This window comes from Rhamphochromis sp. 'chilingali' (genome assembly GCF_963969265.1).
Source record: "Rhamphochromis sp. 'chilingali' genome assembly, chromosome: 2".
Classification (NCBI taxonomy): Eukaryota; Metazoa; Chordata; class Actinopteri; order Cichliformes; family Cichlidae; genus Rhamphochromis; species Rhamphochromis sp. 'chilingali'.
In genome coordinates, this window is record NC_137930.1 from 17,631,561 (window position 1) to 17,697,087 (window position 65,527).

The window sequence follows — 65,527 nt, forward strand, 5'->3', positions numbered from 1 at the left end:
TTCCTTTGTTTAACTGCACTTATTGTAAATAAATCCCTGTCACAAAATATTAAGTGTGTGACGTGCTGCTTGGGGTTGGACGGGGATGGATCACCCTTTATGTTGTGGTCTGGCCGCGCCTAGACGGGCTGTAACACACCTTTGAGCGCAAATTCGATCACATCTTGGGGAAGTGCACTGCGATCGTGAGTTCTCAGAACCTGCTCTTTGAGCAAAAAGAATGACAACATCACGGAACGTAAGTTTGGATAACATCATAGAAAGCTCACAGCTCTCCAACGGGAGATTAAGAGACCAGTGTTGGACTGTTAGAACAGCTTTGAAATTCATATGAGTTGTTCGCACTAAAGTAAAAACCACCATCACTTCATGCGGAGACCCCTTCAGCGCCAGCTGCGGCCTCAAGGCTGGAGCTGAACAAAACACCCTGATAACGACTGTGTTTAGACTGTTCCCCCCATTCCATGCAAGGCCACCTGGGTTGGCTGGAAGACTGTTTACTTAGCCTGGCGGGGCGAAGGTCACTGTCTCAGCTGAACTCTGGACACACACACACACATACACTGATATGCACACACTGATCCCCCCTCCCTTTCCAAACGCCTTCGATGCTTGTGCCCTACCGGGGAAGATGGCAGTCGACTGGACCAGCACAGACATGCTGCAGGACCGGAAGCACTGTCTACACCGGCTCTCTCTTACCCTTTACCCGCCCCTGTTGCTTGTCTTGTGTTTCTGTGGTGTATTGATAGTCATGTGCTTTTTGTGCTGAGGTGTTTTTTCTGTTATCAAACTGTTCTCCCACTAGGAGCTCAGTCTGAGTGGAGTTTTTTTTCTCCTCCTCTTACCTCATGTTATGTATTTTCGTTGTTTTTTTCCTATCAGCCTACCTTTCTGACATGTCTCCCCAATGTGATGTTTGTGTAAAGTTGGTCAGAAGGTTCCTTTGTAAGTGCGCATGCGCCATTAGCGTGCTGCCTGCTGTAACCCTAATTTCCTTCGGGATTAATAAAGTATTCTGATTCTGATCTGGAAGGGTAACTGGCAGCAGAAACCGGGGACGCCTCCAGGCCAGTCGGGAAATCTCCGATCTGTAGGCTCATCTAATGTGCACCTGGAAGCCGGCCCACCAGCCTCTTTTCCTCGATTTCTTCTTGTAATTGCCTAAGGCATGTTTCGTAGGTAGCAAGAAGTAATCTGGTGGGGTAGAAGAGCACACAAATGGTGGGGGGAAATTTATCCTATAACTGTCCCAATCGTCATAAAGACGTTCCATAAACTCTTTGATGTGGAGCAAGGAAGAACGGTCATAAATCGCAGCAGCATAGCTCCATATATTAAACGTCAGGGCTGATATAATAGCATAAAATACAATACAACACAGACAGATAGAAGTCAAGCCGAGCAAAGGTGCCATCTTCCTGTCACAGTCAGCACAGTCACCTAGGCTGGCCTCTGTCAGACGTGCAGCATATGGTCACCTGCTTATTCCAGTGAGTTAAACCAGCACCCCAACAATTTGGTACATTCTTAACAAGAGGCTATACACTGGCCAGGTCAGCAACAGCCAAAGTGTCTTAAACACCACAGAAGACCTAATCACCAAATCAAGTCAAGAACAACCATTAGGGGTTAGGCATATCATTGTCAGAGTGTACTATCCATTCAAGAGATGCTTTCATGAATAGAAAATGCAAAGGGTTTAGAGCAATGTCACGTCTTAAGCAAGTGAGCAGGAATCAGAAACAGGAGTCACGTCTACAGATCCGAAAGTTTTATTCGCAGCCAAGGTTAATCACACAACCGGGAACAAGGTCAGATACCCGTGTGCTGAGCCGGGGTTTTACTAACGAGGGAGGCCAACAATCCAGCAAAGAATGACTGTCAGCCACCGCTGAAGAAGGAGATGGTGATTGATCATTAGGGCACAGGTGGGTGATGATCCACAGGTGAGCAGGGTGGGTACCCGTAACGTAAAAAATCCCTCAATATAACAAAGCACCACGAAAGTAGCCCATAAAGTAACCACAAAATTAAACCAACAACAGTTTAAAAACATTATTCAACAGCATTAACTAAGTTTACTTAATAAATACTCCATTTACAGCTTCCTCACAACACTACAGCACATCAGGCAGAGTGGGATAAGCGGAGAGTAAAAAAAAAAAGGTGTGTTTTGATGGCCTTTAGCATTTGATGACCTTCTAAAATCTCTGCAGTGTGGAAAGAAAACAACCAACAGGTCCATTAAAACGAGTGCTTTATTACAGGCAGTTGGAAAGGTTAAATGAATGGAGCGTGAGTGTGCGGTGTTAGTGCCAAAGCTTTGGATCAACATCAGTCAGTCCCCTGGTGGATAACATACAGCCAAGGAGTCAGATAAAATTTGGCTGGGCTTTCAAACTGATAAGAAGCAGAGAAAAGACCATCGGAGCACAGAACAGCACAGTATGGACACGCAGCAATTTCCTGCTGCTCCGATCAGCACAGAACGAGATGTTACAACATTAAAGAAGTGAGGCTCAGAATGCACAAAGCTGTTGAAATGAAGAACTGTACTGAGACAAGAAAAGCCTCTGAATTTCAAAGGAAGTGTAGGTTTTGTTGTGTAGGTTTTTATTCCTACATTTTGAAAAATGTCATTTATTGCTGTTCATTACGTGGCAAAGTTTATACTAAAATATTTATCAGTTCCCTCCATCTACACTTATCCATGGGAAAGTGGCTATTTTTCTGCATGTATGGGCTTCAAAGTTCTGCACATTTTCTATAATTTGATGTATTGTTACTTCAGAAAACTGTGACACTGATTGCAGTCATCGCTAAGCCGAGTTTCGGGAAGGGTGATCCCAAGTGCAATATTGTGGAGTGGGTGCCAAGTATTTCCACTAAATGGTGTTGGCGGATTTGATGTTACCCAGTGTTGCCTTAATGGGTTTTGTTGAAATGGAAACACTCAGAATTCAAAGCAAAACATACAATTGTATTTAATTGCCCAACATGGCTTAATCGGCCACAGAATTAGCTGAAAGTTAAAAGAGACACGTCACATTTTTCCTTATTTTCTGCTTACTTACGGCCTACAATGTTGAATGTTTATATTAAATGTAATGTAATAATATGTGGATGAATTTGAGAAGCTGTCATTTCCAATAGTGAACATCAGCCGTCAGTGACCTTTCCCAAAGCTTACAAATCAGAAATGCCCTAAAACCTAAAACTTTTTAAATTTACTTTAGATTATTCGAACATAATAGTGCAGTCTTGAAGTATAAACCTGAAAGCAGGCATGTTTCCTTTGGATAGACAGTGTGAACTTAGTTATATGCATCCATCCACTCCCACTTATCCTTGTCAGGGTCACGGGGGGCTGGAGTCTGTCCCAGCTGCCTTACGGCTAGAGGCAGGGTACACCGTGGACAGCTCACCAGTCTGCCACAGGGGTAACACATAGACAACCATTCATGCTCACATTCACACCTATGGGCAATTTAGAATCACCAATCACCCTAAACCCACTAAGTGCATGTCTTTGTACTGTGCAAGGAAGCTGTAGTGCTGTGGGGAGAACATGCAAACTTCACACAGAAAGAACCCGGCCTGCTGGTGGAATTCAACTCAGGACCTTCTTGCTGTGATGTAACAGTGCTAACTAGCATGCCACATTGCTACGCCAAATTATTCAATATAATTTTTTTTAAAACATTTAAAAAATATATTTTTATAAGTATATCCATTTATTTTTATTATATTTAATTATATTGCAATTATTCAATATGATTAAAAACTATATTCAGTAATAAACATCTGCTTTAGATAGTTTTTCAGCCTTTACTTCTTCTTTTGTTTCCCACTTGTTCAGTTTCCTCAGATATTTTTGGGGACACCCTGAGATATCCTGCAACTGAAAAAATATGCCTAATTTTTTAGCTGAGAGTTCTTTTGGGAATCACCTTGTTGGTGCAAAATTACTATTGTATGTTTGTCAAACATGGGGGAAAAAAATGCTATGTGTAACAAAGTGTTTAAAGATACGATTTAAAATTAGAAGTTGGCCGTTTTGTGTAGACACAATGCTGATTCATCCCATGAGTTAGGTGCCTTTTTATGCTCGAATGATTCACAGGTCAGTGTTAAGTGGCTAAACAAACAAAAAAAGAAGATTCCTCTGAAAATGGCAAAGACTTGACTGAAAATGAGTGAAAAAGCATCAATGTCGAAACAAATACTTGATAGATTTCCAGGAATTATTGCTCAAGTCTGTCTCCTTGGAAGACAAATATAAAGAAACGAGGGTTGGCGTCAGACTTCGGCTTCCCGGGACAAAAGAGAGAATAAATAACAAAAGAAAATTGAACAAGCAACAAAAGGCCTGCGTGGAACCTGACCTGCAATTTGGTGCATCCAAATTCTGCAAAACACCGAAGGAATATAAGTGATTTCTTGTAATAATCCCCAGGTGACTAATCGGTCACCCCTTGCATCAGCCCGCAACCTTTCGAAGTTTTCTTCCTGTCACGCTCAGACCTCATTGGAGAAACATATATGTCTCTAAGCTTGTGGAGATTGGATTTTCCAATGCAAAGGGGAACCCATTTTTGAACTTAAAACATTATTGGATGCTTGGAACTCTGCACTTAGCCAAGTTGATCTTTAAAACCTGCTGCATACCACTAATTTTTTGAGGCATAACAAAAGGATTCAATTGTTATCCACAAAAGTCATGACAGAATCTCCAGAGATGCTTATCATGCAGTCCTAAAATCCATTTTTCTCAGCTGATGAGATGAATATGGACAAAAGCACTTAATTGTGTTTGTTTGGTGAATGTTTCTGAACATGCTTTTGCACATTTAATTGTAAAACACTGCATAATCCTTAGAGTGTTTCCTCCATTAAATCACACAAAGTCCTTATTAATAAAACATGTCTGAGTCTTCCACACACTTGTAGTTGCGGTAAGCACTTCGGCACTGTAAGCATTTAACAGGAAAAACTGGATTTCTTACAGATACCGTAAGTGTGTGGTTTGGAAATGACACACACATGCACACATCCCCCATGCAGGACACAGTAGTTTCCTTCTGCAGGAGTTTATGTGTTGTGACTCCACAGCTCCACTCTCTGGTTGTACTTTAATGACACAGCGCAGAACGCCACATACGTTCAGACTCGTTTTGTACTTTAGCCTCCTCTGAGTTGTCCCTGCAGGAAAAAAGCTGACACACATTTGGCTCGTGATAAAAGTCTGAAAAGACCTCACAGACTGTGCTCCAGTGCATTCTGTAACTCACGGTCACTGCCAAAACCTCCTCTTTGTTTGTTGATTTCAGGTAATGACAAGTTTACATGGTTTAAGGAGGAAGCGCGTTTCATAATGACTGAGGTTTTGCGAGGTCAACTCAGTAACGGAATGTTGACTCACAGAGATAAAGCTTCGAGATAGCAAGCTGTGCTTTCGTAAGCCACCGTGAAATGTTTTCCTGTGACAGGACAGCAGGAAGCTCTTTTACCTGTGAAGGTTTAGTCATACCGTGTTCACAGAAGTTTAATGACGGCTTGCACTTTGTGAGGTTGGAGGGGTAATAATATATCCTTAGTGTGCAGTTCATTCATGGGTCAGCTCAGGGTCCAGGTGTTTGTAGTGAGATGGTGTTTGTGTCAGCTGATGTCTTTTAGTAACTATGAAATTATGGTTAGTGGTGTCAAACAGGCTGGTCAGACAGGCTGGTTTGAGTATTTCAGGAAGCGTTGATTTTCTGGAATTTTCCCATGCAACCATCTCTGGGTTTTACAGAGATTTGTCTGAAAAAGAGAAAATATGGGGGAAAATGTTTTGTTGATGCCAGAGGTCAGAGGAGGTTGACCAGACTGCTTGAGGCTGATAGGAAAGCAACAGTAACTCAAACAACCACACGTTTCAACCAAAATATGCAGAAACATGACCAACAACCCACTCATAAATAGGCCCTCTCCCTTGGGTCTTGGCCTTGTCCAGTGATGTCTGAGGCGACTCAGAGTCCTACAACACCGGTAATAACTCCCACACGAGTATTCACTAGCTGGGCCCATGTCCTCATTTTAGGTTTGACAGCATTTTAGCAGGTAAAGGTGAATGGCTTGGACATGAGTTGAGCTGCAGTTTGGGGAAGGCCTCAAAGGGGACTGGCGGCGGCTCCCGGGCCTGGCAGATTGCCATGTACTAAATAGAAGTGAAGAGGTTAAGGAAGTGAAAAGGGGAGGGAGGTTGGGGCACGTAAACGAGAATGAGCTTGTATAACTGGGAGAACCTATATAGATGAGAACTGGAAGGAGCGTGTTTGGAGGCGTGATCCCACTCCTGAAATTCCGATACTTAATCTCCAAAATTAGACATTATGCTTGACCTGGGAGAGCTGCCCTCTAAGTAAAGTCGATGGCTCATATGGCTCTCCATCATATCAGTGCTGCTGACTTGGGGTATATTGGTTATTCCATATAAGTTTGGGGTTAATAATAAAAATTATTATTATTATTATCAGTATTATTATTAGTAGTAGTTTTTCCCTCCTGATTCTATTGATCCTGGACATATCTCTCTAAGTATCCTAATTTATGTGATGTCTTGCTCTATGTTGAATTTTTCAAAATAAAATTTTCAAAAGGAGGAAAACAAAAAACAAACAAGGTATGCAGAAAAGCCTCTGTCAATGCACAACATGTCAGTTCATAAGGATTCAGCAAAACTGTGAAATTAGACAACTGGAAAAATGTTGATGGCTTGATGTGTCTCAATTTCTGCTGTGACATTCAAGTGGTAGAATTTCATGTGAAAAACACAAAAGCATGGCTCCATCCTACCTTAAATCAATGGTTCAGACTGCTGCTGCTGAAGGTGATGGTGTAATGGTGTGGGGATTGTTTTCTTAGCACAGTTTACGGGTATCAACTAAGCAAATATATACCATACATGGGTACTGTTGCTGCTGACCATATCCATCCATGTATGACCATAGTATACAGATCCCCTGATGGCTGTTTTCAGCAGGATCAAGCACCATGTGACAAAGCTTAAATCATCTAAAACTGGTTTCTTGAACATGACACTGTGTTCATGTACTTAATCTGCAACAATTGTGTGCTGCTTTCATGCATGTGTTCTGTAAACCTGTCTTTAAATGATCAGCTTTCTATAAGATAGGCTATGATTTAATTAAAAAACAATAAACAAAAAATTAGACGAGGCTACTATGACCACTGCTATGAACCAGAAATATAATGTAATTAAATAATACTCAAGTACCTAAATCTGGCTCTACCTCAACCTTTCATGACACTAATGTGCAACTTAAACATGAATTATGCTTCTATATTTTGAAAACTTGATAACTAAAAATTAAACACTAAAGTTTCTTGTCTTCTCCCACCACAAGAATGCACACAAATACCTGACGTATGATATTAATTTATTTTAATAATTTGTGTGCTAAAGAGAATATCCACTCTCCCTGAGCCTGGTTCTACCTTTTCTTCCTGTTAAAAGGGAGTTTTTCCTTCGCACTGTCCTCATAGCGGTTTGTCTGATTGGGATTGTCTCTATATTGCTGTAGGATCTTTGCTTTTGTAATATAAAGCACTTTGGGGTGACTGTTGTTTTGATTTGATGCTTTATAAATAAAACTGAACTGAATTGAATTAAGGTGACATCTATAGCCTGTGTTCCTGTAAAACAAGCACCAGTCAAATAACCAGTGTTGCTCAGTTACCTATTTACAGTAAAATAAGAAACTAAATATTAATGGCCATCTTTTCAAAATAGGAAAAGAAACAGGACAAAAGTTCTCCAGTGTAACAGCAACATGAACTGAATTCCCTGCTTTTGTTCAGGTGTATCGCCACAAGAGGGAGCCATCAATCAAGTTTTGACAAACTTCCTACACTTGTCTACACGATAATGAACAGCTACGATCTCCTTTCTTCCCTGACAGGAGTTCACTTTGTAAAGTGGTGAGAAGCTGTTAACCTAGCAGTGGCTGGATTTGCTGGTGGTCATAGAGCAGCGCTTCTGCCCTGTGCCCCGGATGTTAATGACCAAGTGGAAAATATTGAATTAAACTAACTTGAACGAATACAACTCAGGATCAATCTTTATATTTTTGATATAGATTAAATAAATCTGTCAGGTGTGGTGTGTGAACTTTCAGCTTCTGAAGTGGGGCATGTCTTCTAGAAAAATAGTTCATTAATCATCTCCAAAAGTTGACTCTGTTCATCTGGACGTAGCGTTTTGTCACTCATCCAAGTGACTTCTTCAGTCTCAGCTGACTGCAGGTTTCCCCAATCTTATGAACAGTACATTGCATAAACTTTAGTCTCTCTGTGAATGGTACTCATGGCCATTGATCAGTGGGCTTTGATCAGTGGGTTTTGGTCAGTGGTTGTTGATCACTGGACATGGGAATTTGCATAATTAAGATTAAGGAACTGACCTCCCAGCCCATTGTTCCTTCAGTGGGCTGGTTTCAGTAATTATGCAAATGTACTGTTTATAAGATTGGGGAAACCTGCAGTCAGCTGAGACTGAAGAAGTCACTTGGATGAGTGACGAAACGCTACGTCCAGATGAACAGAATCAACTTTTGGAGATTTACTTACCTGGATGATTGAGCATGCATCAAGAAGTTCATTAATCAGCAAAGTCATGTGACTGATCCTCTGCCAAATATGAATTGCTGTACATGTGATAATAAATAGGGTAGTGGCTGATGCTGTTATAAATCTGCATCCAGGACTACAGGATGAACTCTTCTAGATGTTAAGAATAAAGTCTAAATATTAATAATTTTTCCCAGATCTAATCAACTACCATTCCCATAAGTCGTTAAAGCCTTTGAAAATAACATCATGTCATGGGAAGTGCAACGTTAGCATTGCATTCAGCTGCTTGGGTCCTCTGGGTGTCATTCAAGCAGCAGAGCTGCCTGTAAGGACTTTGGTTACTTCACACTGCATGCCACACACACATTATGAACACTGATAGAGAAACGAAAAGATCCAGTATTAAACTTGCCACATCTGCGTGTGTGCAGGAGTCTTCTTGACTCACTTGCGGGACTTGGTGGTAACTAAATGGATATTGGAAGATCAATCATAAACAGAAAAGGATGACGACAATGAGGCATGAAGAAGCTACAAAAGGCAGAGGGAGTTCAGTCCTTGCTGTTTTACCAGCAAATGGGTCGGGACACGAGTACCAGATTAAGGTTACCAGTTAAGGGAAATTTGTGTGTTATAGAGATGCAGTCCAAGGTGCATCAGTGACAACTGCTAACGGGTATGAGACCAGTGATCTATCTAGCTTAATATAATTTTTTTCAAACATTAATTTAGAGTTAAATGCATTAAATACATATTTTTTTGTTCAAGTGTTGAGCACAACACATGTTGCTGCATTCAATACTGGCCTGCCACTGACATTCAATACTGTTGCTGTGTTATGTGACCGTAAGCACATGCAAAATAATGAGTATCGATGGCTATAGGATGGAATGGTGCATGATATCTGGTCTGATAAAACACTTGGTCAGCTCTATGTATGAAATAAAGGATAATTATCACTTTTAAGGTCTAATGACTAACAAAATCTGACATTTAGTTAGATTTTGTTTGGAATGCAAATAAGAAAATGTTGCAATTATCAGTACAGCAGTGTTATCCAGAGCAGACGCAACAGGGTTCGTTGGGTTCATGCAGACACACCCACACAGACACACACAAATCACAGTTGCTGGCTTGCCTTTGTGAGGCATGTCCATAAAAACAGGTCAGACTGACTATTTTATTATTGGCATTTTCTAAATTCCTGCATAGTGCTGAACATGATCGCATTTGACAATCAGGGAGATGGAAATCAGAGCTCTTGTATAGTGGATATTGCATGTATGCTTTAGAGAGTCATTGCACTCATGTAAACTTCATTGATTGAAACTCTCATTCATCACACAGCTGCCTTGTTCAATTGCATGTATACACACGCGCGCGCACACACACAAACACACACACACACACACAGAGGTCTCTGTGATACACTGGTGTTGTCAGCTCAGCAGGGTGTAGACTAGCCCAGAGAAATGCCACAGACACACCAGGCATGGCGTGAGGGACTCCTCAGTGATGGAGTGTGGTCTGTGCACCTGTTTGTTCCCGTTTACTGGAAGACCTATTTTCATTATTAATGCAGTGTGGGCATGTGCTTTTCCCCTTTATAAATATATACTAACTGCTTCCCTTAAACATAGTGGTATATAATTGAACACATACAGTAACTGAGGCTCTAGTTACTTTACAGCAAGTCCTGCATTCATTTATCAAACAAGATATAATTGATTTTTGCATGAATTTGCAATGGGATTTAACATTTGTAGTTCCAACACTTCTCCATAAACAAGCATTGCATTCTGACCTTTCTCAAGGTGAACAGTTTTGTTCTTGACAAACACACAACGCCTGCTGGCTACATCACAACAGGGGCCTTGGCAACATGACTTAGGGGGATGCACAAATGATGTGTGCCCATTTGCAACTGTTTACTATGCAAATGTTGTGCAGTGATTTCAGAGGACTTGTAAATAACTTAAACTAATAATGAGAATCAATATTAATATTAATGTTCTAATAAAACCTCCCATCCACATATGTGCCATTGTGGGCATTTGGTGCCAACTCTGCACAGGAGGAGCCAGCGAGTGCAGCCACTGAAAAGATGTTTTACCCACACACACTCTCTCTATTAATGTCTTAATTGTGGCCCCAGATGGCGGAGGACAGATGGCAGTCCCAATGCCAAGAAATCTTGAAAATGAAAAACCCTGGAAGAGATGTTATAACAATGTTTTAAAAGTATTTTATATATATATATATATATATATATATATATAAAATTTAATTTGTTTCTTACTTAAACTAAGTCTAACTGGAGTTAACGCAAGCGCTACAAAAATATTAATAAAGCTTCTGTTTGATTCAGGTAAAGCATAATGAAGCCGAGGTTTCCTCTTTTTTTTTTTAATCAAAAAGAGTGATGTAACATGAACTAGCTAAAACGACTGGATTATGGATTTTTCTGTGCAGCTCTCAATAAAAAAAAAAATCCCTCCCTAAATCTCACAATGTCATCCAAATTTTAAGACACGCTGCTCAGAAGGGTTAACAGCTTTCTAAGCTAACAAAGTAGAGAACATAGTAAACACTATAATGAAAACAAAACTAAATCATAATTATAATCGTACCGGCCAGGCTGTATTGTTGTCAAACTGTAATATTGATAAATGTAACCAGACTCTATATCACTTCAGAGACCGAGAAACTGACAAAGAAGGGGTGCCAAATAAAGGACACAACAATTTTAACTGAGTAATTAATTTTTAAAATCATTAATTACATTTAGCCATATTTTCTCTCTGTTTCAAGCTTTACATTTACATTAAGGTGCCATTGCTAGAGGGAAATTCTTCTGTTTCATCACCAAATATAGGGCTATTTCAGTGTTTTAACAGTGAAGAAAGCGTTGCAAGATTTAATGGTGACTTTTTTCAGTCTATTTGCTTTGCATTTGAATATGAACAATCTGAACTTTGAATTTAATTCAGCATGAACAGATTTTGCATCCTATTCATTTCTTTATGGAACAGAGCTAGAAATATTTGCTTCTGGCACACATTTTTTTCAATGTGTATTTTTAAGTTGTTGCTTGTTTAAACATATACCCAGTTTAGTCTGTAGTGTGTCTAGACTACTGCTTTTGCCATTTACTAGGACCAAAAAGAAACAGGCAAATGGCATGACCTCAGCTGATAACCTTCCATTTACTGTGTTTCATTAAGGTCAGCTAAGTCATTCAGCACATCAGAATGAAATTAATACAGTACGTCTCTATTGCTGGTAGGAGAGTGAGATATAAGAACTTTTCTGGCAGGAACCACTGGCCATATAATATAAGTATAAATGCAGCTTGATTTTCTAAAATCCATTCAGAGTAGTTCTTGTCACGGCTGGCGGAGTGAGCCGTGTGGAGTGGAGGAAAAGGAGGACCCAAAATGCAGCAAACTGATGATACGAGTGAAGTTTATTTACACGGTGGCAGTGGCAAAAAACAGGCAATGAAGCATGAGTAATGACAAACCTAAACTGGGAGAAACTAAATGACAAACCTGGGACCATACAAAAAGGGTGCGGGGCAGAGAGACGCAGAGACAGGACACCATGGACCGCGGCGGAATGCAGATTAACGCAGAGACACACGGATGAATGCAGACGAGCCGACGAGGAGCACAGGCAGACACCAACTATAAATACACACACCAGGTAATGAGGAAATGGCACACAGGAGGGGACACAGCTGGAACTAATGGGCATAACGAGACACAGACCTACAAAGTAAAACAGGAAATCTAGAACCCGAACCGGACACAAGGGGGGAGGACACAGAATAACTAGAACAGAGGGAAATAATCACAAAACACAAAACGCTGGGTCCACGACCCAGGACCATGACAGTTCTAGGCTTTCAGTGTTACCTGGATCCATAGTAAAGTGAAACTGTGCATCATCAGCATAGAAAATAGTTACTAAATATGTGGCCCAGTAATATATTTAAACTGAAAATAAAGAGGAAGAAAAATGGACTTTTGGTTGACACAAAAGCTGACAGGGTGAGATGGGAAAATGTTCATTAATAGAATTAAGGGATCAAACTGCATCAAATGCAAAGTAGAAGAAAAAATATATGAAGCACTCATAGAGCGCAAACCTCTGCCAAGACAGCTCATTCACTTGGTAGTATTTACTTTCAAGGGAAAAGTGCTGTATTTTGTATATATTCATGTTGTTTTTTGTGTTCTTTTTAAACAAATTTTAGACGAGTGTTCACCTCTTTGTTGTGATCACTATTGTGGTTGTTACTCAAAAACGAACTATTATACATATTACACAGAAGACTTTTCTTTAAAGTAATGTAGTGCGTTACTTTATTACTTGAAAGATAAGGTCATTCCTCCCTCATTACATTACTTTCATGTTACTCTATAAAATAGCTGAAACACACTGTCTCATAATTACCATTTAACAATGTAAACCTGGGGCTACAGTCCCACGGACCAACACAAATCCCTATCCAAATGAGAACACACATATGATCTTTTTCGTAGTATTTATGTACGACCAGAAAGCTGAAAGTGCAAAGCAAGAATGAAAATCAGCACAAAGAGAGTTTAAAGCGATCGCCACAGTGATTCTGCTTTAGAAACATGAAAAGGTAGAAACAGAGGCTCCAGCCTGGCTGTGCCTCAGTTTGTTACTCGTTGAAGTTCAGGGTCTGGCTGCTGGGCTGAGGTCAGCATTCTCTTAGCTTGCACTAGGTTCTTAGCTAGCTTAGCAATAGTATGCTGTCTGGCAACCTAAGCAGGTGCTCCATAAATACCTCGGAGTAAACAGAGATAATAAACTGGACTGGGTTAAAAACACAGTTTATAGGAAGGTCCAGAGTCGTCTGTATTTTCTGAGGTGACAGAGATCTTTTTACATCTATCGGACAGTGTTCAGGATTTTCTGAGTCTGTTGTGGCCAGTGGCATCCTCCATGCATCCATGCTGTTGCATGCTGGGGCAGCAGGCTGAGGGTCACAGATGCCAACAGACTCAATAAACTGATCCACAAGGCCAGCAATGTTGTAGGGATGGAGCTGGACTCCCTCAAGGTGGTGTCAGAGAGGCGGATGTTGTCCAAGATAAGGACAATGCTGGACAACACCTCCCACCCACTCCGTGACATGCTGGCCACAGGAGCACGTTCAGTGAGACACTGAGATTACCCAAATGCACCACTGAACGACAGGCAATCTTTCCTGCCTGTGGCTCTCTTCCTGAACATCTCCTCCATCTAATGAACAGTACAGTGAAATAGTTACACCCTTTTGCACATGCTCTACAATGAAAATAACAAATTTTTACAGTTTAGAGTAAAATGTCAGTCATACATATTTAATCTTTGCAATATTCTGGATATTTATAATTAAGCTATTTTTATATATTAGAGTAAATTAAATTTAGTAACTTTGCAATGTACTTGATTAATCCCGAAGGAAATTATGTGGTTAGAGTGGCTCCAAGACAATAAAACAGTAACAGACTGAAATCAATTAAATCATACAATAGTTCAAATTTTATTCGTGCATGTGAAGAATAACATTGTATTATTTAATTGATTTCGGTCTGTTACTGTTCTTATTGTCTTGGAGCCACTGTAACCACATAATTTCCTTCGGGATTAATAAAATATTCTGATTCTGATTAAGCAGGTGACTCATTTTGAAAAGTTACAAAATTATGTAACATCTAATAGACCAAAGTTCAAAACCAGATAAGTAACAATATGAAAGAAACATGCAATGTATAAACTTACCCCACCCTCTGTTGTCTGATAGCCACTGTAGGCATCTTTTGTTCTTTTCCAGAACACATTTCTTTGGTTTCCAAAGAAATGAATTAAACAGCTTATTTCACTTCTTTGGTTTGTTTTTTAAGTAACATCCAACAAAATGGGGCTTGGTGTTTTGTAAGACTCACGTGAGTGTTTGGGTTTTGAATCATTCACATCTTTCAGTGTTCATTTTTAAATGGCTTGTCCATACACACACACACACACACACACACACACACACACACACACACACACACACACACACACACACACACACACACACACACACACACACATCATACATTCCTGTCTATCAAATTGCCATTGGCTCTCTATTCATCACCATCCCCCTCAAGCCACACAAACAGATACACACTCACACACACACTCACATCCATTTCGTCCTTGTCTGTATCTGGGAGACTTCTGGGGGCACCGTGTTGTATTTTTAATGGCATCCTTCTTTCCCAGCTGTGTATGATGAATGTTTGATATGACCTCCAATGGCCTTTGGAGAATAGAATCAAACCCAACCCACCACGCCACAAAGCCTCTGAAATATTCACATCCAGGAGCTGCTGAGTGGATTCCTGCTCCTGGTAGCATTTTTAAGTCAATAAAACACCTGCAGTGGCCCTGTTAGGCTTGCCAGAGGGAAATCTAGAATGAAATTCTGGATTTGTGCGCACGTGTATATGTGTATCTGTCTGACTCGTTTTTTGGTCTACACCTCCCTTTCTGTCTCTGTCATATTTGTGCCATGTTTTTTCTAGCAATGCTCAAACGTAGTTTTAAAGTTGTTTGTGTTCACAGAGGCCAAAGTTTAGCAAGTACCGGTAGGATTATTCTCCTGGGAAAACGGAGCATCTTTTATGTTCATATCAAAAGACAGAACTGTTTATTATTCACTGCCAACTGCATTTAACATCTAGACACACCACACACACACAGACACACACAGCACACACAGCACACACACTTGCAAAGAAAATATGACAGACTGGAATCCTGTGATCTCAACTCTTCTCATTTTCTTTCTGTTTGTAGTTTTCTGACTTAACCCACCCTAATATCTGATACTGCTTTCACATGAAGACTTGTGTTTTGTGAGATCTAAGATTCCAAGAATCAAAGAATTTTCCTCGAGTGACTCCCTTGAAACTTTTTAGTAGACTCTATGGGAGATCAAAGAGGGACCGTGAACAGATGCATAAAGGATATTTGTAGGATTAGAAGCCAAACACTTTTTTGGTTTGAAGTGATTTGATGTGTCTGGACATATAATACTTAGCCCTGCAACAGACTGGTGACCTGTTGGTGTGTACTACACCTCTCACCCAGTGACAGTCCCCCCAGCAATCATAAAGTGAATAAGTGGTTATCAAAATGCATGGATGGATGGATGGATAGCTACCATGGCTTCAGTCAATCTCTCAGGGGTTTTCTGCCCTGATCTTTGAGTACGGTCCTTGCAATTTGCATTCATTGTCTTTGAATATTATAGTTTTTGCATGTAAAAAAAATAAAAACAATTAAATGACTAAAAAGATGAAATCTCGGTTTAAAGTAAATAAAAAGTCTGTTTAAAAACGGAATCTCAAAAAGCACGTCAGAAAGGTCTATAAAGATTTTCACTGCGCTAACAGAAGTACAACTCGTTTACTACAACCCAACATCAGAAACTGAACCCAGAGGGGTGAAACATCAGTGCTCTAAGTATTTTTTTTAATATGAGTAACAAGTAGTGAGGAGTCCAGCACCGATGAAAACAATGAAAAGCATAAAATCTCAGTGACTTCCGGATGCGTTTGATTCGTTGCGGATGACATCAGCTGTGGAGTGAGTATGCGGAAAAAAAGCTCCGGCGCCCTCGTCTCTCCCCGGTTACCGAATGTGACACTGTGTCTGCTGGTATAAAAAGCAAGGGCCACTCCTATCAAGGCTGCACTTGCATGTCTGGAGACCACTCCAAAGCTCTGCAGCGAATAAAGGGAGGCTGGGATCCGCAAACGAGAGACAGCGAGAGAGCGGGGGCGTAAAAAAGAGAAGATAGACAGCAGGAGAGGATGGCAACCCTGGTTGAATCTGCAGACATGGAGACTTTAGGCGGCCAAAGCAACACCGGGGCGTCGCTGACATCCTCGAGCCCCTCGCAGCACTTTAATGACAGCAAATTCTACCTGCTGGTTGTTATCGGAGAGATCGTAACGGAGGAGCATCTGAAGTGTGCCATTGCGGACATAGAGAAAGGTAAGATGGGGCTTTGTGAAAGGGGGTGTAGGCCAGAGAGCTCCTCTTGACGTGTTCAAAACAGCTGGAACAGAGACGGATAGACTGGAAGTTTGGCAGCATAAAGTCACATAATCTGTGCGGGGGTTTTATTCTTTTCTTTTTTTTCTTTTTTGGAGCTGTAGTTATTTGCAGCGCTTTGCTTTGTGAACGGTGGTGAGGAATTACGCGTGTCAACGAGTAATGAACACAGTCTGAGTGTTATTTGTTGGGCAGCTGTTTGAAGTAGACTGCGGTGGTGCTATCTGTCAGCCCCTCCCAGTAACATCACTGTGAGCTAGAGGAAAATAATCACTACATCTTCGCCCTCGGGTATTTTACCCACCAACAGGGGCAGTTCTGTATCATTTTTTTTCTATCACATAATATCAGTGGGTTCAGTTGTTGCCAGCCACAACACACGTGGGCCTGGTGCTGTTATGAAGCTGACGAGCAATGATTCAGCATCCAATTCGGATTGTGCGTCAGTGCAGTGAAGCGAATCGGGTTTCTGAGGGTCTCTCGCAGCACCTTGCTTTTGTGTCACAGTTCACGGCCTGAAGGAGGAAACGAGAGTTTTCTCTCGGTTTGTGTCGTGGAGTTGACAGTTTGCGTTTCGAGACTGCTACAGTACGCGCCCTTGAATTACAATCAACGAATTCCCCCTTCATCCCCGTGGGAATATTTCTCCATCACTACCCTCCTGCATCCAGCTTTCTCTCTCATCCCACACACCGGCTTGTGGGCGTGGCTCGGTCCGCACTGCGGTCCCTACGGAAAGCCAGGAGGACCCATCTTCAAAGTGAAGCGGGGCGTTTTTTAGAAAGGCTACAGCTGCTGTAGAGGCCTGCCTCAATGGCCATAGTGCACTGTTTGTAGGGGGGGCAATGGCGCAGTATCTGCGTGGGCGTAAAACTAAGATGGGTTCATATTATCTTTACCCTGCACACTTCTAGATTTTCCAGGCACTATCAGAGTAAAAGCACAGAGTAGGTGTGGCTCTTTGTTAAAGGTTAAATCTGCTGATGATGTATACAGATGTACCAAACAAAAAATGAATAAATAATTTTTCTTTAATTAAAAAAAATAAGAGGTTACTTTGGAGATGAACCTGTTGGGGCCACAGTCATTTCTTTCTCTCTCTCTCTCTCTCTCTCTCTCTCTCTCTCTCTCTCTCTCTCTCTCTCTCTCTCTCTCTCTGTGTATTGTCAAATTTACACTTGACCTTGGGTGGGAAAAAAATTCAATAAATACATTTATGCTGTCCCCTTCATGCTGTCTTTAAAATAAAAATTATCTTATTTAATGGTGTTTCGATTTTTAACTTATGCTGTCATTTATTTTTTTAAGGTTTAGGCCCTGTTGCTAAAATAAGTGTTTTCAGCCCATCGTCTGCTGTTCACCTCAGAGTAACACTGATTCACTGCTGCTATCAAATAACTTCTCGGAAGCCTTCATTAGGCCTTGGCTTTGCAAAATTATAGAGAGGATGACACCGCAATGAGTCAGCACAACAGAGGTCGTCCCTGCTTCTGGCACCGTGGCCAAACAGAAATAGGGATATAGATATTTCCTATTATAGATTTCATTCCTCTTGCCAAATTAAAAGTCAATCCTTGCTCGTGCCAAGATTTTCCTGTAAATTTTAGGAAGATAATTCACAAGGGAAGGTGACTTTTCACAGTTTTGTTTGTGCTTGTGTGCTTGTTTTGTAGGGATCCGCTCGTGGGACGCCAACTTAATTGACTGCAACCTGGACCAGGAACTCAAGCTTTTTGTGTCCAGACACTCGGCTCGTTTCTCTGCAGATGTCAGAGGTAAACTGGAAATTTATGCCACAACATTTCACACCGATTAATGTCTTGAGATTTTTCAAACAGCTTCCATTGTGTCGTAAACAGAAACCAAAGACATACACTTTTGCAGTCATGTGAGAAATAATACGCTTAATGTATTAAAAGTAAAAACAATCACTATATAAAAGACCCCCTTTTTTTTTTTTTTTTATTTCAATCACGATCTACCCCTGTCATAAAATATGTTGTGAAGCACAGTACTTGAGTATTTACAGTTTCATAGCTGCGTTTCTCAGCAGTGTCCACCATTACATCTAAGTCAGCTACAGGGAGTGCAGAATTATTAGGCAAGTTGTATTTTTGAGGAATAATGTTATTATTGAACAACAACCATGTTCTCAATGAACCCAAAAAACTCATTAATATCAAAGCTGAATGTTTTTGGAAGTAGTTTTTAGTTTGTTTTTAGTTTTAGCTATTTTAGGGGGATATCTGTGTGTGCAGGTGACTATTACTGTGCATAATTATTAGGCAACTTAACAAAAAACAAATATATACCCATTTCAATTATTTATTTTTACCAGTGAAACCAATATAACATCTCCACATTCACAAATATACATTTCTGACATTCAAAAACAAAACAAAAACAAATCAGCGACCAATATAGCCACCTTTCTTTGCAAGGACACTCAAAAGCCTGCCATCCATGGATTCTGTCAGTGTTTTGATCTGTTCACCATCAACATTGCGTGCAGCAGCAACCACAGCCTCCCAGACACTGTTCAGAGAGGTGTACTGTTTTCCCTCCTTGTAAATCTCACATTTGATGATGGACCACAGGTTCTCAATGGGGTTCAGATCAGGTGAACAAGGTGGCCATGTCATTAGTTTTTCTTCTTTTATACCCTTTCTTGCCAGCCACGCTGTGGAGTACTTGGACGCGTGTGATGGAGCATTGTCCTGCATGAAAATCATGTTTTTCTTGAAGGATGCAGACTTCTTCCTGTACCACTGCTTGAAGAAGGTGTCTTCCAGAAACTGGCAGTAGGACTGGGAGTTGAGCTTGACTCCATCCTCAACCTGAAAAGGCCCCACAAGCTCATCTTTGATGATACCAGCCCAAACCAGTACTCCACCTCCACCTTGCTGGCGTCTGAGTCGGACTGGAGCTCTCTGCCCTTTACCAATCCAGCCACGGGCCCATCCATCTGGCCCATCAAGACTCACTCTCATTTCATCAGTCCATAAAACCTTAGAAAAACCAGTCTTGAGATATTTCTTGGCCCAGTCTTGACGTTTCAGCTTGTGTGTCTTGTTCAGTGGTGGTCGTCTTTCAGCCTTTCTTACCTTGGCCATGTCTCTGAGTATTGCACACCTTGTGCTTTTGGGCACTCCAGTGATGTTGCAGCTCTGAAATATGGCCAAACTGGTGGCAAGTGGCATCTTGGCAGCTGCACGCTTGACTTTCCTCAGTTCATGGGCAGTTATTTGGCGCCTTGGTTTTTCCACATGCTTCTTGCGACCCTGTTGACTATTTTGAATGAAACGCTTGATTGTTCGATGATCACGCTTCAGAAGCTTTGCAATTTTGAGACTGCTGCATCCCTCTGCAAGATATCTCACTATTTTTGACTTTTCTGAGCCTGTCAAGTCCTTCTTTTGACCCATTTTGCCAAAGGAAAGGACGTTGCCTAATAATTATGCACACCTGATATAGGGTGTTGATGTCATTAGACCACACCCCTTCTCATTACAGAGATGCACATCACCTAATATGCTTAATTGGTAGTAGGCTTTCGAGCCTATACAGCTTGGAGTAAGACAACATGCATGAAGAGGATGATGTGGACAAAATACTCATTTGCCTAATAATTCTGCACTCTCTGAATAGCTTCCTTGTGGAATCCTAAACACGTAGGCTTTATTGCCTACCACAGGATACACCCTGTCAGCATTTTCTTGCAAGGCACTTTTACCTTTGTGTCATTTGCAAAGTGAAGGAGTCTGTATGAAGATGAAACACATTCAGTGTTGCAGGACATGTGGTGTATCAGTAGGCAACATGGCCTTGACAGTCCCCAGCAGTTAAAGCTTCTGCTCCACATTGAGAACGACCAGCTTCGTATGTGGTTAGATGTTTAATAGATTGATCGAGCCGATAAATGTGGCTGCAAACTAAATCAGTAGGTCGATTCTAATGCATTAATATCCCTGTATCAAATCTCAGAAATGAAATACAGTCATCTGAGAGGCAGGATTCATCCAGAATGACATTTAACAGCACTCCAGCTTCACACTCCCTTTTATCCCATCTTCCCATCCTCCACTCTTGCCCTTTCCTCCAGTGTACTGTTGCCTTGCAACTAGATGCACAGTTGATTTGGGAGTAATTAGCAATGTCGAATCCCTAGTGGCGGTGTCTGTCCATGAAAATAAAGAAGGGAGGGGAACGGGGAGGACTCAGGGAGCAAGAGGGTGAGGGGAAGGGCTTTTAAAATAAGACAATGACACAGGCGGGTGGGGTGGTGAGAGAAGAGGAAATAATGGAGTAAGAACAGGCTGAAGAGAGATTGGGGTGATAAATAAGCAAGGTCACACAGAGAGACACGCAGCAGAATGAAGAGAACACTTTGAGAGTCAATGTCTTGGCAGGCAAAAAATCAATAATGTTATTTTCTCATATTGTATTTCTTTCCTTTTGGCAACTCTTTTTTTTTTACCTTTTTAAATTTTTGATTTCAGCTTGATGTGAACTGTACAATTTGACGGGTTTGTAGGGTTTTATGTAAAATGTCATGATTCTTTTTAATTCACAGATATATATTTTAAACTTTTGAATCATAATATTGTTAATTTAAAAAAAAAGATTTAAAAATAATAATAACATCACTTCTGTCACCTGGTGCACTGTGCTTAGTACTGGTCCTTCAAGAGCAAGAGGGTTCCTGGTTCGAACCCGCTGGCTGATTGGGTTCCTTCTACTGTCTGTGAGGTTTGTGTGTTCTCCTGGAGCCTGCGTGAGTTCACTCCAGGTACTCTGGCTTCCTCTCAGAGTCCAAAGACATGCATGCTAGGTTAATCGGTGATTCTAAATTGTCCATAGGTGTCTGTCTCTGTGTTAGCCCATGCTAAGTGATCTAAGACTAGTGGTCTCTGGAGGGTGTTACCAGCAAACTCTTCTATAGGCTCCAGTCCCACCACACCCCAAATGGGAAAACCTCTTAAGAGAATGGAGGTTGGATGGATTTTGTCCTACCTTTCTCCCCTCACCCCCAACAGGAAGAAAACCCCCTGGTTTTCTTCCTGTTGTATTGTCACCAAGTGCTTGCTCATAGGGGCTCATCTGACTGGTGGGGTTTTCTCTAAAATAATTGTAGTGCTTTGTATGGCCTTGAGGCAACTGTTGTTGTGATTTGTTGCTATATAAATTAAACTGAATTGAATTGGATGGATGCGGTACCTCCCCATACTTTTTCACAGAAAGGTGTATATTATCAGGAGCAGCAGCTAGAAGCTGAATTGGCAATGGGCTGCAAAGCAGCTTGCACTTGCACACTATGGGCATGCTATGGCAGCTTAAATCCACTTCTTACATGAGATTTGTCCTTTGGACCCATAGAAGTTGAGCCATCAGTAGAGGTGGGCTGGCACTGAGATGAATTGATCTGCTCCAATTGCAGCCATGACCGTGACCTTCAGGCACCCCTGTGCCTGAATTAAAACTATGCTTGATATGACTTTATTAATTATAAATTAGGATTTAACAGGAAACAACATCGAAGCTGAGTGAAACATAAAAGGTTAAAAAAAAAAAGTTAATCCTTGCTAACAGAAGTTGTATCAAGCATCTTGTCAGAAATGAATCAGCATTGGTTCTCGGAGGGCTGTGTAGTGAGTTGAGCTTATGAGTTGATTTTCAGTGGGACTTACCCTTAGCTGTAATAAAGAAAAATCAATGAAACATCTTTAAATGCTGCATTCTTGAGTTTTCTCTTTAGCTGGTAGGGTGGTTTCATTCATTGCTTAGAGATTATTCTTTAGAGGAAAACCAGCGGGTGAAATCCGGCTCAGGAGGGCAAATGCAATTACCTGTCTGCTTGATGAACGACGAACCGTCAATCACGTGGCGCACAGGATGCCTGGCCCTCACAGTAACAAGGAAAAGAGAGGAAGAAGAGCAGGCTAGATGGGAGACCACCTGCCTTTCCTTTATAGACATATGACACTTCTGTTTACTTATAGATTTCCCATCACTCTGCCATCAGTGCAGACAGCAGTGAAGCCTCAAAAGACATGTCTAAACCACAAATCCATGAAGAAGCCTTGCTAATGAGATTCTTGAAGACAAGACTGCAATTTATGATCGATGATATTTAAAAACTGTGTTGACTTTTATTCATTTGTCAGCGAAGAAAATATTCCTAATGGTCTGTTTTCTCTTCATTCCTGACTCCAACTGCAGATCAGCAGTTTTATTCACCTGCATCATAAAAAGTCCCACATCCCCTGATATTATAAGCACTGCAATAGAAAAAAATTGTAATAATAACTGCCTTTCATCTGTCAGCTTGTCATTCAATTGCATGGGCTAATTCCTACAGTAATGACTATGAAGATGTTAAAAGCTGAATGCTGGCAGTGAGAATCAATATGGTGCCACACGTGATCGACTGCTTTTCAAGTTAATAGCTGGATCATTGCCATTAGCTCCATTACCAGACATGTTATATATGCTTGGTTGGAGACAAATCCAAAAGTCACAGTAAAAATTTTGCCAGTGTCTCTGCTGGACGTCACTGTTTTGGTATGAAATACACTTGCTGACACACACAATACTGGGGATCTAGAGGAGCAGATCCAGTCCTTCCTTTTGCTTTAAAGCAAGTGCTGAATTTAGTTGTTCCACTGATCTATTTTTGGTGGGGTGCCATCCTCATTGATGTTCCCATCTGGCTCGGTCAGTTGCAGAGAGGGAAAAACCAACCGGTCGTCCTCTTCCTATTCAGCCAGAAGGAGAATGTTTAGCGATGCATGTCACATTACCTCACCTCCCGCTGAGACAGAGACGCACTGGGTTTTAAGGATTTTCATATCGATCAAAGTAATTGTCAGGGTCAAACAAGCTCCTGTGTGCAATCTGTCACTTTTTGATGAGTTAAATCAGACACATGGCGGTGGTGATGGATAGTTTGTTTTTTTTCCTGTGAGGAGTGCTGTGCTATACTTTCTATTTCATCACATAAAAGGCCAGTAAGCAGGGCGTAACCCACGAAGAGGGACAAGGACAAAAGAGATGCGTCTCTTTTGCATTAGCGGTTACAGATATGGCTTTGTTTCTTAGAGGAGCACCGGTCAGACCACTCCCTCCTCAGAATGGGTTTTGGTGAAGGTTTTTCCACCCCCTGAGTAGCAGGGGTTTTATGATGGTTGTAGTAGACAGACACAAATCTTCAACATGCCGGTAAAATGCAGGTGCAAAGGAAAACTGTTTTTCACGAGGCCAATCGGTTTGACAGAAATCACCAACAGCTTGTTCGCATCTCGAAGGTGAATGTACCAACACTAGAAATAAAAGAAACAAATAAAGCTGATGCATTCATTGCCTGCTCACTGGAAAAAAATGACACACATTTAAGGTCTTCAATAGATTCTGCTGGAAAATATCCACTATGCACTCAAAAAAATGAAAGCAATGACCCTTTTGTCGTTTAAGGTTCTGTCATGATGTTGAATTTACACAAAATCTCTAGATTACAATCATTCTAGAAGAATTCATTATTATTATTTTTTTCCATCCACACCCCCAAAAACAGAACTGACAAATGCCTGGGAGGGAACAAAACCTCGAACCATTATTTCAGTTTTTACTGAACCCCCGAGATTATTAGACCCCAGCAGTCATTTACTGTGTAGGAAACACAGCAGTGAATGAGAGTGTTTTCTGTAAGGCATGATAACTCTCTGGGGTGAAGCAGTAGAGTTAATGGTTGTGCATTCCTTCATGAGAATCTGCTGCTATATGAAATATGTATGGAGGAATCAGCCGAGCAGGCAGATAGCTGCTGGAGTATTGCGTCTCCAGGGACAAGCCACACTCAGTCTTCAACACGGTGCTTCTGAATTTACAGTCTGGGTCCAAGCACTTCACACAAAGCAGATTCTCATCCTTTGTCTTTCCATTATAGCAGCAACATTTTTTTGTTTGTTTGTTTGTTTTGACTGAAATAAATGAATAAAAATAAGATCTGTGTCTTGTAGTTTGGTATCAGTTGATGCTTGATGTTGGTGACAGTGAGGAGAAACAAAGGGTCTGTGGGGTTGACTGAGTGAAGCCTGACATGTAGGGATGGATAATGAAGCTAAAGATACCATGTTCATGTCTCATCCGCTGGGCCAGAGGACAGCCAAACCCCCCTCACACACACACAGTGGGGTCACAGTCATAATCAATCAACCAAAACCTAGAAGATTGATCACGGGCCTAACCCCACAACACTGTTCGTGTTCTGTCTAATCACTCCGTCTCATGAGAGAGGAAATATTACCTTTCTCAAATTGCTGCAGATTCATCTATTTTTAGTGGCCATTGTCAGAGTTCAAATCGTTACTGGGTGTTAGAGTGAGGCAGATAATAACCCAGCCATGTCGGTGCTGTCTGTCCTCTCACAGAGGCCGAGTCTGACTGGAGTTGTGTAGCACTGTAAAAGAAGTGGCTAGTCAGTAATTGTCAAATAATTGGGAATAATAATAACATGATAACATGTCCTTTAACCTTGCAGTATGTAAATATTTGTTTGTTGAATAAAGTAGCCAGTTTAAAGCATCATCTTTATATTTGGGAAAATTTGATAGACATTTTTTAAATAGATATTTGGTCAGTTATTACAGGCAGAAACTAATTGGCAGAATAATCAGTAATGTTAATAATAATTTTTATTTTGTGTCTTTAGTGTATAACTGTTACAAAGAACTCAGGGTTATTATAGGAACTGGGAGTTCAAACGCACTGCAAGTCGAATAAAGCACAACGTAAATTTAAAAAAAAGCTACAAGAGCTTGCAAAACATAAATAAATAGATAAATAAAATAATAAAACACAATGTAAGTATTTGTGGGGAGACAAAAAAATGTGACGGAACAGCTGCAGAACTGACAAGCTAAAAGTAAACAGCAAACGTGTATGTACATGTGTTAAAAGAATCATGTGATTAAAACAAACAACAAATTTATGTAAATGTCTGGCCACTTAAATTTCCTGCATGAACAGTGAAGAACAAGGCAATAGAACATGTGTAACAGAAATATGTATATTTCATGAAAAATCAGTCATTGCTGTTAATATATGAATATTATTAGGAGAGTTTTATAATGATGAATTCAAAAAGATCAAAGAGAAATTATTCTTGTGTCACTTACATAAGATTGCTATAATATAATATATATAATATAATTTGCTATAAATTAATAAGCACAGGGGCAAAAAAAATACTTGATTTTTAATTCAATTAAATTTTATTTTATTGGCGCTTTATATTGTACAGCAGATCATACAATAATAATAATAATTTTTACAATTATTAAATGATAAATCCAATTATTTCCTTGAATAATCAGCCAATTGGTTTGGTTGGCAAATTAGTAAATACTTTCCTTCTTTTCCTGTCTTTTATACAATAAAGTAGGATATCATCATTACTGAGAGGCTGTATCTGATACACAGTTTTCTGTTGGTCAGCTACTCTGTAGATTGATTATGCCTCTTGGTTCTATCTAATTATATTCACAGCAGGGTTACTATATAACTCATAGCATGAGACATTTAGCATGACATTTATTTTACTATATCTATTTTCTGTTTTCTTTTCAGGCCAGAGAATTCTTCACCACAAAAGCAATATTCTGGAGACCGTTGTGCTCATCAACCCTTCAGATGAAGCCGTCAGTACCGAGGTAAAACATTTTTCCTACTAGAAATTATAGCTTCTTCCCATTATTCTCCCATCAGCATTTACAAAACATTTAAATCTTAAAACAGGTAATTATACAGCCCGGTGTGTTTGCTGATGTTGACTAAGAACCAAAAAAAAAAAGGGGGGGGGGGGGGGGGTGTAATAAGAAATCTAAGAACCTGGACTGATGTGTTCTTTATTGCAGGGATAGCAAGCACAGATTTTGGATTTCGCTTAACTTCAAGGAGAATAAAAATATGAGAGGATCAGGAATTGCGCCTTCTCGTTGTTTCCTTCACTCCCTCCCTGTTTGCAGTCACACTCTGCACTTATAATATCACAGAGCACAGCAGGAGTGATTTGGCCAGCCGCCCAGAGAAACTGATGGTGCTGAAGTAGAAAAAAAGAACATCAGAAATAGTGAAGGACAGCGAGATAGAGTGATGACAGTACAATAGACAGTCAGAGAACAATTAAGCTTATTAGCTAATGGAAATAAGTGACTTGAAGCAGGTGGTATTTCTAGTACATTTATCATTAAGCTAAATGCGTAAGTATTGAGCTTCTTTATTTCCTTTTTAATATAATTATTTTGAGGAGAAGGACTGCAGCTGCAGTAAATAGTCACCACATAAGTACTTTTCTCCAAGTTTATATAAATTATTATCTACTGTTGAACAAATCAGTGCACAGACAACGTATATTTTTTTCTCCTTTCTAGGTGCGTTTGATGATCTCTGACACTGCCAGACACAAACTTTTGGTCTTGTCAGGACAATGCTCTGAAAACACCGGGGAGCTGATCCTTCAGTCTGGATTGTTCTCATTTTTCAGTTTCATAGACATATTCACTGACCAAGAGGTGAGCAAACATGGGGAGGGTTCTTCTTATGACACATTTACATAATGGTTATTGAAAAGTAAAAAAAAGAATGAGAAAAAATGTGTGGTGGTCCCACACCCATATACTTACAGACACATACTGAACCTGAAATCATTGTAAGTGCATTACTGATTCCATTAATCATTTTTTCTCATGGCCAGATTGGTGAATTGCTCAGCACCATTCACCCAGCAAACAAAGCCAACCTCACTCTCTCCTGCCCCGAACAAGGCGAATGGAAAAATTCCAACTTGGACAAACACAATCTGCAGGACTTCATTAACATTAAACTAAACTCCACTCTCATCCTTCCTGAAATGGAAGGCCTCTCAGAGTTCACAGAGTACTTATCTGAATCTGTAGAGATCCCAACTCCTTTTGACATGTTAGAACCACCAACCTCAGGTGGATTCCTCAAGCTCTCCAAACCATGCTGCTACATTTTCCCCGGAGGTCGCGGTGACTCCGCTCTCTTTGCTGTCAACGGCTTCAACATGCTAATCAATGGAGGTTCAGACAGAAAGTCGTGTTTTTGGAAGCTGGTGAGACATCTAGACCGGGTGGACTCCATTCTCCTGACCCACATCGGTGACGACAATCTTCCGGGCATCAATAGCATGCTGCTGAGGAAGATTGCAGAGCTCGAGGAGGAACAGTCGCAGGGTTCAACAGCAAACAGCGACTGGGTGAAGAACATGATTTCTCCAGACATTGGAATTGTGTTTGTGAATCTTCCCGAAAACCTGGACAATCCTGAACCCAATTACAGAGTGCGCAGAAATGTTGAGGAGGCAGCTTTCACTCAGCAGTTTCTTAACAAACTAAATTTACGGACTGAGCCTTTGCAAAGACCTGTAGGAAACACTATAGAACCGATCATACTTTTTCAGAAAATGGGCGTGGGCAAGCTTGAGATGTATGTGCTTAATCCATCAAAGAACAGCAAGGACATGCAGCACTTCATAAAACAGTGGACAGGAAGTGAAAAGGACACCACTTCCATCCTGCTCCCGAATGGAAAAGAATCAGAGTTCCCTCTCTCTCACATGATTTCCATTGCTTCACTCATTGTGTGGCACCCTGCAAATCCCTCAGATAAGGTTGTTCGTGTTCTCTTTCCCGGAAATGCCACCCAGCATCATATTTTTGAAGGTTTAGAAAAGCTTAAGCACCTGGACTTCTTGAAGCAGCCCGTTTATATTCAAAAAACAGTGTCTGCTAACATGCCATCAACACCGACACTGAAGCAAGCCAAGATGAAACACCGAACAGACAGCAAAGAGAGCCTCAAGTCTACCCCAAAGCCTTCACCAGTCAAAAACATCAGGAAGGATTCCACAGAGGAAACACCAGAAAAGGCAAAGGCTGATGCAGAATCAGCTCGTGAAAAAACACAAAAGATGGAGAAAAAAGAAAAAGTCCCACTGAAAAAGGGAAAGGCACCTGAGAAAGAATCAAAAGCAAAGGCAGAGCAAGCTGCCCAAAACGAAACGCCAGAAAAAAAGAAACCAAAAGCTGAAAAAGAGAAGATTGTTAAAAAGGAGGCCAAAGCGTCTGTGGAAAAGAAAAAGGAGGTTAAAAAAGAAGTAGCAAAAAAAGATGAAACCCCTAAACAAGAAAGCAAAAAAGATGAAAAAATGAAGAAAGAGGATGCAAAGAAAGGTCTAAAAAAGGATATCAGAAGAGACTCACCTATGAAAGAGAAGAAAGAAGAAAAGAAAGAGCAAAAGAAAGATGCCAAAAGGCCATTAAAAGATATAAAAAAGGCATCTGCTGCAGGTGAAGAAAAGAATCTCAAACCAAAGCCTCTGAAAAAAGATGATGCTTCAAAGAAAGATTCAGGAGGTCCATCAAAGTTAAAAGACAAAGGAAAGATAAAGGTGGCAAAGAAGGAGACAAAAGAGGATGCCACCAAAGTGGAAGCTAGTGCTGCTCCAGTGACAGTGGATCCAGAAGAAGAAAGATCTCTGATGTCCTCACCAGAGGACCTCACTAAGGACTTTGAAGAGCTCAGAGCTGAAGAGTTTATGGAGGACGATGCAACAGTTGAACAAAATGTGGAAAAGGAGACTGTGATGATACACCATGAAGAAGTGATTCAAACCAAAGAGTCACCTGAGGCATTAGAGTCTGTTGATGAAGGTATAACCACAACTGAGGTGGAAGGAGAAAGTGGAGAGACTCCAGATGAACAAGTACTCAAGGGAAAAATCAATGGAAGCGTATCAGAGAAGTTTGATGATGAGGGCACTGTGATGGAGGAGACATCTGAGGGAGGGGATTATGAAGAGAAAGGAGAGACTGAAGAAATATATGAACCACAGAAAGCAGAACTGGTTAAAAATAATCTTCCTCCCAGTGTGGAAGAACACCACCAAGAGAAACATGCTGAAATGAAACAAGTTAGTGCTGAAAACAACAACGTAGAAAATGATTTCATTAGTCAAAAAGAAACAGAGAATCAAAATCTGTTTGTATCTGCTTCACCTAAAGTGTCCTCACCAGTGTCTCCAGCTGCGTCTATCCATGATGAAATGGTGCCAGTTGGCTTTGAGAGTTCAACAGCCTCCGATGAAGAGAACAGAGACGAACCTCCTGAAGATTACACTGTCACATCTGGCCACACCCAGTCCACCATTGAAATCTCTAGTGTGCCTACTCCGATGGATGAGATGATGACTCCCAGGGACATTATGAGCGATGAAGCCACCAATGACGAGAATGAGTCTCCGTCACGGGATGTTGGCAGGTTTGACACATCAGAGTGTGACAGAAAGAAGCTCTCTCAACTTCAGGATATTCCATGTTTAAATCGCTCTCAGAGTGATGCCACTGAAGGTCAGGACTACAACCATTCTGCTTCTACAATATCTCCGCCTTCATCTCTAGAAGAAGATAAATTCTCTAAGGATTTTCTCTCTGCAGGAAAAGCTAAATGCTTTGCCACGGCTCAGTATGATGCTGATTCATCTAAACTCAGTTCAGTATCCACAACAGTACCTTTTGTGCGATCTCCCTCAGTTGACAATAAGGATATTTCTGATTCACCATCAGTGTTTGCTCCTCCAATAGAATTATCCACCACACTGGCAGGATACACCAGAGCAACAGCAGATTCCTCCATTAGCCCAGATGATAAGACATTAGAAGGTGCTAATTCGCCTCAGTCATCTGGTCACACTCCCTACTATCAGTCACCCGTAGATGAAAAAGCGGGAGCTCTGGCAACTGCATCAGAAGAAAGAAAAGAACAGGGTCCAGTAATTGTGGAGGTTACAAGTGATAAAGAAGATTCCTCCAACAGAGTTACCCCAGAGCCTCATGAACAGGAACTAGAAAGTTCCTCCCCAGTAGAGAGGGTAGCATCCTCACCAAAGAGCTCGCCAACAGCTGAACCTGATTCTCCAACAAAGAAGGAAAAGTCCCCCTTTGATATAGATCCTAAGAAAACAGGAGAAAACAGTCATTCCGTCTTTTTTTCAGCACCACTGACCAAACATGAATCAGACATCAACCCTTTCACAGCATTCAAAGAAGAGAGTAAAATGTCAATTTCAGAGGGCACTACATCAGATAAGTCTGGAACTCCTCTGGAGGAAGTAGTAGCAGAGGACACTTTCTCACATTTAGCTTCAGCATCCACAGCTTCCTTGGCCACCAGCTCCTTGCCAGAACCAACCACGGACTTTCCTTCCCTTCATGCCGAAGTGGGCTCTCCTCACTCAACTGAAGTAGACGACTCTTTGTCCGTCTCTGTGGTTCAGACCCCAACCACTTTCCATGAGGCAGAGGGATCTCCATCCAAGGATGATAGCCCAAGGCCAATGTCAATCTCCCCAGACATCTCCCCCAAAACAAAAAGCAGGACACAGATGCAGGATACAAAATCCCCAGAGCACTCTACCATGTCAATAGAGTTTGGTCAGGAATCCCCTGACCATTCCTTAGCCCTGGACTTCAGCAAGCAGTCCCCAGAGCACCCATCAGTGGGCAGCTCACGTGCTACAGAAAATGGCCCAACTGAGGTTGACTACAGTCCTTCAGATGCAACTGACATAAGAGCATCTGGAGACCCAACCTCTGCAGTGGAAAATCCATCACTTTTTGAAGAAAATGATTCAGTTTGTGCCACTTCTGCAACCCCATCAGATGCATCTCAGTCTACTCCCTCTGCAACAACCCCATGTCAAATGACAGAGATGACACGTGCTGTGGTTGAGCAAACAGAAAAGTCTCCAGTCACCCCCAAAGCAACCTCACTAATCCACTCTCCCCATTCCAGTGAGCCATCCCCTGTGCTTGGAGGTCCAGCAGGTAAAGAAAGCAGCAGCCCCATTTCACCATCTGTGGAGGATATAGCTGATAAATCTGACACATACCAAGAATATGACAGGTCACCCTCACCCCCAAAAGCTACTTCCCCATCCTCTTCTTTCACTCTTTCAAAAGAGGAGACACTTTTCCAGGCAAAGGAAACTAATCCCTTTAAATGTGATGATTATACATTTGAGAAAAAATCCCCTGTGAGCCCTAAACTTCCTTCCCCATCACATCTGCCACTCTCTTGTGATCAGTATAATTCTGCCTGTGGCTCCAAAGACCCAGACTCCACTAAGAGGAGCCCCTGTGCTCCATCTAAGACAGATGTGGACCTCTGCCTAGTTACTTCATGTGAATACCGTCACCCCAAAACAGAACTCTCCCCATCTTTCATCAACCCTAACCCTCTGGAGTATTTCATCAATGAAGAGAATGCCTTGGACGATGAGAAACCTCTGGCCAAGTCAGGAGGAGGACCTCCACCACCAGGAGGTAAGCTCTACACCAGGCAATGTGAGGAGACACCACCAACATCCATTAGTGAATCTGCTCCCTCCCAGACAGATTCAGATGTTCCACCAGGGACAGAAGAGTGCCCCTCAATTACAGCAGATGCAAACATTGACTCTGAAGATGACTCTGAGACTCTGCCTACTGACAGAACCCTCACCTACAGGCATGCTGATCCTCCTCCCGTTGCACTCAGGGACCCTGCTCCATCTTCAGGTCACCATGACGTCTGCATGGTCGATCCAGAGGCCCTCAAGGCTGAAGAAAACCTCCACAATGCTAACACAGAAGGAGGCGAAAAGCCCAACAAGAAAAAACTTTCCAAAAAATCTTCATCACCATCTAGAAAGGTTGGTCTATCAAAAGTGAAGGACTCAAAGATGGCCTCTCCAAAGAAGGGTGTAGGAGAAGGGAAAGATGCCAAAAATGCAACCAATACCTCTGCCTCCAGAGGGGTAAAAAGCACCACATCAGGTGAGTACTTATATATATATATATATATATATATATATATATATATATATATATATATATATATATATATATATATATATATATATATATATATATATATATATATATATATATATATATATATATATATATATATATATATATATAGTGTATCACATATCAGTTTTTGACATCTATTTGCGGCACAGTATCTTTTGTTTTTAGTTATTATTTTCTAAATGTCATCTGAGGCAAATTTACATTTTTTTCAGGTACAGGAAGTGGAAAGGTATCAGGTGGGACATCTCTACCAAACTGCCCTCCGATGTACATGGATTTGGTTTACATCCCTAATCACTGCAGTGCCAAAAATGTGGATGCTGAGTTCTTTAAGCGTGTGCGGTCCTCTTACTATGTAGTAAGTGGCAATGACCAGGCAGCTCAGGAACCCAATCGGGCTGTCCTTGATGCTTTGCTTGAAGGAAAAGCCCAGTGGGGAAACAATATGCAAGTAAGTACCAAGTATTAATATAATGTAATAATGCAATACAGTGGTCCAAGAGGTCAAATGGACTGCAACTTAAGAAAACACCAGGAAAGAGAAAAATGCTGCAAAAGTGCACCGAACACAACAGATGCTGAATAAAATGCAATGGAAATGGAAAAAAAAAAACACAGCAGAAGTTGAGTACTCACAAAACACAACAGAGGCGTGTCTGGGGATACGCTAATGTCACAGACTAGCACATGTGACAGAAACCAAAACATGCAAAGGACTGCACTGAGACATGCTTAACAAAAGCACAGGGTTCATCAGTGTTGCAGAAGTCAGATGTATTTTCTGTGATTCATATAATACTGTTAATACATTGTTTGCTATTAGCAAACTGTTACTGTTACCTTGTCACTTCACTTCCACAGCCATTCCATGCACTGTCTGATATCCCAGTTGTTTCTCTAAATTCACAATAATTTTAGTCCAGGAGCAATGTTGTAACTGACCAATGACGATGTCTGAGCATTCAGTTAGCATTATCCAAGAAATTAGTTCATGTTTTTAAAAGTATCACTAGCAAATCAGCATGAGTAACCTAAATTTGGATAACAGCAAACTTAACTTGATAATATAATTAATAAAAAAGAAAACACTTAAAATGCTTACCATTTGTTCCAGAAGAGAGTTTTGTGTAAACAAATGCATTTTTTCCTGACATTGCAGAGCTATGACTTTGCAACAATGTGATTCATCATTTGCAGTGCAGATCCTGGACCAACATCAACACAGTGCTATCAGACACACCTCGTTGCAACACACAATATGGTTTCCCCTTCAACACTTCTGTTCTGTATCATGATTTTTAATTGTTTTCAGCTTTTGCATCATTTCTTTTCTATTTCCATTGTGTTTTGTGTGCTTTTGCAGCATTTTTCTATTTAAGGTACAGCAAAAATTAAAAAAAACAAACAAACAAACCTCTGCTTCAACTAAAGTTAATGTTTATATATGATTATTCAAATTCAAGATGCCATTTCAGTTGAGTCTCTTTGTCGCCCATGTTAGGTTACGCTCATTCCAACCCATGACACTGATGTGATGAGAGAGTGGTACCAGGAGACTCATGACAAGCAACAGGAGTTGAACGTCATGGTACTGGCCAGCAGCAGCACTGTCGTCATGCAGGACGAATCCTTCCCAGCTTGTAAGATAGAAATGTAGGCCTGTTCCTTGAGAGATCAGGAAGGGTCCCAATTTTAAGTAAGAAAACCAATTCATGTAGCATAAAACCTAAGCAGACACCTAAACACAGAATGAAATAAATATCGGCAACAAGGACTGATTACCAAACTTTCCTCCTATGTACTAACAGTAACACAGATCAGCTCTGAAGGAGTCCATACAAAGGGTGATGTTTCATGCAGGTAGAGTACTGGGGGAGAGAAGAAACCAAATAAGCAAGCCAAGCTATGATTGTCCAGTTATGCTGAGTCTAGTGAAGTTCAAGAAAATGATGTTGTTGTTGATGTATCGAGTTTTCCTCTGCATCCCCACATCATACGTGAGAAAGCTTTCAATCAGCCTAACCACTTTCAGCAAACACGACGACTTGAAAAAGAAAATGTCTGTTATCCACACCAAAGGATAAATATAGCATGTTTTCTGTTACTGCCTTAGGGGATCAAAGTGAATGTATAAGAAGTGGCACAGATCTTGCAGATTAGACAGGTGGCTTTAAGCACCGGGAGTCAATCCTAAGAATGATGTTAAAAGGTTATAGAGTTGAACGATAGCAAATATGATTCCACTTGAATGGACACTGAACACTGATTAACATTAATGATGTCTAACTTATCTTATTCATAACGGGCAAATCTGATTGCTCCACCGTTATGAAAATGTTCTCTGCGTTTGTTTGTTTTTTGAGCTGGCTGGATTTTAATTGATTTAGTGTCTTTTTTTTGTCTGGTTTACGCCGCTGTCTGTGTATAAGTAAGTTATTACGTTTAAATTTCAGTTAACGTGCTTGATCGTCCAGGCAGCCTTTTACACTGTGCAACAGGAAGTTGCTTCATGGCGCTCTCCCCTGTCTTTGTCACATCTGCATAATCTACAAAGAGGAATTCCTTTTATTTCAGCTTGCTGATTTATTTACAGATTTTAAGTTCTTTCTAGAAAAGAATATCCAATCTTGTTTCTTATGAACGTTTTGTATGTAATCAATGCGCAATGGGGGGAGCTAGCCTTTTCCCACTGGAAAGCTGGTGAAGCAGGATATTTTCATAAACCTTAAAATGTCTTGTTTTTCTAAAGCATTGTACTATAATTATAAATAGCTTTGTGGCAGATGAAGTGTTTGGAAGACATGCATGAGTTATGATAAATTAGTATTTTTTTTTTTTTTCTTGGGGGTTTTGCTCAAATTTGCTTTAAGACCAACAGGGCTACGTAGGCTAAATAAAGACATTTGAGGAGCATTTTAGGGTTTTCGCAAATCTTGCCATGACACATGTATTCTATGCTCCAAGGAATTGCCAGTGTCACAGTGTTGATATAAACATGATACTGAATGCAGCACATTGTAGATTTTCTAGGTGGAGGGTTCAGCATAAGGAGGCTGAAAAATTAGTCACGAATGAGAAGGGAATCAGCCTCTAGTAGAAGCTTTTTTCTCTCGTGGAGGGGCAGCACACAGAGGTGAAAGTGAGTGACTTGTGTGTTTTAGATGAAAGTATGTAAAACCAAGACTAGACACTTTAAACACAAACACGACACATAACAAACTAACAGTACAGAGACAACAGATCAACTTTGACAGGCCAGCTTCTGGAGAAACATTTACCAATTCAAACAGGCTTTTCATATTTGGGGCTATTCACTCGACACACAAACGGTACGAGATATGAGTCAAGTGATGCCAGGTGTTCATGATACCACAATAATGCAGTTTTCCTGCAGGTCAACCTGAAGCTAACACTACAACCTTACTGTCGAGCAAACAGCAACCTGCAAACTTTGAACTGACACTACTCTTTTCTCTCTCTTCTTTCTCTGCACTTTCTCTTTTTTCTCTCTCTGTCTCTTTATCTGCCTTGTCTCCTGATCTTTCTCCCAGGAGAACTTTAATAATGTTTGTCTGCAGCTGTGTGGTATAGGTGTCTTGTGATCTTTGCATCGATCGTCTCTGCCCTTTTCCCCCGGACTCATGTGTAACTTATAGGACTTAGTTTCAAGTAAAAAATACTCCTTAGTGCTTTCTGATGTTTGTGTGCAATATTTCCTCTACCCATATGGTGAATCTAATGTAAGAGGAACCACTACTAAGGAACAAACATTAAAAAAACAACCACAATAAAATCTGTTGAAAAAAATAAGACTTTTGGTATGTTTTTTTCTTTCTTACACCAGAAAAAACTCAGATCCTTTGACAACCACTCATGTTTGCACAAATTCATTAGGTAGATGAAGTCATCCAGGCATAATGTCTGCTCTTACTAGACATTTACTACTTAATAATTGGACAGAGACATAGACTTTATTAATCCCACACTGGGGAAACTGTTGTTACATCAGCAGGAATGAGTCAGGATGAATTACAGCTGTATTAAAAAAAGAAAAATGAATAAATATGAAAAATAGTGTACAAATATAAAAACCAAAAAAAACTATACAAGAGTGGTTTGTGCTATTTAGAAATGGCTGCTATATACAGTCAAATAGCCTCAGAGATTTTTTCATATGTACATAAAGTGCAGTGGGGGTGATAATATACACACATATATTGTATATTATGGTATGTATGTGCTAAATGAGCTGCTCATGTCCTCCACAGTCTCATGCAGGCAATGAGAGTGTTGTCCATAATGGACATCCTCCTCAATAGACTCAACAAGGTTCTGGAAACATTCTTCCTGAGATTTTGGTCCATATTGTCATGATAGCGTCACATAGCTGCTGCAAACTTGTTGGCTACACATAAGTGATGTAAAAATTACACATCCCAAAAGTGCACTAGCGGATTGAGATATGGAGACTGTGCAGACAGACAAATTGAGTACAGTAAAGTTTCACTGTCATGTTCCAGCAAACAGTTTCAGATGATCTGATCTTCTTATCGTGTGTTATTGAGCTGGAAGCAGCCATCAGAAGATGGGTACACATTATCGTAACAAAGGTTCGGGCATGGTACGCAACAATAGTCAGGTAGGCAATTGTGTTATAAATAATTAAACAATACTCAACTGGCACTGAGGCCAAGAAAATATCCCTCAAACCATTATACCATGAGCAGCCTACCACCAGTAGCCTAAGCCAGGATGGATCCATGCTTTTATTTTTTTATGCTAAATTCTGAATTTACCATTTGTCTTCTGTTGTCCACTTTTGGTGAACTGATGTGAACTGTAGCCTTAGTTTCCTGTTCTTAGCTAACAGAAGTGGCAACCGGTGCAATCTTCTGCTTCTGTAGCTCATCTGCTTGAAGTTTCAAGGTGCTGTGTGTTCAGCAGTGCTCTTCTGCATGGCATCGGTTATGTTTTTAGTTTGCTGTTGTTTTTCTACATATACATATTTTCATGCACTGAGTTGCTGCCATGTGATTGTGTATTAGATATTTGCATTAACAATCGGCTGAACAGGTGTATCTAATACAGTGTCCAGTGAGTCTATTTTACAGGGTATAGAGTGCTAGTTTCAATTTAAAGTCATATAATTACCTTGTCACCAAGGTAATTATAAGATTTCTTGAGGACCACGGACCTCTGAAAATTCCTGCCACGGTAACAAAAACTACAGTCAGCCTCATAATGTTACTAAAGTAAAAGTTTCAGAAAAAGTAGGTACATTGAGGATTTTTTTTTTTTTTTTTTTACATTTACATTTTTTGCAAGTGAACAAAATTTACATACTAATATAATCTACTTTATACAGTGATCTCTATTTATTTTAAATTAAATGCCCAGCATGCCTTGGTTTAGCCACCCAAACTAAGAGCACCTGTATTTGCATCTGTTGGTACTATATCTATCATTAGAAATCTGTCACTGGCTACATAGAAACTCCTCTACACTATCTGTTCATTTTCAGTCATGTGGCAGGGATTGTTGGCTGTAAAGTGAAATTGTGGCCGAGTGGAAATTACTTCTTTTAGCCTCATTGCCAACAAATGTCCCTGAAAGTCAGAATTGAGGAGAGATTTATGTCCCCACAGAGATTTACAGAGTGGACTGGAAGCCTCATTTAGTTAGTCTAAGGGGATGTGATGAGGCTAAAATAGCTAAGAGTGAGAGTGCTTTAATACAATCTGTAGGGGTATTAATATAATCTTGTAAATGTGTTTTAAGCTTTGGTTTATATACTGCCAATAGATTATATACTTACATTCATATTTTCATGGTTTTTTTTTGTATTACTGATTGATTTGACAACCAGATTAATCTACATAACATTTAATTATATTCAAAATGAATTAGTTTTTCTTACCGTCACAGGTCATTTTTGTCCAAAGCTGTTAGATGTTTGTTACCATTTAGTTAACATTATCATGCTAATGTTCCAAATAAAAATAATGAGCATTTGTGGATTAGCATTGGTATTATTCAGCTCAAAGCACAGCCATGACTAAAAGGCTTGAAGATACAAGTCATTAGCTACTTTTGATCGATCACTTTGTTGAAACAATTCATGCATAACTATTGAGAATCTGTCAAACTGTAAAAGAAATATATATTTAAAAACTAATTAACTAAGTGTGCACAGTAAAAGTTGTTGATGGATAAAAAAAAGTATAACGTTAGTGTAAAATTGTCTGCAGTGCTTTCTAGTTGTTCTGACATTGGCATCTCATTGCCAGCGAAGCTATACAAAAACATGAATTACATATGCTTTATTGTTTGTTGGAAGATGCTTAAACAGATGCTAACAAACCAATGCCACTCCAAAGTGTGCAGCTCACAGCAGATTTAAAGATAAAAACAAAAATATATGGATAGATTGATAGCTACACAGAGAACAAGAAACGTGTCACAAGAATATGAAGAATGAAAAAGAAAAGGCAGAAAGGAGACTGATTATTTCAGACTTTCTGCAGCATGAACTAAACACAAGAGCCTTTCAGATCTGATGCTCCAGAGGTACCGGCTGAGAAAGAACAGATCACCAAGAAGGAACACAGCAGATCAAGATGATAGGAAATGTCTTCACCATTCAGAGTCATTTTGTTGTGCAGTGGGAGACCACAGCTTCACATGTTTGATGTCTCAGAGCAAGTGAACACTGAGCTTTGCAAGCCAAGCTTTCAGGGCTTTTAGCTAATATACAGCACTCTAGTAAACGGACAGCCTTTTTTCTTTTATAATGTATGCATATTTCCTTCAGCCTACTACTTGTTTATAAGTTATGCAAATAAGGGAGAATCCCTACTGTTTCTTCAAACCCTAAGCACAGCCATGGGCCTTTAAGATCAGCCTGCAATCAGTGTAATCATAAGGCATTCTACAGATGAAGAAAAGCTGTGGCTTTATATGTCTAACACAACCAGCCTCTCACAGTAATCATTGCCAGCTGTTTTTCTTTTTTTTTCTGCTCCAAAACTGTCTCAGTGGGGACATTTATTAATGATGATGGGGCACCCCAGGCAATTTCCAAAACTAAAGGGAAGTGCACGCAGGGATAAATCAAAGAAGATGTAAGTGCTGTGATCTGTCAGCTGAACCTGGCCATTTGTCAAGGGAAATCGGAGTCTGAGTGCTAAAATAGAACCCCTACAAACAGTGTCGTGCTCCCTGTCGATTATTGCATCATTCCAGCAACTTTGCACAAGCTGCCATCACACTGATCACTCAGCCTGTGGTTATAGATAAGCAACACAGGTTTTAAAGTATGTGAAAACAGCCATATGCTGTTATAAAAACAGAAAGAGAGAGAGAGATGGAGAGGGAGAGAAGGAGAAACCCATAGAGACACATACACCTTGCAGGAAACCATAAATTATACAAGGCCCTGTGTCTGATTGGCTGAGCCAGCAATCTCAGCCGGATGGGCTGAGTTCATGTTGCCAAGGCAACTGTTGGGGATCCTCCCAGTCACAGCCCTATTTTCTCTGTGAAAGACTATCCATCTTAGGAGTTCATTTAAGAAAATACCTCAATTATAGGAATTACGTTTTCAAAACTTAAAACTTACACTGCTTTGCAAAACAGCTTCAGACTGAAAAATTGCTTCATCTATAGCTGCCCACTGCCTTCAGGGAGAAACCACCTAAACATGCAAACCTGTAGGAAATGAGAAAAAAAGAGAGTGAAAAACTACTGCATACTGGGTTCCATTTATGAATTGATTTACTGCTAATAAACAACATGTATATTTTTCTTTTACTGTAGTAGTCTGTCTGAATTTTAACATTTTTGACATTTTTCTTACACCCCCACCATGAGAAAGATTTAAAAAAAAGCATGCAAAGGCATGATTATATAATACTGTCCGGGTCAATGGGTACACTAACTAGCAGCAGAGTTTGGCACTTACTGCAGCCTTTTATGTTAAAGTAATGTTCCTTTAAAGTAATTAGAGGAATTCAAAAAACATAATCGCTTTTACTACACTGCTTGCGCGCAGAAGGATATTATTGCATTGGAAGTCACAAAAGCCACCCAAATTGCCTCTGTGGTTCAGTGACCTGACACAATTTATACAGCTGGAAAAAATAAAGTATACTCTCAAGGGGTTGAAGGAGAGATTCTTTGCAGTTTGGGATACATTGTTAAAACATTTAGAGAAAATTAAACCATACCCATCTGATACTCGCTTGGCAGCTACCGTATACCCTTATTGTTATGATGACGATTAATTTTGTGCAAACTATTGCCTTTTAAGTGCACATCTTTAAATATGGTGAATTTTGATGTACCTCATTTAAATTTATTTATTTATTTATTTATTTATTTATTTATTTATTTTTCTTTCTTTCTGGATTGGTGTCCAATATGTTCTTGGGGTGGGGTACACATATAAAAAGAAGCATTGTAACTTCGTTACATGTATATCTTTGTATTACATTCTTGACGCTCAATAAAAAATATATTTAAAAAAATTTATGAATTCATTCATAGCCCTACTTGTAACCCATATTTTCTTTTTTTTTCTGCATGACATGAAATTGGCATACAAGTTTGGAATGGTTTTGGATTTTATAATGTAAATTATGGAACTCTTACACAAATTGTATTATCTTATCTTATCCTATCTTATCTTATCTTATTTTATTGTAAGTGCAAAATATGATTTGGCATGATATAGGTGTTTGCTCATTAGAGAACATGATGTGAGTTTTTGATTCACCTTTTAAAAATATAGACATAGAGGAGCCCAAAGCAACAAGGGGATCTGGAATGATAGCTTGAAACAGAAGAAACATTTTACAGAGGAGGTGAATTTATCTTAGCACTGTAAATGTCAAACAGGCCCAGAAATGACTTAAATATAAATAAAACATTTTTTTGTTTGTTCAGTAACAAATATTACAGTAAACAGCAATATAGTAACAAAGACTAATACCATATGAGTGTAAACTCATAGTTGACTTTCTGAGTCCCTGCATTTTACATTATTAAACTGTGTATATTATACCTCACTGTGTGGGTACAGTACAAACACTGTGGCTGCTCCAAGCAATGACGCCAAACCAGAAATGTTCTGCAGCACAACAGCACCGCCTGCTGGTTAACAGAAAAACACATTTTCCTGTTTGCTGCCGTTTTGTTCAGTAATAAAATTTCGCGTGGCCTTTCTGGAAACCACGATTCAAATAACATAGTTAAAGCTTCGTTTTAAATGACGATCACATCATTTCTGATGTATAATAAAAAATCTGTCTCCTTCGACCTGCTTAAAGAAACTGAGCCGGGTCATTAAGCGGTGCCATTTTGGATCATACCAACTGGAAATTGCACATGACGGAATTAAAAATAATAACTAATTATATTATTCAGGTTAAATAAAATATTGACATTTTTAAGTGTTTTATTTTGATATGGCTTAATTTCCAGGGCGGAAATTATTTTTTATTTAAAACCTTGCTTTATTATTACCAATAACATCCCCTTTGATTTCATTGCCATGGTACAGCCTGTGGGAGATATGGCGCTGGGCAGACTTGGTAAATGTTGTCGGTCGTTATTATATGAGCCCTCTAAAGGAGTTTTTTACGGTGTTTTACAGCTAGGCTGGATTGAAGGCTGCATAGGAGGTAAGACAAACAAAAGTCGCCAACAAATGTTGTCACTCTTAAAAGGTAGTACGAAAACTGCCTGGTTTGCATAGCGGGGGAGCTAGCACCCTGTAAAGCAAGCACACGTGAATTAAAGCAAGATACAGTTGTTCTCTTTGGCTATGTGAGTATTGTGCAAGCTATTCTATGCACGGCTACCTTATCACAGGGACTCGTAAGAGCTTTCTTCTCGTATAGTTATTATTATTTTTGCCCATATATGATTGCCATGTATGGGTAACTGATTATGGATTCATTCACATATTTTAACCACCCTACAGCAAAAAGGCATTTGTTGTCGGAAGATGTTATCAAGCTACAAGACTTCCAGCAAAGAAAGCTGGCAGTGGCTCACCATGTCAATGGATCGGAAGGTAAAGTAGTTATTCTTGCCACTGGCCCAGCTCTGCAAATTTATGTCATATAAAACTTACTTTTGTGTAAACCTCACACTACAGGGAATTATATTAACCTATTCAGTCAGAAGCTGCAAAGGAATGAGCTGATATTGCGGGATGATTTGAAGCTTCTCCTTCACCTGTGCCAGTCAGCAGATGACATGCAAATAGCCAGAGATGCCATCTATAGGTAAGTGCAGCATTCATACAGGGATATTTGTTAAAAAACAATCCATCCAAATCTCACTTACCCATTGCTGGCTTGCTCTCATAAGGTATCACACAGAAAACCGTAACTTGTTGTATGGAGACTTCAAATTTGGTCCTCTCTTCATGAGACTGTGCTATGAGTTGGGTCTGGAGAGCATGGCTTTTGCTACAATAACAGACAAGGTAAACTGGGTAACATCCAAACTTGAGTTAAACAACAATAACTAGACTGGGCATATACTTTAGTGTTTGACTAATAACATTTTATTTTCTGCTGTCTGAACAGATCATGAAAGGATTTTTCCACGACACCACATCCTTTAATATAGCCATAGACATGTTGTTCATGAAAGGCTCCTTTGAAAGTAAGTAACAGATTAACTCCTGTGTTTTTTGTTTGTTTGTTTTTCTCCCACAGTGATTATGATATTTATATAATAATGCAAACTTTTAACTATTGCAGATGCTTTGGAGGTTCTAAGAACCATGAGGAGCCAAGGCATACCATTCAACAAAGACACACTCACGTTAGCAGCTGGTACCTGCTATAAGCTGGTAATGTTTCAGATATTTTACTCTTTTATGTCCATTCAACATTACAACCTTATTTATTCTTATATTTGGACCGATGCCCTGTTTTTGTGTTGGTCAGAATACGGCAGAGACCTACCGGATCTGCATCGCGCTCATTGAAGAGGAACAGACCAGAGGGCAGTTCATCCCGAGGCATACTTACTGTTTCGCTGTAGCACTAGCACTTCGAAGAGTGAGTTTTACATTATGTACCTCTTTTGCATGAAGTGAGATATAGCACATATTTAGAGCATCATTTGTTCTCTTTTCTTTGTGTGTGTGTGTGTGTGTGTGTGTGTGTGTGTGTGTGTGTGTGTGTGTGTGTGTGTGTGTGTGTGTGTGTGTGTGTGTGTGTGTGTGTTTTTTCCAGGGTGACCTTGAAAAGGCTCAGTCATTATTTTCACAAATTATGAGCACCGACAGCAGATTATGCCAAAACTTTAAGGTAAAGGTGCAGCATGTAAAATGTAATGTGCATTACTTCTTCCTGTCATTCTGTGTAATTTGTTTGTACTTTAGGTCCTAATACTAACAATGTCTGGAGCATTGGCAGAGGCTATTTCTATCCTTTCTGCAGCCATGTTGCCAAAAAGTCCATCTTTTGTAAAAAAGCCAGAGTTTTCTCAGGAGGTGGTAAGTGAAACTACAGCTACTTAAAATTACTGCAGCTGCCAGGCGATTGGTTAGGATTACATAATTGTTGTTAGTGTAAATGCTTACAAGATGAGTGGTGCATTTAAAGTTCTACACATTTTTTGTCCTGTTTTAAACATAGGAAAATCTAGTCCAAAGGAATTTTGATGTATCCTTGTGCTGTTATTATTAATCCATGCTACTCTGAGGAAATGTTACTCAGATTGTTCTCTCAAGCTTGAGAGAACAATCATCTGCCCAAGAGTTGACTTGGTGTCATCCGTTTCAGGTGGATTTGCTACGTTTGCGGAGTCAAGGCAGGCCGCATATAATAAAAGTGGAGCAGGTAGTGACTCAGCTTGAAAGAGACGGTCAGGTGACTCAGCAGACGCTCGATGACATGCTGTGCCGCACGCCCACAGGGAAGAGGAAACCAGCGCCAATAACACTGGAGAGGAGAACTAGCCGGAGAACTCTAAAGCCTCTACAGTCCACTTTACTGTCAGAGTGAGGCTAGAGTTGTCCATTTAAACACTCTGACATTTCCCAGATTTGACTTTGATGTTATAAACGCACTCATATGATATTTAAGGGCCCTGACCAGCAGCCTATTAAAACACGCTTGTCCTCGCCAGTGCAGATACAACAGCCCATAGCATTGCACCTAAAGAAGCAAAATTGCCAAGAGGAAAGTTTATTTTTCTACTGCATCAGCATCATTGACAGAGTCTATGCCATCTTCAATAAAGAACACTTTAATATTTTATGTTAAATGTGTTTAAAATAAATTCACAGTACCTGTGCATACTCTTAGACTAATGAATTATTATGTGAAGGCACAAAGCAACACTTTTGTGAAAAGGTAGCTTGCCATCTTTAATGCTGAGTCATTTGACAGTCTTGTGTCATATGCATTAACTATCGTTAGCTACCAAGCAATCAGAAACAGGGACAGGTTTATTTGTAAGGCTCGTTTGGAGGTCATAAGTGGGTTTTCTGTTTGTTGGGGGAGAAGTGTGTTATGTGTATGAATGAGTGCTCAAAGACAGATTTATTAAAAATCTAAAGTTTTGGGGGGTGTTGCTGGAATCAAATGATTTTGCTTTCTCATACTTTCTAAAGAGGACACTGGCGATTGTAAAGAGCAAACACTGGGTATGTTGTGAGTTTTCCCTGTAGTCGACACTAGATATTTCCCACATCTTTAGTGTGGTTTAAAGGTTTAGTGTGTCTTATCTATATGAATGGGGGGAAAGTGGGCCAGATCTGTGAGTCTAAAGACATTTAATTACACATTTAAAAATCCCTGAGATATCTTATGAGAAAAAGAAATTCAATTGTAACTGTACAACTCAGTGTTTCTACATGGCCTGTACTATGAAGAATAAAAGAAATGTGTTACAGAAACATTTGTTTTTTAAAGGAAAATTCTATTTAGTAGATACTGAAAAAGAAATTGAGATTTCTGTAATTTAAACATGTAATTTAGTTGGGAGAGGTCTTAAATGGTACTAACCAGCCACAATACTGTGGCTAGTCTTGAGTGTACACTCCCAGCACCTAATGCGACAACTTAAAAATAACATTACTTTAGTAGAAAATTATTACAATGCCAACAGATGGATGTGAAATGCTAGTATTTCTACTGTAACAGCATAAATTAAGTACAAATGCCAACCAAACCCGCCCGTAGGAATTTGCCCGGATGTAAACAAACCGTGACGTACATCGGAACCTTCCCACAATGCAATGCTTACGTCTATTTAACACGTAAAGAGGCGAAAGACTGAGCTGCTAAATTAACCTGAACACACCGGTTGGACAGTTTGGAAACAGCAGAAAGAGAGCGTGTTTGTTTTTTTGTTTATGTGACTGATTTTGAAGTTATATGAGGCGGTGCGGCGACATCCTCGCCTAGCGGCCGCTGGTGGCGGTACTTTTTAGCGTTAGCTTGCCGGTTCGCTGGGACTGTCTTAAGCCGTGTGTAGAAGCTCCTCGTAACATCGGGCAGCTGACCCCAACTGGAGCAGACAAAGGAAAGAAAATAATTTATTTTAAAAAAGACGTATAAACTGAAAAAGATATAAAACTATTCGAAGGGACTGCGAGGTCGGAGTAAGATGGTTAGAAATTAGTTTGCTGGGTACTGTTACATTAATTTAGAGATTCATATTTGGGTGTTTGGTGGTCTGACATTTGTAAATACTGGCTTTGGTTAGCTTTAGCAAGCGTAGCTAGAAAAACACAATGAGCACCGAAGAGACGGCAGCGCCTACAAAATCCGCTCCGGATGATGATGGAATGACATGGTGGTACAGATGGCTCTGCAAAATAGCTGGGGTTTTGGGAGGAATATGTAAGTAGTTGTCAAAGTCTTATGTCACTCCTCGAGTAAATAACGTTATGTCCACAGAAACCCAAATCCTGCCATGACAACACGCTTAGCTTTAGTTAATACCACAGACTGTGCACTATGACCACTGCTGCTGCTGTGTGCCAGGTCACGACATTTACTTATTTTGTGTGACAGCTATGTGATTAATCTTTACGCCGTAATTGATACTGTTATGTGACCTCCTCAGTATGCAGATGAGGGGCAGCTGCAGAGTGACATGGCATTTTTTTATAACGTAACATCTGTTTTAGATTGTGAATATGCCGCAATTTAACTGCACAGCCACTAAACAAAAGCTTTGTCACTGCTTTGTCCCCCTCGCTGCAGCAGCAGCCACTCCTGGGCACCGTCTGTTTGTTTGTTTTTTCATGCCATAGCAGCTTGTTCTGCCAAAACGAACCGCGGTGCACATACTCAGGTATTCCCCTCAGGAGTTTCATGTGAGGCTATTTATTTATTTATTTATTTATTTATTTATTTAAATATAACTGCTGGCTCTGCAGTTTTTGCAGTATCCCTGATCCACCCTTCCTCTCCCTGTATCCATCTCTCCTTCACAGTGACACCAGAGTCACCGTGGCCGTATCACATTAACAGCTGCATATTCAGTGGCTTCTGTATTATTAAGGAAGCTGGATTGTCTGAAGGTGCAGTGGATGAGTTTCAGCATGAAGCTGCTCTGTGGTGTTATTTGGTTTAGTTACCACAGTGGTGAAAACTGCAAGACTTGAATACTCTCTCAACTCCACCCTAAAAATACAACTCTGTGTAGACATAGATTGGGGTTCTGCACTCAAGGGTTTTCACGATTTAGTGCAAGGTGGGGTTTTTTTGTTTTTTTGTTTTTGTTTTTTTACATTTAAAAAATAAGAACTGTCTTTTTTTTTTCATTTTATTATTTTTATTTATTTATTTATTTATTTTTGATTGTTTGATACCTTACAGCAAATTCTGTAAATTCTAATAAAATATACATTAACTTTCAGGATTTTTCTTCTTTTTTAAATTATTTAAATCAAAATTTTTACAGCTTTAGCATTTTTATTTATAACATTAACTACTGGCAAATAACCTTTTGCATTTCCTTTTTGTTGTTGTTGTTGTTTTGCAGATTTTGCAGAGCTGAGAGTCCTGTCCTCAATATTACTTAATACAGTATTTAGCATAAGATTTAGAAGCAGTGAGATTTTTTTCAGATATATCTTCTTTTTAAAAAAAATAGCTGTGGACTTCACATATGAAGTATTGTAATTTCAATGTAGTGGATATACGCACACACACAGCAGACTGAAGATATAATAAGAGCCAACCCCAAAACTTTACCTGTTCTTTTCTACATGGATATCGTGTATATAGATAGCACTTCTTGTGTTTACAGTTGACTGCATTACATTAGTGTGACTCAAACTGGCAGTAATTTACACCATTAGTTCATTTTCTGTGTTAATTGCTTTATTTCACACACATCCGTGATATGTGAGATGCCAAGTTGGATACATTAGAGCCTGCCAGAAATCCTTACATGTAGGAAGTAGACATGGCTTTTTTACACAGCTTTTGAACTCACCATTTTCTACTGAGCTTTTGGTCTGTCTCATTTTCTGCTGTACACATATTTATTTTTTTACATACAATAGTGGACCTTCTGCGTCTTAGCAGTGGAAAATCTTCCTCACACTGAGTAGATGTTGTCTATCATAATCACTGTGGAGAAATGCTGCGAGTGAAAGGATTAAAAGGTTTCAAACAAATGCTAGCCAAACAGAGGGACGCGGCCTCAGTTATGATGCAGTTATTATTAAAACACTCTGAAACAAATTCTCTTGTACATGAAAAAGGCAGCCTGCTTTGATTTTTGACCTGATTTCTCTCAAATTTATTCTGTGTAGTTAATCTTTGGGCCAGGCCTTGTTTCATAATCGCCCTTTCATCGAGAGAGGCGTGCTGTATTTGACCAGTTTATTTGATTTTCGTTTATTTGTTTCAGAACAAACACAGAGCACAGTTGTAGCGCTCACGAGACCTCTTTCATTCTGTGTTTGTCGTCCTTTTGCATTCGTAAGTTTCATATTTTCCACGTCACTAAGCAGCTTACACATGACAACTTTCCCACACAACTTTCGACACTGAAGTGGCTGAACTGTATTAACAGCTTCAGCCGGATGTATGGGACGGATTATTTTCTCTATCACGCAATGATCTGCTTCTGTGGTGTCATAATAACAGCCCTTTGCTTTGTGTTTTGTCCTGTCCAAATCATGCAGCCTGTGCCATCTCAGGAGTGTGGAACTGTGTCACTGTGAACCCTCTAAACATTGCTGCTGGAGTGTGGATGGTGTAAGTCCCATTAGTGTCGCACTTTTGTAATATTCACATGCCACACAGCTAGATAGTTTAAAGGACAGTTTAGAGGTGGAAATGCAGTAAACATAATACCAAATGACCTCTTTTTAGGCAACACTGTGTGTTGGTGATGTAGCGCATTCAAGGACAATCAGAAAGTTGCCTTTTCTGGTCCAGTTTGTGTAAAGTAATGATTAAAAACACCAAATGAAGAGCCTTTCAGCGAACTATACATTGATATTGAGCAGAAGTCTCATATAGCACCTAACCACACCTACTCTAACAAAGGAGGTATGAAGAGTAAATTGGAGCATCTTGCGCCAAAGTGCCTTAACAATTCTTTATTTTAGGTAGGATTTTTAAGTTATAAGCAGGTTAAGTGGTAACTGTATCTCCAATTTGGCTAGCTGGCTCACTGTGAGAACTTTGTTGTTGTTTCCATGACAGCACAATACGTCTTTTCCAACTAGCTGCTGCTTTTAGTAAAAGGAAAGGGCAAAGAATGATTTCCTTGCCGTGCTTACGTATCCTCTCCTTCCTTCTCAAGGTTGAACGCCTTTGTGTTGTTCCTCTGTGAAGTCCCGTTTTGTTGTCAGTTCATCGAGTTTGCTAATGCGATCGCAGCTCGTGCAGACAAACTCAAACCCTGGCAGAAGGCCTTCTTCTATTGTGGGTGAGGATGATTTATGCCACTGGAGACAGAAATGAACTATATGGGGGGAAAAATAAAAAACATTTGGAACTTGGGTTTTCTGATAGTTGTGCACATCGCATATAATCTTGGAAATGTACTTAATCAGATTCAATGACTTTGCCTGTTCTCAGGATGGCTCTGTTTCCTGTATTCTTGAGTTTCTCCTTTACAACCTTGTTTGGGAACGCCATCGCCTTTGCTACAGGAGTGCTGTACGGCCTCGCTTCTTTAGGCAAAAAGTAAGAAAGAAAATATAATGCATCTGAAATATCTACACAGTACAGACTGTGCAATAACGTGTTTTTTGATATCTCACCCACATTATATCCCATTGAAACAGGCTCTCACATTAAACATTAAACGTTTCATTATAACAAGTTATCATGTTTTTAATCTCAAGTTTAAATGCTCTAACAGTTCTAATGTGATTTATGTGGTTTCTTTTGTTGTTGTTTATTCACGTAAAGTAACTTTTCACTTTTCAAGATGAGCTGTCCATTAACCTTGCAGTTAACAGTGTCATCTATTCCTGTCATTCTTTCTTTCTTTTTTCCTCCCCACACTTCCCTGAACTTAACATTTTATTATTACCATCACTCTCCTGCACCCCTGTCTTTCCTTTCCCTCCTCTTCCAGGGGAGATGCAGTGACTTACGCCAGACTGCAGCATCAGAAACAGGGGGATGAAGAGAGGATGACAGGAACGACAAACGGGGCTCCAGAGTGAGGCCTTTTCACCAGCTGTTGTTTCTTTCCCTCCTCCTCTGTTCTACACTTGGGATTTTTCTCCTGTCCTCTATCCATCCTACCTCTTTCTCCGCACCCCTTTCTTTACTAAAATGTTACATTCTTGTTGCGCTCACCTGCAAAACAGATTCAGCCTGTTATTTGGTACTTGCCCTATAAACGGGATTCATGATTGTGACCTGATCACTTATATTTAAAACTTAGTTTTTATGTTTTGTTGTGTTTTGCTGGTTTCAGTCATACAGCCTTTATTTTTCTCTCTTTCTTTTTTTTAAACTGACGTTGTTGTCGCCCATAAAGCCTTTCAGGAAATCTGATCAGAAATTAATGTGATTGTAAATTGTACATATTTGACTTCAGGTTATTCACTTTGACTTTAAGGCTGCAGTTCAGAGTTGTGTGTCAGAGGAATTCGCCCCTTTGCATTCTTTGCGTGTGAGTGTGCCTCCCTGCTGTGGCACCGTGTCTCAATGCAATTTAACAACCGTGTGGCCAGAGTGGGTATACTTTTGTTTTGGGCACAGCGTGGTACACAGTGTCAGCAGTGCAACACATCAGCGGGTTAAAAAAAAAACAACAAAAAAGTTATTACACTTTAATAATGCACAATGTCCCGAGGTAAAGAACCGTGTGTATCAGGAGCAGGAATTGTAGCAAACAGAGCTGCCCTCGCAGAGCTGGGAGAGTGGAATTATTGCCTGGAAGAACGTGACTCTTTTCTCAGCTGTCCTCAGATCAGATTCGTCACATTTTGGGATTCTCTTCAGCCTCAGGAGGCTACGTTTGCAGCTGCGAGGCATGATGTGCATCACACATGTGTCAGATCACACTTCAGTAATACTCAGAATCAGTTGGGGAGGGAAGCCTTCTCAAGTTGCGGATGAGCCACAGCTCATCTAGAGAGACACAGGTTTATTTTCTGTATCCTCTGAAGGCTGAGACCGGATCTGCTAGAGAACTTTGAGCTATGTTTACTTGCGCGTTGCACCGGCACAAACTGGGTTTGGCGTTCAAAACAAAAAAATAACATTGTCAGCATTCACAATGACACTGCAGCGACAAGATTGCATTTAAGTGGTGCAAACTTTTGCGACTGGCCCTGTTGCGTATGTATTTCTAGAAGTTTACTTTCTCAACGCACAAAATACAAGGAGGAGAATATTTAAATCACATGATACACAGTTTACTGCTACCTGCGGCAATATTTAACGCAGAAAAAACACTAACCACACTTATAAATACTATCTGAGGATTTCACTCATGTGCGAATTTGCTTCACTTAGTAAGTCTGGACGATAAAAAGCGATTGCGGGGATAAGCGCTGTCACTCCAGAATGTATTATTGTATTTGAGAATGTTAAGGACTATTGTCTTCTGACGATAATTAACATTCCTCTTTGGTTTTACTGAGTTAACAACATATGATTTGCGTGTAATATTTTTGTATGTGGCTATGTTTTGATTTCATGACCTTTTATCAACAATCTAGAAATTTCTAGACCAGGAATGTCAAAGTCATTTTATGTCATGGGCCACATGTGACTTGTTTTTATCTTAAGTGGGCTGGACCTGAAACTCCTTGTTCTGTCAGTGTAAAGACATTTTACTACACATTTAAAAATCCCTCAGATGCAGAAAAGTGCAGATTTTTCTACATGATCAAAAAATGTTGCTGTAGTACATGAACGAAATGCATGAGCACAAATAAATGTGTAAAATTACAGAAAAAAATGTTCTGGTAACTACAAAACTGAAGGATTGTGCTGATTCTAATGTGGACTCATTGTAGAAAAAAAATTCTGCATTTACAGTTTTTGCCCGTTGCTTGAACACATTTGGCAAAACGTCGCTCATTGTGCCAAAACTCTAAACACAAGTAAACACGACACAACACTGGGAAATATACCATACACATCTGTGCCAAAATGAAACTCCACTCCCAAAACCTAAACTCTGCTGTCAAAACCTAACATTCCTCTGTCAAAATGTAACTCTGTTGACAAAATGACACATACTTGCATCATATGCAAACACTTACAGATCAGGGGGAACACACTAGTCTTCTTTACATAAAACACTGCAGTCCTTGATTTCCATTGTTTATTCAGAAGGCACATTTACAGGAGACACATTTCCAAACAACCAAAAACGCAAATAGACCTACTCAATAGTGTACATCGCAGTACCATGAATTCAGATGAAGCAAAAAAAAAAAAAACCACAACACAATAATACTGCAATAGAAAAAACACTATACTGTAAACACAAAAAACCATGACAAGTGTGCATAAGTGGGCTCATGGATCCCGCCGTCTGTTGGGGTCTGGCCACAGGACCTCATCAACATCGCAAGCTATGTCCTCTCCCGCTAGGCACCGGGGAAAATACCCTCTTGCATGCCGAAACCATCCATGGATCGCTGTCACCTCAATGTCGCCGCAGGCCTGTTCCATTGCCTGCAGAAGAGGCATGCGGGCATGTGGTTGGCGGTCATATACTCGCCATCTCCAAGCCGAAAAAAATTCCTCAATAGGGTTTAAAAATGGTGAGTAAGGGGGCAAGTATACCACTTCAAATTGATTGTGGTCGGTGAACCAGGCCTGGACCAGAGCAGCCCGATGGAAACTGACATTATCCCATATCACCACAAACCTGGGCTGATCTGGTCTGTTCTGTACAACTATGTTATGGAGAGCATCTAGAAATGTGAGTATGTGTTGGCTATTGTATGGACCTAGCATTGCATGATGGTGCAGAAGTCCTCGAAGGCATATGGCGGCACATAATGTGATGTTTCCCCCGCGCTGCCCTGGGACGTGCACAACTGCCCTTTGGCCAATTACATTACGACCCCGTCGTCTTGTTTTGCTCAGGTCGAATCCAGCTTCATCAATGAAAATGTATTCATGAGGCTGTGCAGCTCCATCCATGGCCATGATCCTCTGAAAAAAAGGGGAACATGTCACTGTACTACAGTGCTACACATACAGCACCCTCACCCCATCACACAGGTACCTGTGTAGCTCTCAGAATAGATCCATGTGGTACTGATATGGTACATATTCAGCTGCTACTGGACTTCACCAATACTCTATTGTAAATGTAAGGGACAGTTACACGTACCCGTACATATTCAGCTCGAAGTCCTTTGACCCTGTCACTGTTCCTCTCGAATGGGACTCTGTAGAGCTGCTTCATGGTGATGCTGTGTTTACCCAAGATGCGTCTGATGGTGGTGATGCTCACATGGTCTATGTTGCTGAACACTCGCCTGTCTGCAAGTATTTTCCGTCGTAGCTGGTGGAGACGGATGGCATTGTCTGCCCTCACTAGGTCCACAACGGCAAGTTCCTGCTGTTGTGTGAACAGGCGTTGCCGTCCTCCCCCAGAAGGTCTTCGGGTCATTCTGGAGGAATACAACCACATATTGTCATCGGTTTGCTTATTTTTCATACAGTACTTTACTGTACGTACTGTGTCATCCACTGTACAACACTGTACTTCAATATGAGGAATCAGCCACTTTGGCTGCAAAAGGAGCATTAGCACCCCGTACACTTGATATGGTAATGTGATATACTGTAGAACAGTGCTATGGAACCATCTGAGTAGAGCAGAAGGTATGGAGGTGAAGACATACCTGTTTTCTAGTCGGAATGTTCGTATTATAGATGCCACTGTGAAGCGGCTTAGATGTGGGTGGACTCTCTGCCCAGCTTCCCTCATAGTCAGGCCATGGTTGATGACATGGTCCACCAAAGTTGCTCTTATTTCATCAGAAATATGGGTCCGTGCATGGCCTCTTCGGCCTCCTCCTGCTCTTCCTCCTCCTCCTCTACCTCTTCCTCTACCTCTTCCTCTTCCTCTTGCTCTCCCTCCATCCATGCTTGCGAAGTTCTTGAAATGGCTACGCTGAGGGCTTTTTGTAGTTGGCTAATTGGTGTTCGGTTTTGCAAGTACGTGCCTTCAGGTGTGTATTTGAGTGGTTGCAATTACCCCATGTGTTTTGTATTTTGGATACATGTGTTTTCCGAATGGCACCCTGACATTTCATTTTGTGAGCGAAGTGTCTTATGTATGAAATAGAGTGTAGCATGCAGGACCATGTGTGTTGCATAAAGGAGTAGGAGTGTTGCATAATTGGTACTGGGGTGCAAAGCAGCGCTTTTGTTTAAGGTATGGGTACATGTGTTTGAGGTATGGTAACAAAAGCTTCACGTTGTGTTACTTTAGTCTGAGCATGGGTTTATAGTGTTCAAGCAATGGGCAAAAACTGTAATAGTGAAAAAACGCAATCTTTTCTGTGATTTAATTGTTTATCTATTACTTAATTACTTTAGGGTAGTATGGATGGCAATCGGGGAGGTCCTTATGTGTATAAAAAGCTCTAAAGCTCATGAAAACACAGTTAAAAGTCCAATATCAAAACCATTCTGTGGGCCAGATTGGAGTCTTTGCCGGACTGATTCTGGCCCCCAAGCCTTATGTGTGACATCCTCAGTCTAGGCACTTAATGTCTGTCAACCAAAACCTTTTATAAATCTCTGGCCAGTGATTTCAGTAGCATAGCTTCTGAGCACACACAGGTCTAAACTGCAGCTTGACGTCATATTTGAGGGATATTTTTAACATTGGAGAATGTATCTGGTGCATCCAAAGATAGAGACCTTTTATCTTTATTTTTGTTTTGTGCTTTTTATACATTAACTTTTCAGTTGGCTTAAGTTCAGTTGAGGTATTTGTGTAGCTTTCAGTTGAATGGCAAAACCTGCTTGTGCTGCTAACGGACAAGAGACCAGTCGCCAACTTGTGGCATGTAGATTTTGTGAAACGTCATGAAACGAGGAGCAAAACTGTGCACTCATTTGGGAATCTTTGTGTAGCTGGGGTTTCTTTTCCCGCTTTAGAATCCGTTAATAAGTATCTGCTGATTTCTTTGTGTCTGACATACTGCTCTCTTATGCTCTACCAAAACCCATCCACAGTTTAATGAAGGGAAGTGTCTTGATTCAGGGAGTAATTGGTCTGTATCCCACACAGTCACCACCGCAATGGTTTCACTCAAATGAGGTATGCAGTGCTCACCAGTGTACCGTGTGTGTGGTTTGTTTTTGGGCCTTGCCATTGTTATTTTAGCAGTAATAAGGATGGAATAAGTGTTTACACATACCTCTTACAGCTGTTTCTACCTTAAGTCTTGACTGAGTGAATTATTCATACCATCACCATCAGCTCTCAGGTATCATAGTTAACAGTGCACAGCACACACAACCAGCCTGTGCGTAGGTCCTAGTCGAAGCCTGACTCTACGATTTTACTGTATCACCCGAGTCAACGTGAAAAGCATTTTGTCATGCAATTAAAACACACACAAAACAGCCTTCACACACATCCAATCCAGTGATATGCTAAAGTCTAACACTATAAAAGCGCTCCACTGCTGTTTAACACTGCTTTCTCTGTCCACGGCCATCCACAACAAAACGAATTGCTGCAGGTGTTGAGTGTATCTTGTGCTGTAAGGGATATGTGAATAATGTGTGTTGTGATGTGAATCCTGATCATGTTACAAATTAGTGAATAAACAAAATTGCTACTACTGCGTGGTGTTGGCTTCTTCTGTACCTTTTTGTATCACTCTCAGGTTTGTATTTCTTCTATCACGATGATCAGGTCAAAGTTTACATGTTTATATTAATGTCAGAGCCCATCTAACTTAGTAACTGCAGTTTTGTCCTCTGTCATTTCAAATATTTCGTGTATAAGACATAATAAAAAACTGCTTTTTACCAAATCCTCTTATTAGGTAAATACTGTACATGACATGCATTACTTATTTAGCAAAAATGACGGCCTAACATCTCCACTTTGTTCTCATCTGTCCAGAGAACTTCCAGAAATCTTGTAGTTTGTTCAAATGCAGCTTTACAAACTTACGTTGTGTTGCCATGTTCTTTTTAAGAGAAGAGGCTTTCTTCTTCTTGTTTAGTTGCTTTCTACTTCTGCTGTCAAAAGTTTTCTCATATAACATCCTAACTAAAGAGTTGGAGATGTAGCTCTTTTGCAGAGTAATGCACACTTTGACCTTGGGGTCATCCACTCGTGGGAAGATTGGCAACTGTGTTGAATGCTTTTCCACTTGAATAATCTTTCTGACTGTAGAATGACACGCTATTTCTAAGTGGCTGTATAACCACACCCAGATTGACTGGCATTGACAAGATCTTTGCTGATGTCAACAAGCTGCCAAAACTTCTGTTTTTTAATGGAGATGCACACACCTCCTGAGCTTCTCTATAAAAAGTGGGAGAAAGTATTAAGGATGTGTTTAGTATTCACATGCTGCTTCTTAGTTTTGGTTTGGTTTCTGTTTAATAAATAGTGGTGTGGTGTAATATATCATGTTTTGTCATTCATCCAATTTTAAGACCTGCTAGGGGTCCTGGTTAGATTTATCATGTTTCCTCCCCTCATCCCAAACCAGGCTGCCTCTCCCTGAACTAGGTTCTGCTTGAGGTTTCTTCCTGTTAAAAAGGAGTTTTCCTTCCCACTGTCAACAAAGTACTTGCTCATAGGGGATCATATGATTGTTGGGGTTTTCTCTGTAGAGACTTTACCTGACAATGTAAAGCGCCTTGAGGCAACTGTTGTTGTGAATTAGTGCTATATGTATAAAACTGAATTAAATTGAATTGAACTGCTGTTCTCATATGCAAAACCTTAGAACTGGAAGTGTTTATTTTAATTTATTTTGTTTTTTGCCATTAATGATTACTCTTGTTAAAAAGTTGTACACCTGGGAAAAGTAAGTATGATATGTCACAGTCACGCGTGGTTCTTTTCAGTTCTTTTTCAAATGTTATTTCCATTTACTGCAGCTAGGTAGAACCTTTTTCCTCTTTAAATTATTCAGCTGTGGTTGAATCTGGGCAGAACATCCTGCTCCTTCTGAAAGCTTCAAAAGACAAAGCATCTCTCTGACTGAAGTGTGGAGTTAGGCAAGAAGATGAATACTGATGAAAGACTAAATTTTATAAAAAGATTTCTGTTATACGCTGGGGGTTTGGGGGTAATTTTGTTAAGTGTTAGAATGTTTGGGGGCACCTTTGATTGTGTTTTCTTAATAAAACAATTTCCCACTGACATTTTAAGATCCTTTCAGACAAATAAGCCTTACTTTGAATGATAATCTTGGAAAAAAATGGCCCCTTTATGTTTTGAAAAACCAAATGAAAGCAAGTAAAATTTGTTTATTTTTCATGAAGTCCTCTCTGCCATTTTTTTAAACTGCACAAACTGTGTTTGTGACAACTGTTTATTGAATTTCATTCAGTTTCAGTTTTATTTATACATCACCACATCACAAGATTCACCTCAAGGTGGTTGTAAGGTAATGATTCTGCAATAATACAGAGAAAACCCCAAAAACCAGACAACCCCCTTTGAGTTCCCACTTGGTGACAGTGGGAAGGAAAAACTCCCTTTTAACAGGAAGAAACCTCTGGCAGAATCAGGCTCAGGGAGCGGCGGGACAAAAGACACACTGTGTGCAGATGATTCATAGAAAGGTTTCAGTGTCACATAGATGATATTGATAGATATTACTGTTATCATTAAAAAGAGATTTCAGTGTTATCTCTTATGCTTCCGCTTTTTGTATTGTTACAAGCAAAAATATTTGGGCTTTTTAAAAAAACATTTTTTATAATGCTATGTGTCATCCAACCCAATCAAACCACTGTGTTTGTAACTGTGGTTGATCTTGAGTGGTGGCCCTTTACAGTGGCAAGCTTTTGATATTTCTTATGCCCTGTCAACATGGATCAGTGTCTGCAGGTGAATGGAAATTGAAACCAGACTGTTGATCAACCACACTGAACTGAGTTAGAAGGAAATAACCTTGAGGATTTTATTAAAACATACAAGCTTAATTCTTTTCCCAGACGAAACTAGCACTCCTATTTGATTTCATCAAGTATAGTTTCTCTTTCTTTTGCTTAGCCTACTGACTTTAATATTTCTATCACGAGCTTGCAGTAAAATCAAACTGCAATTTGTTTCCCCTTTTTTTGCTGTCATGTCGGACAAATCTAAATCACATATAATTTAAAAGCAGTGATCAAAGAAAAATTAAATGCTTCACATCTCAGTGTCACACCACAGAAATTAAGGATACTCCAGAGTTCCCTGTTTTTTTTTACATTTTGCCGTACACTATTGCTTTTTTATTAGTTTTCTTTGAATTATTTGTATCTAAAAACTCATGAAAAATAAACCCAGTCTGACTTGATTTACCAGCACTTCCCCTAAAGTATGCTGTATAATAAATTACCTATTTATTAACTACTATTTAAATTTCCTTTGTAGTGAGTCATTTCACAATACATCAGTATTACATTTTGCATTGCTTCCTGGAATGTGCAACACATAAATAATGCTATCTGTAAAACTGCTCTGAGAATTCTGAATAAAGTTCTCATGTTTGAACATGTGATTCTATTTTCTATTTTCTTCTGGCCACTGAAGAATTCATGTCTTTGCCTTGAGAAACTCTTGGGTAGTGTTTACAGCATGTTTTGACTCATTGTCCATTTGTATGATCAAGTATATCTCTGTACACATTAGAGTTCATCCTGCTACTCCCAGCAGCAGCTACATCATCAATGAAAAGCCATAACATAGCCTTCACCATGTCTAACAGACGATGTAGTATGCTTTGGATCATGAGCTCTTCTTTCCTTCTCCATATTTTTTTCTTTTCCAATCATTCTGATACAACTTCATCTTGGTTTCATCTATTCTAAATAATTTTTTCCAGAACAGTGCAGGCTGTTTTAGATGTTTTCTGGTATTATCTAGTCTGACACTCTTGGACTCAAGTGTAACTAGTGGTTTGCACCTTGTTCTATGCTTTCTGTATTTAAATTCATGATGGTGTCTTTGACAATGATACACCTACTCCCTCAAAAGTGTTTTTGATGTTGTGAAGCTGCAATCATCTACTTTAATACTTTTGTTAAATCCCTTTAATTAAAGCTGAACTTCAACCAGATCTTGACTGTTAGATGAGAAAAAACAGGCGCAAAATTTCAAAAAAGTATGGCCCTAAGCATATACATACATACAATGATGCTTCACTGCAAACCTGCTCCCATCACAAGCCTGTTTATGTCTTGTGTAATTATGTCTCCGCATGTTTTCATTATCTGAACTCTGTGATTTGTCACAGTCTGAGTCTTCTGTGTGGTTTATGTTTAATAACAGCTGTTAAAGTCAGATGACTAGACAAGGAGTTACCTGATGTGTTCTGCAGATTAGATAAGTGTGAAATAACACTAACACAGCCAGATGCAGATCAGCTGCACCGCATGTGGATAAGATCAAACAGGAATGTTTCCATTAGTCTATTACATCATTAATTGTGAGACCTTTTCATATTCACAATGACCAGATACTAAGATTACAGAAGAGCAGACAGTGGACAGAGATATTTACAAAGCAAATAAAAATGGCCTAAAGCACAGCTTGTAGCTCAGGTGGTAAACATGGATGCTCATTTAACTGCAGGTTAAATCCCAGAAACGATGTGGGCTTCATAGATAATTGGCAAACCTTCTGGAGGAAACCTGGTCTTGTTAGGAGAGACCGCATCCATCCCACTTTGGATGGAGCAGCTCTCATTTCTAGAAATATGGACAAATTTATTAAACCCCCCAAAATATGACTATCCAGAGTTGGGACCAGGAAGCAGAGTTGCAGTCTTACACGCCTCTCTGCAGCTTCTCTCCTCCTGCTACCCCCCCAAAAACCCATCTCCATAGAGACTGTGTCAGCTCCCAAACAGACAAAAAACAAACTAAAAACCAGCAACAAACAACTTAAACATAAACAATTACAAAGAAAGAACAATAAAGTATCCACATCTGAACCAAAGAGTAAAACAGTGAAATGTGGATTATTAAATATTAGGTCTCTCTCCTCCAAGTCTCTGTTAGTACATGACTTAATAATTGATCAACAAATTGATTTACTCTGCCTTACAGAAACCTGGTTGCAGCAGGATGATTATGTTAGTTTAAATGAATCAACACCCCCGAGTCATTCTAACTACCAGAAATCTCGAAGCACAGGCCGAGGGGGCGGTGTGGCAGCAATTTTTCACACCAGCCTATTAATTAATGAAAGACCAAGACAGACTTTGAATTCATTTGAAAGCCTGATGCTTAGCCTCGTCCACCCCAGCTGTAAAACTCAGAAACCAGTCTTACTTGTTATCATCTATCGTCCACCTGGGCCTTACACAGAGTTTCTGTCTGATTTCTCAGACTTTATATCTAATTTAGTTCTGAGCTTAGATAAAATAATTATTGTGGGTGATTTTAACATCCATGTAGATGCTAAAAATGACAGCCTCAACATGGCATTTAATCTGTTATTAGACTCAATTGGTTTCTCTCAAAATGTAAAAGAACCCACCCACCACTTTAATCACACTCTAGATCTTGTTTTAACATATGGCATAGAAACTGAACATTTAACAGTGTTTCCTGAAAACCCTCTCATGTCTGATCATTTCCTGATAACATTTACATTTACAATAATTGATTACACAGCGGTGGAGAGTAGACTTTATCAAAGTAGATGTCTTTCTGAAAGCGCTGTAACTAAGTTTAAGAATATAATCCACCCACTGTTATCATCTTCAATGCCCTGTACCAACACAGAGCAGAGCAGCTATCTGAACGCTACCCCAACAGAGGTCGATTATCTTGTTAATAATTTCACCTCCTCACTACGTACGACTCTGGATATTGTAGCTCCTGTGAAAACTAAGGTCTCAAATCAGAAGTACCTGACTCCGTGGTATAATTCTCAAACACGTAGCCTAAAGCAGATGACTCGTAATCTGGAGAGGAAATGGCGTGTCACAAATTTAGAGGATCATCATTTAGCCTGGAGAAATAGTTTGCTGCTTTATAAGAAAGCCCTCCGCAAAGCCAGAACATCTTACTATTCATCACTGATTGAAGAAAATAAGAACAACCCCAGGTTTCTCTTCAGCACTGTAGCCAGGCTGACAAAAAGTCAGAGCTCTTTTGAGCCAACCATCCCTTTAACATTAACTAGTAATGACTTCATGAACTTCTTCACAAATAAAATTTTTATCATTAGAGAAAAAATTACCAGTAATCATCCCACAGATGTAATATTATTTACAGCTACTCTTAGTACCATTGATGTTAAGTTAGACTCTTTTTCTCTAATTGATCTTTCTGAGTTAACTTCAATAATTACTTCCTCCAAACCATCAACGTGTCTTTTAGACCCCATTCCTACAAAACTGCTCAAAGAAGTCCTGCCATTAATTAATTCTTCAATCTTAAATATGATCAACCTATCTCTAATGATCGGCTATGTACCACAGGCCTACAAGGTGGCTGTAGTTAAACCTTTACTCAAAAAGCCATCTCTAGACCCAGCAGTCTTAGCTAATTATAGGCCAATCTCCAACCTTCCTTTCATATCAAAAATCCTTGAAAGAGTAGTTGTTAAACAGCTAACAGATCATCTGCAGAGGAATGGTTTATTTGAAGAGTTTCAGTCAGGTTTCAGAGCTCATCACAGCACAGAAACAGCTTTAGTGAAGGTTACAAATGATCTTCTTATGGCCTCTGACAGTGGACTGATCTCTGTGCTTGTCCTGCTAGACCTTAGTGCAGCATTCGATGCTGTTGACCATAATATCCTATTAGAGCGATTAGAACATGCTGTAGGTATTACAGGTACTGCACTGCAGTGGTTTGTATCATATCTATCTAATAGACTCCAATTTGTTCATGTAAATGGAGAGTCCTCTTCACACACTGAGGTTAATTATGGAGTTCCACAGGGTTCAGTGCTAGGACCAATTCTGTTTACATTATACATGCTTCCCTTAGGCAGCATCATTAGAAGACATAGCATACATTTTCACTGCTATGCAGATGACACCCAGCTCTATCTGTCCATGAAGCCAGATAACACACACCAATTAGTTAAAGTGCAGGAATGTCTTAAAGACATAAAGACCTGGATGGCCGCTAACTTTCTGCTTCTTAATTCAGATAAAACTGAGGTTATTGTACTCGGCCCTGAAAAGCCTAGAAATATGGTATCTAACCAGATTCTTACTCTGGATGGCATTACCTTGGCCTCCAGTAACGCTGTGAGGAACCTTGGAGTCATTTTTGACCAGGACATGTCCTTCAATGCACATATTAAACAAATATGTAAGACTGCGTTCTTCCATTTGCGCAACATCTCTAAAATGAGAAATATCCTGTCTCAGAGTGACGCTGAAAAACTAGTTCATGCATTTATTACTTCCAGGCTGGACTACTGTAATTCATTATTATCAGGATGTCCAAAAAACTCACTGAAAAGCCTTCAGCTAATCCAAAATGCTGCAGCAAGAGTCCTGACAGGGACTAGAAAGAGAGAGCATATTTCTCCTGTTTTGGCTTCCCTTCATTGGCTTCCTGTTAAATCCAGAATTGAATTCAAAATCCTGCTCCTCACATACAAGGTCTTAAATAATCAGGCCCCATCTTATCTTAATGACCTTGTAGTACCATATCACCCTATTAGAGCACTTCGCTCTCGCTCTGCAGGCCTACTTGTTGTTCCTAGAGTATTTAAAAGTAGAATGGGAGGGAGAGCCTTCAGTTTTCAGGCCCCTCTTCTGTGGAACCAGCTTCCAGTTTGGATTCGGGAGACAGACACTATCTCTACTTTCAAGATTAGGCTTAAAACTTTCCTTTTTGCTAAAGTATATAGTTAGGGCTGGACCAGGTGACCCTGAATCCTCCCTTAGTTATGCTGCAATAGACATAGGCTGCTGGGGGATTCCCATGATGCATTGAGTTTTTCCTTTCCAGTCACCTTTCTCGCTCACTATGTATTAACAGACCTCTCTGCATTGAATCATATCTGTTATTAACCTCTGTCTCTCTTCCACAGCATGTCTTTTATCCTGTTTTCCTTCTCTCACCCCAACCGGTCACAGCAGATGGCCGCCCCTCCCTGAGCCTGGTTCTGCTGGAGGTTTCTTCCTGTTAAAAGGGAGTTTTGAATGGCAGTTCACCCATGTCCCTTATGTCAGTCAGCCTATTCTCCAATCTCATCATTTAGCCTGATATATTCAAATAAGTTCAACAATATTTTTAAAAAAAGAGGAAAAAGAAATAAGAGGCTTATGGGATCAATAACGTCATGGGATTTCTGCTGGATGCTTGGCAACCAATTAGCAATGATACAGACGTACACCATTTAAAGTCTACTAAAAATTTATGTGTTAATGCATTTCAGGGTCATTGGGGAGGTTGGACGAGACTGGATACACCCTGGACAGGTCACCAGTTTGCCACAGGGCTAACGCAGAGAGATAAAAAGCCATTCCCACACATCAATGGGCAATTTAGAAATAACCAATTAATCGAACCCCACTAACGGTATGTGTTTGGAAGCAAGCTGGAGTACTCAGAGACCAGACATGGGAGAAGTCTGTGAAGGTTCTCAGTCATCCAGGTCATTGTAGTCAAAGGAGCTTGCAAAGAAAAGCGTCTGGACTTCTTTAAGTTGCTTGAAGACGTTTCACCTCTCATCCGAGAAGCTTCTTCAGTTCTAAGGTCAAATGGTGGGGAGTCCCAGATTTAAAGAAGTCCAGACGCTTTTCTTTGCAAGCTCCTTTGACATGGGAGAAGCATGCAAGCACCACCAGATGGTGGATTCAAACCCAAGGACTTCTTGCTGTGAAGCAACAGTGCTAACCACCACACCACCCAGTAAATTTAGTAAACTTTTTTCTTTTAATATAATTTGGCTTTTTAATTTAATTTGGTTGATGATCCTATAATTCATGTTTTAAAATGAACTGTGTTTTAAGAATATTCATGGAATTGTATGATAAAAACTGTCCAACAATAAAATACAACAGAAAGCACAAATATTCACATAGACCATGGATCACTAAGGGTTTACAAAATGCATGTAAAAAGAAAAATACACTCTATAGGGAATTCCTAAAACAAAGAACAAAAGATGCTGAAAATAAATATAAAAAATACAAAAATAAGTTGACCAATATTATACGTGTATGTAGAAAGGAGAATTATAGTAAAATATTGAACAACAATAAACATAATATGAAGGGAATATGGGATGTTTTAAACGGTATCATTAAAAATAATTCTGGACAACAAAGTTATCCTCAATACTTTATCGACAATGGCAATATTATGGAAAACACTGCTGATAAGGTCAACAGCTTTAATCATTATTTTGTAAATATTGGACCAAAACTGGCAGAACAAATTCCTGAGTCACTGCCATCAGTAGACTGTAGTGAAAACCTGATTGATAGGAACCCTAACTCAATGTTCCTCACATCAGTGGAGGAAAAAGAAATAATTGACATTGTACACATGTGTAAATATAAAACATCTACTGATTGTAATGATATTGACATGAAAATCGTCAAGAAGGTCATTGAAGGAATTGTAGGACCTCTAACATATATTTGCAACTTATCATTTCAGACGGGAAAAGTGCCAAACAAAATGAAAATAGCTAAAGTTGTGCCGCTGTATAAAACCGGAGATAGACGCCACTTCACAAATTACAGGCCTGTTTCTTTACTACCACAATTCTCCAAAATCCTAGAAAACCTGTTTAATAAACGATTAGACAAATTCTTAGATAAATATAAATTACTCTCTGACAGTCAATATGGATTCAGATCAAAAAGATCAACATCTCTGGCATTAATCGAATCAATTAAGGAGATTACAAATGCTATAGATCAGAAACAGTATGCAGCTGGAGTATTTCTGGATCTCAAGAAAGCATTCGACACAATCAATCATGACATATTAATTAATAAACTGGAACGGTACGGGATCAGGGGGGTTGTACTGCACTGGGTGAAAAATTATTTAAGTGACAGGAAACAATTTGTGAAGCTGGGTGTCCATTCCTCATCATGCTTGGACATTGCTTGTGGTGTTCCACAAGGCTCTGTACTGGGTCCAAAATTATTTATTATTTATATAAATGATATTTGTAAGGCATCTGATATATTAAAATTAGTATTATTTGCA

General features: G+C 39.9%; 4 protein-coding genes across 4 annotated transcripts; 3 read left to right on the forward strand and 1 right to left on the reverse strand.

Annotated features, from left to right (window-relative positions):
• Positions 1–16,327: 16,327 nt before the first annotated feature.
• On the forward strand, positions 16,328–36,476 carry map1b (microtubule-associated protein 1B). Its single transcript, XM_080876695.1, has 7 exons — positions 16,328–16,704; positions 18,438–18,539; positions 26,389–26,471; positions 27,192–27,332; positions 27,515–32,657; positions 32,909–33,147; positions 34,198–36,476. The coding sequence occupies exons 1-7, from the start codon at positions 16,521–16,523 to the stop codon at positions 34,351–34,353; spliced, it is 6,048 nt and encodes a 2,015-aa protein (XP_080732821.1). The 5' UTR covers positions 16,328–16,520; the 3' UTR covers positions 34,354–36,476.
• A 5,770-nt stretch (positions 36,477–42,246) lies between these two features.
• On the forward strand, positions 42,247–45,283 carry ptcd2 (pentatricopeptide repeat domain 2; the record flags this gene model as incomplete). The annotated part of the gene is made up of 10 exons (XM_080874386.1): positions 42,247–42,376; positions 42,679–42,771; positions 42,856–42,985; positions 43,071–43,188; positions 43,292–43,370; positions 43,469–43,560; positions 43,658–43,771; positions 43,949–44,023; positions 44,098–44,211; positions 44,501–45,283. The coding sequence occupies 10 exons, from the start codon at positions 42,247–42,249 to the stop codon at positions 44,720–44,722; spliced, it is 1,167 nt and encodes a 388-aa protein (XP_080730512.1). The 3' UTR covers positions 44,723–45,283.
• Positions 45,284–45,908: 625 nt separating this feature from the next.
• cacfd1 (calcium channel flower domain containing 1) lies at positions 45,909–55,989 on the forward strand. Its single transcript, XM_080874387.1, has 5 exons — positions 45,909–46,567; positions 48,871–48,943; positions 49,497–49,622; positions 49,775–49,882; positions 50,280–55,989. Exons 1-5 carry the CDS (start codon positions 46,459–46,461, stop codon positions 50,368–50,370), a joined length of 507 nt encoding a protein of 168 aa, XP_080730513.1. The 5' UTR covers positions 45,909–46,458; the 3' UTR covers positions 50,371–55,989.
• LOC308391698 (uncharacterized protein) lies at positions 52,688–54,275 on the reverse strand (the record flags this gene model as incomplete). Its single annotated transcript, XM_080874385.1, has 2 exons — positions 52,688–53,332; positions 53,514–54,275. The coding sequence occupies 2 exons, from the start codon at positions 54,273–54,275 to the stop codon at positions 52,688–52,690; spliced, it is 1,407 nt and encodes a 468-aa protein (XP_080730511.1).
• Positions 55,990–65,527: the final 9,538 nt, after the last annotated feature.

Excerpts from the sequence above, each read along its gene's own strand:
- map1b (XM_080876695.1), top strand. The coding sequence starts at position 16,521 with ATGGCAACCCTGGTTGAATCTGCAGACATGGAGACTTTAGGCGGCCAA. Across the intron at positions 26,472-27,191 it reads ATGAAGCCGTCAGTACCGAG|GTGCGTTTGATGATCTCTGA; the intron begins GTAAAACATTTT and ends TCTCCTTTCTAG. Across the intron at positions 32,658-32,908 it reads GGTAAAAAGCACCACATCAG|GTACAGGAAGTGGAAAGGTA; the intron begins GTGAGTACTTAT and ends CATTTTTTTCAG.
- cacfd1 (XM_080874387.1), top strand. The coding sequence starts at position 46,459 with ATGAGCACCGAAGAGACGGCAGCGCCTACAAAATCCGCTCCGGATGAT. Across the intron at positions 49,623-49,774 it reads AAGGCCTTCTTCTATTGTGG|GATGGCTCTGTTTCCTGTAT; the intron begins GTGAGGATGATT and ends GCCTGTTCTCAG. Across the intron at positions 49,883-50,279 it reads CTCGCTTCTTTAGGCAAAAA|GGGAGATGCAGTGACTTACG; the intron begins GTAAGAAAGAAA and ends CTCCTCTTCCAG.